This window comes from Pelecanus crispus, chromosome 3 (genome assembly GCF_030463565.1).
Source record: "Pelecanus crispus isolate bPelCri1 chromosome 3, bPelCri1.pri, whole genome shotgun sequence".
Lineage (NCBI taxonomy): Eukaryota > Metazoa > Chordata > Aves > Pelecaniformes > Pelecanidae > Pelecanus > Pelecanus crispus.
This window is the reverse complement of record NC_134645.1, coordinates 30,601,826-30,673,711: the sequence shown is the minus strand read 5'-3', so window position 1 is coordinate 30,673,711 and position 71,886 is coordinate 30,601,826. Positions and strand designations below refer to the sequence as shown.

General features: G+C 41.0%; 1 protein-coding gene across 1 annotated transcript; it reads left to right on the top strand.

The window, feature by feature from the left end:
- Window positions 1-19,076: 19,076 nt before the first annotated feature.
- On the top strand, window positions 19,077-70,086 carry XDH (xanthine dehydrogenase). Its single transcript, XM_075707044.1, has 38 exons — window positions 19,077-19,130; window positions 25,924-25,981; window positions 28,399-28,495; window positions 29,710-29,818; window positions 30,911-31,037; window positions 31,880-31,941; window positions 34,194-34,262; window positions 35,083-35,123; window positions 35,313-35,370; window positions 35,761-35,847; window positions 37,158-37,299; window positions 38,106-38,198; window positions 38,986-39,137; window positions 40,088-40,181; window positions 40,985-41,094; window positions 44,855-45,039; window positions 45,593-45,767; window positions 46,223-46,312; window positions 46,973-47,142; window positions 49,687-49,810; window positions 50,227-50,346; window positions 51,917-52,013; window positions 53,988-54,112; window positions 54,856-54,989; window positions 56,474-56,561; window positions 57,193-57,279; window positions 58,721-58,912; window positions 59,408-59,553; window positions 60,149-60,230; window positions 60,825-60,920; window positions 61,638-61,766; window positions 62,785-62,859; window positions 63,703-63,755; window positions 64,910-65,024; window positions 65,677-65,742; window positions 67,501-67,689; window positions 68,900-69,067; window positions 70,036-70,086. Exons 1-38 carry the CDS (start codon window positions 19,077-19,079, stop codon window positions 70,084-70,086), a joined length of 4,110 nt encoding a protein of 1,369 aa, XP_075563159.1.
- The last annotated feature ends 1,800 nt before the right edge of the window (window positions 70,087-71,886 follow it).

Here is a 71,886-nt window from a genome sequence, read left to right as displayed (position 1 = left end):
CGCATCTGTAAAAATGACCTCCTAACAGTGACGTTAGGCTTTCTGAGGTGTGTCAGTCCACTGGAGGCTGTGGGAGTAATTTCCTTCTACTGTGGTTAAGCACAAGCGGAAGCTAGTCAGGTAGTAATGAGTGCTTTCATGTGACTTATTAATGTGTTAGCATCAATTATTTATTGCAAACTATGGATTTGTAATCTAAAAAGATCTCATAATAATGGACATCTCATGACATTTGTTAATAATGGAAGTGGGGGAAAAAGCAGAACTAGTTAGAATTGCTTCAGTTTACTGTGGTTTAACCAAGTGGTTGTAAACACATCTTCGTAGGTTATTTCATTACCTGAGCTGGAAATAGACTGGACACCGTTACCTGTAAAATCATCATTACTGGCTTGATGCTACTTGTAATTGTCTTCGTTATAACTAGGGAATCAAGTGTCATCTGTAGACTGCACTTCAGGCACAAAATCTCGTGGTACTAGTTCTAGAATAAGCAGGAGTGCCTTATTGATTATATCATTACCAGGACTAGCAAACTTCAGGGTGTCTAACTTGTTACAGCCATATAGATAACGAATTTTGAGCCTGCGAAGACCAAAGTTGTATTAATTGTCCAACCTGGCAGCATAAAGCTTTATGTAGAGCTTCTGAATGTTAATTTAATCAAAATCTTAGATAGTATCTGGCTAATTGCATAATCTTGCTGATTTTATCAGCATTAAACTGATACACAGGAAAAGTCTATCTGGTGACTGTGGATATTAATCTAGAAGAAGTGTTAAGAATAAGTATGCATCTCTTTTAGGCAGCAGCAAACCTTTTCAGATTCTTAATTGGCATAAATCAATGAAGATCCCTTTGGGCTGGATATGTTCTCTATTTAAAAGGAACAAATGTCAAGAGGCAGAATTGCTAAAGACTGGAGAAATAAAAGGTAAGACTTAACTGCAGTAGAGTCAGTGTAACTGTTGATAAGAGCTCTGGTTACCTTAGAGGAATTAGTAAAATACCAACTAGGAGATAGTTGCCTAAATTTAAGAGAAACATTAGCAATTTAATTAAGCACAAGATACCGACTTTTACAAATGCTTTAGTTTTCACTTTATTCTGTGTTTTGGCTTTGAACCAGAGGCAAGTTAGCACTGGCCCATCAAACTGCAGGAGAAACTTATCAGCACCACTTTCCAACTATTATGCAAACAAATTGGCAAGATAAAATGACAAATAAGGTTCTACAAAGCTTGTGCAATTGGTAGTCCCTGGAGCAATCTGCATAACTGCTCAATTTCATGTCCCTTGGTGAAGGACACCAAGCTGTTGCAATTTTTTGATTGAATGGACTTTTATTAGTCCAAAATTAAACCTTTGAAAGAGGTGTAAACACATCTGGAAGTGATCCTTATACATGACGGGAGTGTTTGAACTGACATGTGGACTGGATTTGTCTCCGCAGAACAATTCTTCCTGGATGGCCATGTTTATTTCAGGAACGTGTTCACTGTGTCTCGAAAGCATGTGGGGTGGGGTGAGACTAGGGACTCAGTTTTCCCTGAGTTTGTGCCAGATGCTCCTCTTGATGAGGGCTCTGAAGTTGGCAGCTGATATTCTGCTCTGAAAATGCTAGAGCAAATGGACTTGCTGATAGGTGGGAAGGTAGACCTGTGATCCAAAGTACTAGATGATCTCGGGTAACATCTGGACAACGTATTTATTGGGAAAGAGGAGGAATTTGCAGGCAAAAGGAGAGTGAAGAGCTCTAGCTATAATCAGTGATTTCTCCTGTGGTCTGTTGCTGGATCAGCTGGAAGAGTCTAGTGGAAACTTCTGTATATGTAGACCTGGAAAACTCTTCTTCCCTGCCCATTCTGCCACAGAAGCAGGTGGGAGCTGGAAGGGAAATCATGGGAACTTTCTTAATTTAGTTCTGCAGTATTGCAGTTGCTGCTTTCTAATAATTTAAGAAGGAACCTTTATTTTTCTTATAAAAGTCTAGAGTAAATGAAAATCCAACCCATAAGTATTGGGTGGAAAACTGTAATATCAATTTCAACAAATTAATTTGAAGTAACATTTTTAAGCAATAGAATTAGTTGGATGGTTTAGTCACTTAAAGGGCCTAGCCCAGACATTGTAGAAATGGGAGTGTAGATTTATTGTCTCTGTTCCTGTGCTACTGCTGATTCAGTATATGATCTAAGAGTTTCTGTTAGTGTCTCAGCTTTTCCTGTTTGTAAAACTGCAAGTAACTACATTACAGGGTGTTGTGCAAATGTTAATTAATGTTCATTAGATTATTCTAGCTCTTGATAACATAGCAACATGAAGTTATTACATGGAAAAATAATAGTATGTGGCCCAGTATTAGCAATGTGCAAAAATTAATATACCTGTTGAAGTTTTTTAAACCATAGATCCAATCAAATCAACCTTAAACACTGGGTAAAGTAGACTTAAAGGAATTCCAGAATTTTCTACAGGCTCTTCTCAAATCATTAATATGCACAGTGAAGATGTAAAATTTCAGATTTGAATTCTAACTTTAATTTTAAGCCTTTAATAATTGACTTTGGGAGCTTAATTGGAAAGATATGGGGTACATAGGGTTGAGTTTATAATTCTCCTGGGAATGTGTACCCTACAAAAACCCAAATGAAAATAACAATTGATGGTTTGTAGAAAAGAGTTTCTGTATGTGGGTTTTTTAGTAAGCAGTTCAGTTGACCAAAAGTACCCTTTTTAGCACTCCAAGATGCTTCATCTGTGATGATACCATTCTACAACTTTGTACAGATACAGCTTTGAAGTCACTGTTGTAGTTGGCTTATGTGCATCAGCAACATCTTGAGTGTAACGCTGTGAATAAATACACAAAACATTTTCATTCTCTGTTATTTTTCAGTTCTTTCTGGCAACTTTTGTGCCCTATATTTTTTTTTCTTGCAATGTTTTCTTTGGCAAAATGTCAATATGTTTGTACGTGCTCTTTCATCTGTAAGGTATAATTTTTGGTCTGTACCTGATAGGTAAATTGGGTTTCAGTCAGATGGTTTTAAGTTTACTGTTCATATTCTATTAATTTCAGAGTCACACTAGGATGATACAACAGGATTATGTTGTGAATGCGATGTCTCCTTTGGCTTGCCAATTTATAAACAGTTCCTGGGTAATTATAAACAGTTGTATAAACTTTCCAGAATGACATCATTAACAGTGTACCACTGAGTCATTTGAGGCATCTTATAATATGAATGAGTCGGAGCAGAAATTTTACTTGCTTTGTTTCTGGTATGCTCTTTGAAGGATCAGTCTGTGGTATGCATAGTATCCCATGTCTGACTTCACAGTTCCTCTGCCATGTCTGTTTCCCAGCTAGGTTTTGTCATTGTGGGATTGTGTAACCTAATTTGGAAGGGGAATGTGATATTTCCAAATGTTAATTTCTCCTTGCATGTCCAGTTAGGCTCTGGAGCATTTCTCATTCCATTCCAGTGGATGATGGGGCGATGCTTCAGTCCCCTGCTTTCCAGCAGCAAGGTAGCTAGTTTGGTTCATGGAGACTCTAGCTCTCAGTCAATATTGGACTTGAGCCATCCTGGCAATCCACATACCTCACACACTCATTACAACAAAGTGTAGTTGGTTGTGGAGGGTTTGCTGTGGGCCAAGCATAGCCTTCATTTCAGGATTCAGTCAATAGTAATATTTGCTTGACCAGCAAATAGTTAGCTGGGCATTCTTTAATGTGCCTGAAGATTTTGTAATATTGATAACTGATCCTTATGGAAGTACGATTAATCAAGCAATGGGGCAGGTCCTGCTACGCTGCACTATCCTATTGTTCTGGTATCACTTAGATGGTTTAAACAAGGTCAGTACCTTCCTGTAGGTGCTGCCTTACTCCTCAACAGGATGGGGCCCTTGTTTGAAGGAGCTGGAAATAGGTGTGGCAGACTAAATGATACTGAAGTAGAGACACACAGAAGGGAGGTGTCCAAGAATTCTGGTCAGAAGAGATTGCTGTGCTCTTTGGACTCCCACTGCACTGGTTTAACTGATGCATCCTGTGATATGGGGTGGGACAGAAGGGGCAGATGTAACTGGTGAAGGAGCTCTTTACTAGAAGAAATTGTCTGAGACTAGAGAAATCACAGCTAGGTCTAAATTGCTCCTCTCCAAGAATTGCATGCATACTGGAAAAGATGCAGAGGCTGGGCAAAGCAGATATGGATGCTTCATTTCAAGGTTTCCTGCCTAGCAGAGCGGGGACCTCGGACATGGAGTTCATGAAGCAAAACCTGTGTGAAAAGGAAGAAGCTCATTTAGGGTCTGCTGCTGTTTTATGCCTGAAGACTTGCTGTCATGAAGCTGTTTACTTCTAATAGAGAAATAGTAAATTACGGTGGACTGCAGGCTTTTTGTTTTCTTTAGGCTACTAAGAGGGTCTAGGGTGGCAAGGAAACCAAAGTTAACCATTGTTTGTTTGGTAGAGGCCATCTGACTTCCTCAGGTGAGAGAGGACAGCAGGTGCCTATTTTCTACCTCTCAAGGAGGAAAACAGGGCACTCTATCTATTGCTGTTTCTGCTTCTGTCTTTGTCTCTGGAGCTCTCCACCTTGGTTCTGGGCCTGACTTGTTGGGAAGGTGGTTCTGATACTTTTGTTAAAGGGTGCCAGATAAGAGGTACCACCCAAGGTGAAACATGCCAGTTGCCAAATGAGCTACAACTGCTGTAGGTGGTGACTGAATTGCAAAAGTGGGAGAACATGGTTTTCATCTGGAGGACACTCAGGCTGGAGGAAGCCAGCTGGCTTGATCCTGGAATGCACCAACACTGCTGCAAGGAGGAGAACCCATTGCTCCATGCCAAGGAGCCAGCCACTGACTATCCCACTTGGTAGATGGTGGTCTTTTCTGCAACCAAGTCTCCTCTCTATTGAGGTCAGAAATAAGAAGGGAGATGCAGAGGAGCACTACATAGCCAAGGATGGAGGTCTACTGCCTTCACCCTCAAGGAACCCAAGGTGGGTAATGATTGAAGACTTTGCCCTAATGGGGCCTTGGGTGTTATCTGCCAGATGGACATACCTGTGGATTCTTCATCCTGATGATTGTGTTCTCAGCCAGTTTTCTGGGTTCCTAAGCTGCTTAGGAAATACTTACAGGGCTCAGAAAATTAGGGTGGAAGTATTCAGGTAAATCTTTCAAGCTGAGCATAGAAGTCTAGATGGGGAATGCTTAGCTGTGTTGGAGAAGCTGACTGGGGGCTCTAACTTGTTGGATTATGGGAAAAAGTACTGTGAGAAAGAATTAACTGGTTGGAGAGAAAAGCACAGACACAAAGGAGGGATTAAGCCAGTTTTTTTTGGATGCTCAAGACTGAGAACCACAGGAGGAAAATAGTAAACTAACCAGAGGATGGGAAATGGGGAAGTGGTGAATAAATAACATGCCATGTTGCCCCAAATGGAAGAAGCTGGGTATGCTTTCTTGGAACTAGGAAGTTATTGGGACTGAAGTTACCAGCTGGGGAAAAAGTGCAGAGAGTGTGTCAAAATTCTGAATGTTAGGGGAATGTTTTGTTTCAAAAGAGGGTGAAACTTATGGAATATGGACTTGGTTTTATTTCCTCCATGGAGGAGGAACCAGCTGACAATAAAAGAATGGAAGGTAATTCTGGTGAGTGTAGTCATGAAATGTTCACTGAAAGGAGCTCTGTCATAACGACAGGAGGGAGGGAAAACAGCAGAATTGGATGTCTGGATAAGATATTAAATATATAACTGATTACTCAGTTATTGATACTCAAGTACTTGTTATTTAAATTTGCTGATCAAAGAGCTGCTTCTGCAGTCAGTCTTGATTTTAGAACAATGTATACTTTCTGTCTGTCCACAACAGACCTGAATGCCTGAGATTACACTTGCTCACAATGTGGTTTTTAGCTTATCTGGGCAGGTTTTAGATTATTTTAAACTGCTTTAGGCATCCTCAGCAGTAATGGAAAGGGAAAAGAATTTTTTGTTGATGAAGTGTGAACAATGAGATGCACCAGCAAAAAAAAAACCCCTACCACACCTTACTGAGCACAAGTTTTGAAAAAGTCAGATAGAAGATATTGCTTTTTTTAGCATGGTCCTTATGAAACACAGCCCAGGAGAAGGAAATGAAATGAAAGGCATTCAAGCACTATGTCAGGAAGGCTGTATGAAGGGAGCAGTAAGCCAGTCTTGAGTCAGTAAGCTGCAGAGCAGAAGTAGACAACTAAGTAGGGGACAAATGTAAGGAAGGGAAATATGTCATTGCCCTGCCAGACAAACAACCTGGATCAGGAAGGTAATCAACCTTCTTCTGACAGCATGCTTGGAACTTGAGGGAGCAGTGATCTGCTGAGGAGTGTGATTCTGCAGGCTAGCAAGTAGCAGACATGTTCGGGAGAGACTGAAACACATGGCATGTGTCCTGAATCAACCTGGATTTTCAGGAATTTGTGATAATCAGTGGAGAGCCACAAGATTTAGGGATAGATACTGTAGTGGGATCCATTCAAGAAAGTTCTCTAGAGGAAGTGCTGTCAAAGCATATTTATGGTTATTCTGTTTGGAAACTTTGAAGGAACTTTTGAATTCACAGTTGTGGATGAATCAAAGCTAAAGTAGATCCTGAGTAAAAACTCTCAGCTGAAAGGGCTGAGAGTCATGGTCTTAAGGCAGTGATTATGGAAGAGTAAGACTAAAAGGTGAAGAAAATGAGAAATGACAAGAATGAAACATTAAGATCCATCTGTTCTAGCCTTTCCTTTCTTGCACCTGGAAGTTCTGTGGAGCTGAATGGGAAGCTCCAAATACGTAGTCATAGATGAGATGTCTGACTGTGTGAACACTGTGACCCCTGCTGGACTTAGTCTGTGGATGTTTTTGTAAGGCAGTCCTCTGTTGAACTTGGGTACATTGAACTTGGGTACGTTCAACTCGGCGGAGTGCAAGACTGCCTGGCTCCAAGAGCCCTCTGTAAGATCAGTTTCCCTCTTGTGGAACTGCTTGGCCCAGGCTGAATGCCATGCTACCTGAGAGCTGGTAGAAGACTCTTAAAAAACAAAATATGACATCAAATAAGTGTCCTCTGACATCTCGGTGGGAAAAAAGCTCTAGACCTCTTTTTACATCATAACTCACTTGGTACCTCTTCATCAGAGCATTGACATATTTTCTGAGAATGTTGCCTACTTGTGGTTTTCGAAGTATAGGTTTTGCCTCATTAAAGATGGTGTCATCTGGGGTGATTTCTCTTTTCCCTTGAGGAAAGGGAGTTCCAACACATGGCCATAACTTGGTAACCAGCTCTTTGTTTTGATGACTCTCACTCTTGTAACTCAAAGATGCTTATTTAAAATAGTGTGAGAGATGTGGGATAAACAGATCAACAGTTTAATAATTCTGGAGTGTGAGGTGATATTGGGACATCCTTTGTATTGAAAGGCTACAACAAAAATGCTGAATTTGGTCTTGATATTTTTCATTGGGAGTTAGTAAAGAGGGTTATAAAGTCTCACTAAGGAATAGTGACAAGAGTTTGCCTTCTTCAGGCAAGAAAATGAATACTATCAATTTTATAATGATATTTGAATGATCAAATAGTGTACATAACTAATTAGTCACAATTGTTTGGAAACTTTTTGCATTGTGGAGAACACTTGGAGAGGCTTGCGTTATCAATACATCAGGAATGATTTGCTGGCATGATTTGTGAAGACTTCTTAAAAATAAAAAGCCTTCAGCAAAACTGTCATCTTCTTGCCAGAACATAAGTTGAAAGGGAGAAGCGGAAAAAAAAAAGTTGCATGGATTATTTATCCTGGTTTATCTCAATTGCCAGATTTCAGATACCTTTCAGCTTTTACAATTGAATAAATAGAACAAACAACTATTTTTATGTTGTTTTTTTGTTGAAGTTCAATATTAATAATGCCTTATGACAGAATCTCAGTGAATATTTTTAAAAATGTTTTTATTTTCTTCCAGCCTAGGAGTTCTATATTTTAAATCAAATTTAGCTTATGTTATATCTTTTTCCCCCAGTGTTTTACATCTTATATATGAAAACTAGAAAAGGACAATCAGCTTGCTGGAGGTGTAGTCTGGGTGTCCCAATGTAACATGTCTCAATTGCATAAATAGATTTTGTAATCTTTTGCCCTGTTGCTTTGCGCAATGTGGATTAAGTTAATCATTTATAGTTTGTCAAGGCAGCTGTTGAAGTGTCCTATGCAATGCAGGAGAAGTTGGACCTGATAGGAAGCCATCCTACTGTGCCTTGTGAGTCTGGGTAGAGCCAGAAGACTTTTTAACTGATAGATGAAATTTAGAGATCTTTTTTCCAGAAAAACAAATGTATTTGTCCCCTCAGTTTTCCTGTGCTTGTAACTTTTTAAAAATTGCTTTAAAAGTGTCTCTGTTCTTCCCTTTCTCTAGCTTTTGGCTTTTCAGCTTTTGGTAGTTGTGTTACCTACATGTCTAACTCATGGCCCTTCTAGAAATAGCAGGTGCTCCTGGACTCTTCAGTTCAGAGACCATCTCAAGTTGTAAATAATAGTCCCTAGATGGCATGCTGCAGACTGAGATAAGGGCAGGGAGATCTGCTAAGGCTCAAGATAGTGTATATACTTGCTCACTGTTATCATTTATATAAGCAGTGGGATGTCTGATTTTTTTTTACACGTCCTTTTTCTTCTTTTAATGTCGTCTTAGGAGAGAGTTTGCTGCATTTAAGCTAGTCTCCACAAAATCTGAACCTGGAGGAGCTGCCATCAGTGGATGGTAAGCAATATCCCACTGCTGGGGTCCTGCTGAGGGCTGTGGAGTGACCAGAGCAGATCAGGCAAGAGAATTACCCTGTTGGTTCCCCGCTGGCCATCCCTGCCTGCCCTTGCTGGGCACAGGGCCCAGGCACTGTCTGCCAGGCCCTTGACCTTCCCTGCGGTCCTGCCACTGGCCTCTCCAGCTGACCAGCTCTGGGATCCGCTCCCTCTCCTCATCCAATAAGGGCCTGCCTTTTGCTAAGTCGCTGCTGAGTCAGGCTTTCACAGATCAGCAGTCCCTGACCATGAAAGTTCTTAAATTTTTTTCCTCTAGTTTATCCTGAACATCGTGTCATCTTTCTGCATCCTCTGACGTCAGTGTAGGTAAGGGATCAGGGACAATTATGTTTTTCTTACAAGAAATGCTGACATGAACACTGGTCAGGTTAGGAGAGCTGAGAAACTTGAAGCGTGGGAAAAATCTCATAAAACCAAAGATGTTGTCAATGGTGCCCAAAACTGGTGGGTACTCAATTTTATCTATACATATTTTTTGTTAGTAGTTTCCATGTAAAAAGCATTTCTTGTGCGAAAGAGATTTTCCTGAGATATAAGGAAGAGATGTGAATAACTGTGAATTGAACCATTCAGTTTATATCTTAGGAGACTGCAACATTACTTGAGTTGAGTGGCTGTACTTGCTACAAATCTTTATCCAAATAAGATACAATGGACATCTAGGAGTTGTGATAACAGAATATGCTTTGAACTCTCTAAACTTTCCTGTTCTTGGAAATTCACTGGATTATGCATTGTGGAATAAGTTACTCTATAGTTGTTTCTTATTCCAGAAAACAAAACCAAACCCTTCCAGGAAAATTGGTAGTATTTGCGTTGTTGTTCAAGCATATGTTGCTTTCATGCCTTTCAGGTCAGTGTGGGAAAACAGTCTAGTGTGTTTACTTTTGTTTTAATTGATCTTACTTTGACATTGCATCCTTTTTCTGGAGCATCAGTGCTGGGAACTGTAAACAAAGTAATGACATGTACATGTTATGTTTCAGTCAACAGGGTATAGGTTCTGGGTTCAGATTCTGGTCTCAGTGAAAACAGTGGGTGGTTTCTCACTAGGTGGAATTATTCAGAAAGCATTTGTAGTTTATTTAACTTCTCTCCCACTGAGAAAGGAGCTCAGCACTGAGTACTTCTGAAAATTTCTCCCTTGGTGTCATCACTGTTTGTTCTGCTGTTTGGTCAGGTCATCTAACTTTTCTGTACTGCAATCATTTCTTCTGTGTGATGAAGAACTCAAACTAGCTTCTTTATCCATGTAGAAATGAGAAGTGTGATGTGTAAAAAGTCTGGTTTTCTAAGAATGTTCCTTTTAAACAGATGGTTTTGTGCACTTTAAATAATCTAAAAGGTAGGTATAAAATAACCGAATGTCTTGTCCAAATATTGGTTCTACTCATAGAAAAATGGAGACTACTCAATGCATGACTCCAACTTTGATCCATCTATTGGGGTTTGAAGGCCAGCTTGGTTAAGGTCTGCATCTCATAAAGGAAGAGGCAAGTGTAAGAAATGGACCCTGCCTTCAAAGAATAAAATGTAGCTTGCAGAACAGTCTAGTGAAAGCCTGTCTACCATCACTTTTTGCTGTTTCTAAAATAACAACAATCATCATGTATCTAATTGGCTGCCACTTCTTGATCTTATGGGTGTTCTGCTATATTGTGGTTCTTCCCCTAATCTATAGCTGCTTTGTCTAAAGTGGAAGAGGTGGAGCAGAGACTGACTGCATGCTCTGAACTGGCAAAGACTGACTGGAGCCTTGTTCTTGATCTTTGTTCACTGTCACAGTAAAAGTGGCTGACAATAATAAACTTCCAGACTAGGGGGATTAAATATAAAGAGTAAAATCTATGAACACATGCAAATAGTAGCTGACCAGTGCAACAGATAAATTCACTAAAAGATCTGATAAAAAATTGCTTCTGCCATGCACAGCTGTGATATGGCATGATGTGATGATGGAAAAAGAGGTTAATTTGGATGACCATTGAAGTTCCTTAGGATCTGGGTATTTGATATCAATGGCTTGGTGTCAATGATGCTAGAATCCTGTCAGTTCTTCGTGTGTTATTTCAGCTCTCAGTGCAGGTTACTATTTGTATTTTTGTGCTTAATATCCTCTAAGACATGGGATATGCAGCAGGTTGCATGTTACAGGCTCCACACTGATCCCTCCAAAAAGCTATTATCTGCTGCAGTAATCACCATCATAAAAATAATAAGAACTAGGTCTTTCCTATTTTTTTTTCTTCAGAGGCTTTTGTTTTAAATTGCAAGCTGAAATCTCTCCCTCTTACTGAAAGTATTCTATTGTGGTAATAAGCACAATAATATTGTAGGACTGCTGCTGCAACTGTCCTGGGACAGAAATGTCAAAGCTTTTATGCATGGAATCCAATTTAGGATTGGAACCATCATAGTCTTCAAGGGAGATGGATTTGAAATTCTGGATTCAACTCACTGTGTTTTTATTTATATACAGATAACTTATACTTTGTCCAAGGAAATAAAAGCTTTTTGTGTCCTTTTTAATAAAGTGAGTAATGTTGGCTACTTTGACCACTTAAACTTGAGATGCTTTGTCTAGATCTGACTTATCTCCTGGAAGGATCACTGAAAAATCATTGCAAAGAAACTGCGGCTTTACTCAGCAGAAACCAGAGGTGTGATTGGACATTCCTGTATTGCTAGTAATAGAGATAAGAGCTGAAAACAACTAGCAGTCTGTTATCAATTTCTACAGTCCCAACCTTGTTAACCATTAGGGCATACTTACCTTGTCCTGGGAAAAGCAGCTTTGAGAATGCCTGTATACACACATCTTTATACCTGATCTTACTCTTTCATCATTTTTCTCAAGTATTTTTCCAAGCTGTTTGGTTAAAGCCTGTCCTATTGTCTTAATTTAACAAGGTTGTTAATCATGTTTACATCAAGATACATCAGCAGCGTGCTCCTGAAAGTACAGGTATATCTGTACTCTAGTTAGGTGTCTGCATTAGTCATGCTGGATATTTTATTGCAACAGCCCTCTAATTCATTTGTTGGTACATATCTCAACCTCATTTTGCCTGCTTGAATTCTGCAAAGTAACCTCCTGCCAACCCATGAAAACTATCAACCCTATCTTTTGTACTCAGATATAAAATAATACAGGATACAAAATAACAGTGGGGGAGAAACCAGTTTTATTAAAGGAAGCCACTCCAATTAAAAAGGGAGATGAAAACTTTGTATTTGTCATCAGGTGGTACAAAGGACAATCATGGTAAATGATCAGAAATATTTGGGATCTGTAAGTTCATCATGCAAATACAGGAAGAAGTGTAATGGAGGGAATACATTAATCCCTTTCATCTGCCTTCCAAGTGAATTCTTGAAAAGTGGAGGTAACTTCATAAACTGGAAAGCTTCAGGAGTGATGAAGGTGTAAGATTTCTATCCAGTGCCTTTAAATCTCCATACTTGAGCATAAAGTCTATCACTGAAAGCAGCGAGTCTGACTATGAGGTACTTATGTTTGAAAATAATCCAGGTAATTAAGAATCTCTTCTGAGTAGTCAGGGATTCATAGACATGTTTAAGATATACATCATTCCAGGCTTTCTACGTACAGTCAGCTTTTGTCCCTATCCAATCTTAATAAAATAACTTTGGGAGTATGAAGAATTTCTCATTTCAGGTTGAGACTGTAGGATGGTTGGACTTGATGATCTTAAAGGTCTTTGCCAACTTAAATGATTCTATGATTCTATATCAGGAGCATGACTTAAGAAAATCTGTCTTTTGGACAGCAGGTAGGATTGGAGGGGAAACACAGGACTTGAAGTAGATTTTCAACTTCTGTAATACATGCATAACATTATCCAGTTTTTAGGTTGTTTAAGATTCATTTTGAAAGCAGTTAATCCTTTTCATGCACTGCTTCTCTGGGAAGGGTGTTCTTCAATGTTACTGCTATAATGTTTATGGCTTTTCTAATTTTCACCTTAAATGCTTCATGCTGAGTTTATAGCAATTGCCCTTGAGCCAGCACTGTCCATGATTTTCCAGTGGGACTTTTTCTTTCCTGTCTGACATTTACTGTCTGTTACTGAGTGGCAAATTGTTTAGAATGAGTTTGTTTTTAAGAGAAATCAAGACAGTCTGACAAGCTAACCATGATGGCTGTAATCTGAGACAACTAGCCTGTTCCAGTGATGATAATGGCATCTGCTCTCCTGCATTATACTGATAACAAAGCTCTTCTGAAATTCTCTGGGGGACTGACTTGCCATACTTGTCCAGTCTAGATAAGTCTACTTTTGAAAACTGTTAGCCATCTTAATGGTAGAGGTTAGTTGGGAGCTAGAAGGAAATCATAGTACAAGGTACCAAGATGTACAGGACTCTGTTTAGGCAGGGTCTGTGAAGAAAGGCAGTCTTTTTCTTACATAAACTTAAGTAGTTGAAGAATGTTCGCAAGCTTTAGGCATACAGATCCTTCCTAGACAGTCAAATATTAGGTTGATTCAGGAAGCCTTTTTTGGCTGTGAAGGATTTCTTGTCTTTTGAACAAACTGTCCACTAAAATGCTGTATTCTAAAATGAGAAAGTGATTAGCAGTGAGATACACAGGTCAGCCAGAGGACTTGTGCAGATGCCCAGACAGGCTTAGGACAGTATATTAAACACAAATTTACATCATATAGCTGGTATCAGATTTTTGACAAGGAGCCATATGCTAGACTGCATCTGGTATATAGACAAGAGAAAACTAGATTTAATGATCTCATGAGCAAAATTCATCCATACCTTCACAGGGGCAGAAGAAAACAAGTGAGGCAGACCTCTGTGTAGAGACTGTCTCCTGTGAAGGAAAGCAGTGGAAAATTAGCCATGTGCTATGCAAGCTGGGTATGGGAACTAGCTTTTACTTGGACTGGTCCAGAAGGTCCTACTTGCCTGCTCAGGTATCTTGGAATGTCAGGGTATTATTTGATGCCAGAAGAATGAAAAGCTCTATGTGGTGGTTGCAGCTGCTTTGCCCTCCCCCCTGCCCCTTTTCCTCCTTGAAACACGCACTGGAGACAATGCAGAGACTGGCTGGTGCCTTTGTCACAGGTGGAAGCAAGGGGACCTTGCTTCCTTCTGGTGCATCCTGGGACAGTTATAATGACTAAGTATGAAAGATACTCTTAGAATATCAGCAGGTGAAGAGAAAGAAAGGCCAAGAAGAAAGATTAAAATACCTTACTGATTTTATTGAGTTAGGTTATCAGGACGGGTGTCTAAAGTTTCTCATGATAACCTGGAAGTAAAAGACAACTGATAGGTGTCAAGTTAGCTGCTGCTGAAGACAATGCTGATAAAGACAAGGAACACGTATTAAAAAGCCTGCTTGAAAAGAAGTTGCTTTTCAGGTCAGATGTCTGAAACATCCATTGTCTGGTCTACTGGAACTAGGTTATGAAAGAAAAACTGCAAATGAATTGAAACAAAAGTCTTGCTTTGGTAATTGTTCTGAAGACTAGTGACAACCAGTACTTCTCAACAGAAGGCAGAATTAACTAACTTCGTTCACCTCTTGCTGTCAGAGGAAGCCAGGTGGTAGGACTAGGAAAAGAACTATAATTAAACTCCACCCATCTTCAAATGTGGGTGAAGAGATCATAATTTATGAAATGAATCTGTATGATTAGACAGTATTCATACAATTATAAGCTGAACACTGAATGATTAGTGATTCATGAATAATGAGCTAGTATCCATTCACAAACCTCAATGAGGATATCCAATTTATATTTGCTTTGTGACCATGATCTTTTTCAAACCTATATCTGTAACTAGACAGGAATTTAGACACCTCATAAGACAGTGCATGAAACTTATAATTTTTTTTTCACCCTGATAAATGTCTTTGGGGAAAAAAAAAAAGCAATACCTTACTTTCATACTCATGTGGCAATTTTATGAATTTTTTTTTTGTTATTGCAAAGTAATAAGTTTACTGCCTGTATTAGGATCCTGAAAAGATTGCATTTCTTTAAGATCTTTTGGGAGACTTTGCCAATAAAGTGTCAATGTCCCTATCCAGTCAGATAAAAAGTCTACTTATTTCAGGAGCCTGTCTTCAAGAGTGGTCAGTAGGTGATGCCAAAGGAGAACGGACATCCTCAGGCAATACTCTGCCTCTGCATTCACAGTCTGTAATCAATATAGTGTGGGTGGTTTTTTTTTTTTTTAAACTTACATGGAGAACACTCACAACAAAGCAACACAACCACTAATAGTTTATGCTCTGAAAAGGAATCTTTAAGGAGTAAGATGTGGGTTTGTCATGGTTTAGCCCCAGCCAGCAACTAAGCACCATGCAGCCGCTTGCTCACTCCCCCTGCCCCGGTGGGATGGGGGAGAGAATCGGAGGAGTGAGAAAACTTCTGGGTTGAGATAAGAACAGTTTAATAGTTGAAATAAAGTAAAATAGTAATGATAATAATAACAATATAATAATAATATACAAAGCAAGTGATGCACAATGCAATTGCTCACTACCTGCTGACTGATACCCAGCCAGTTCCTGAGCAGTGATCGCTGCTCCCTGGCCAACTCCCCCCAGTTTATATACTGGGCATGATGTCATATGGTATGGAATAGCCCTTTGGTCAGTTTGGGTCAACTATTCTGGCTGTGCCCCCTCCCAGCTTCTTGTGTACCTGGCAGAGCTTGGGAAGCTGAAAAGTCCTTGACTAGCACAAGCAGTACTTAGCAACAACTAAAACATCAGTGTGTTATCAACATTCTTCTCCTACTAAATCCAAACCACAGCACTATGCCAGCTACTAGGAAGAAAACTAACTCTACTCCAGCTGAAACAGGGACAGTAAAGCCCTAACTAACCTGGTATACCCTCACAGCTGACCCTAATTTTGGCAGGTGGATACCTCTTGAGATCCCTGAAAAGAGTGCCAGTACGTGCTCCCAGAAAGGATCTCTGCGCCAGCTGAAGAGCAATCTCCAGATCTAAAGCAAACAAGTCATTTCCACTTCAGTTGCAAGATGCTGTCTGCATGTTTTAGCACCAGTGGATACCTTATAAATTTGTAGTAGTCTAGCTATCAGAGAGGGATAGCAGGCGCACAGAGTTAATGTGAAAACACTGGAAGCTTGATATATGGGGTACTGCATTAAAGTACTGACTTGGGACTTTTTTTTCCTTTACTACCTGCTTTACCAAACTGCTCCTCATCAACCCCTCCACAGAATCCTCTTTGGAGCTGCCTGTACTTTCTTCCCTCCCATTTCCTGCAGTATGAACATGAAAACAAAGCAACAAACCTTGTCACCTTTGTTTTAAACCTTTTCTTTTATTATCTCTGGCATTAGTTTGTTGTACTTTCATGCATTTACCTAATTCTGGCAGTAAACTCCTTAGGCAGGGATGGTGTTTCTGTAAATTTCACTGTATTGAGCTACGCATATGATGATCTGCGGAACAGATTATCATTATGATTGCAACAGCCAGATCTGCAGGATTAACCAGTCAGAATGAAAAAAGCCAGCTGCTTTTTTTATTTTTTATATTCTTGGCTGATATCGACTGCTTTTTGAGCTCTTTAATGAGTGAGACTGCAGGGAATTTTGAACTTCTAAGACACACGTATCTCTCAGTTATGAATGGGCTGATTTCTAAAATAGGAAACCTGCTAGACTTTAACTGACTGGTAAGTCAGAATACCTTGTCTCATAACCAATTTGTATTTGATTGACAAAAGTTTTTATTTTTAGCTCACTTAAGGGAGCCTATGTTAATGGCGATGTTCTTATGTTATAGTTTACTGAGGGTTTGATGTTTTTTTTTTTCCCCCCCACTTTCTTCTCTGTCATTTCTGGTAATCCTCTGTTGTGTTTAGTGTGGGATTTCCAAAAATGGTTAAGGGACTGCAATAGCACAAGCTGTCATGCTCCAGAGTTATTTAGAGGATTTGGAAAATTCTTGTTCTAGGTGTTTTGCTTCTCTTCCTGTGAAATGGGTATAGTAATAGACTATCCCATCAGGGTGGCAAGAGAATGAATGAATTTGGTATTGTGTGATCAATGACACTGTTGAGATGAGGTCTGAAGTTTTATATTACTGTGTAATCACATATAGAGGTCACTATCATGGACGTATTTATTTTTATATTACACATATAATAGGTTGATGGATCAAAAAATAAACATTATGATAGACTATTGTAAGTTGCTGTTTACAGGTTTAGCAGGAAGGGACAGTTTAGCTGTAGGGCTGTCACCAAGGCTAGACAAAAATTTGTGCATGGGATTCCTTAAACACGAGATGACATGATTACAAGTGTTCTATAAACCTAAGAACAACATCGTATGTTATGGAAAACACAGATTAGGAAACTAAGCATGTTTGATTTTGGTGTTGATGCTGTAATGGCTAGTTGCTTTAAGATTGCTGTAACTTGTTACCTGTGGTTATGAGTAATAATTGTTATTTAAAATATTACAAAACTATTTATGAGTACTAAACTTGTGTACACTAATTTTGAGATTGATGCTTGCTACGTGAGGATAGTGCTCAAGTAAATTTGCACATAGTTATAAAGTAATAGAGCTGAAGATTTCTTGGAGAAAAGTGTAATTTTTCTAATACTTTTGTACTGCAAAGTGGGAGGTGCCAGACAATAGGTGTCAGCACTGGTTCAGCTATGCACAACTTCACCGCAAATGTAGATTAAGGCAGCTGGTGTTAAGCACAAGTTTGTGAACTATACTTTCAGCAAACTGAACACCTGAAAGAAGTGCTGAGACAATGTTTGACACTTGTTATAAAATGGATTTTCTAGGGGGTAGGCTGGGCAATAGAATACATGAGTCAGAAGATAAAAGCTGGTAAAAATCATATATGCATTGTATTCACTCTGATATATTTCCAAGATACTGAAGGAAAGATTGTTTCTGAAAATGGTAATTTAATTAGGTTTTGTTGTTTTGTGAATTGTTCAGAGAGATTCCCAGGGTGTAGTGCTTTCCCAAGGATTTTAAGAAAATTAAAAAAACCTAATTGAAACTAATAAGCCTGGTATGCTGAAGAAGGAAAGCAAAGTCACAAAAATCAGAATGGAGCAGACAGGATTAACTACAGTGCTAGGAAACTTCCATGAGACTTTGGAATCATGCTGTTTTGTGGAGGAATTTTAAACTGGAACTAGGGGTTTAGATATTTTGTTCGTGAAACCAACACGTGTCATATCTAGGGGTCTGTGGACAATTCTGTGACAACTTTGGAAGAAAAAACAGGAAGACTTAAACAATGGAAAATGTACGGTTGTGTAATGGAGGAACCAGAAGAAACCAACACCAAGGAAATGGAAGACAAAAAATTATTCAAAGAATTGGCTTTCCTCTGTCTTTCACTAGCAACATGCACCTAAGATCCAGGATGTGAGGATTAAGCCAGAAAAGGTAAGTCCAAAAGCTTTAAGAGCCCAGTGAAAACATTATGGTCTTAGCTCAGCACCTCTTTTGAGGTGCTGGGTCAGAGTTTCAGTTCTCTAGAGTTGCTTTTATCTGTTTAAATTATGACATTGCAGGTGGAGGACACTGTAGCTTTAAAACTCTAAGGAAAAATACTGAAAGTCTTGCAGTCGGTCTACTAGCTGATGTGCATGGATGGAGGAGTTTTTAAATAAGCAGGTGCTCTCATTAGAGACCTCTGTGGTGAATGCCAGGTGGATGGCTAAGCACAAACCAAGGGAAACAGAGCTTTTTCTTGCCAATATTCAGCTAGGGATAGTTGGGAGAACCGCCCCCCTCCCCCGGAGTTTGCGTTGTATTGCAAAATACAGTGAATTCCTGGCAGCCGTTGCAGTGGCACACTCCGAGTGCCCCAAGCCTGGCAGTATAATCTAAAGGGAATGCAGCTGAATTGTGATCTATTGCTATATAAAAGGGGGCGGGTCACTCTGCTCGTTCCAGCTCCTTTTCTGTCATTACTGCTGCAGAAGCACCAACCAAACGCAGCTGGCACGCCTCTTCATTGGCTCTTATATAATATGGGGTTTCACAGGGCACTGATGTAGAAATAAAGTCAACCATTCTTAAGGCAGGCTCATATTACTTGTCATATCACTGGTGCTCACTTCGCTGTGGGGTGTAAGGCTGCTCTCATAAGGGTGGTCTGTGGCTGTATTTGAGTGAATTTTGGAAGGTGTGCAGGATGGCTCCAAATGAGACAAGGGATGAACTTGTTTTCTTTGTGAACGGTAAAAAGGTAAGGAAGATTCCAGCTTTCTGTTCGGCTTGCTCCTGGATTGTGGCTTGATTATTTATTTTTCTAGTCATCTTTTTCCTCCTCTGAAGTTTTCTAATACCAGCACAATTGCAATGACTTTTAAATACTAAACTGTGAAGACTATTTATTGCTTTGCTAAGTGGCTTTTTCTCATATTTGACTTTACTTTGTGATTTGTTCAGAGAGTAACAACTATATAATGTTCCTTTTACATTTTAGATTTGTTGACAATAATTTGCTGCAATTCTGAGGTAACTACTTTTAAATAAAGGTGCACTGAATTAATACAGGCATTTCTACTAGAAATAATTTCAGTAATTACAACAGATCTGCAAAATGTGACTGAAATGTAAGCATCAATATATAATTCATATGTTCAGTAAGTAATTCTGACTGCTGATTTTTAAAAGGGATTTAAGTAAAATGTTCATTCCATTTCCATTTAAGAAGCTAGAAAACTCTTTAAAATTAAAGACCATTAACTGATACTGTTTCCTAGATCAACTACTGACAATTACCTAAGAAGTGACTGTGTCTCACAGGAGGGTGAGGTGGTCCTTGCACATGCTGGACACTTTTGAACAGTTTGTCCCGGAGTCCCCTTTCTCAGTTTGGACTTCCCCTGGCTAGCATTGCAGCCTTGACTCTTCAAAAGCTTGTAACGAGTCAAGGCTGCATCTTTTTTTGAACTATGAGTACCAAGTTAGTTCTATTTCTGAGCTCAACTCGATGCTAATCTTGCCCTGCCACCTTCCCCTTGCCTAGCTACTTGGTCAAGGAGACTTGTGCCAAAGCAGCTTGCAGCTGGGAAACTTGGGGAGGGAAGAGGGTTGCATATCCTCTGTGTACTGTGGAGCTGAGAGGTTATGGACCTTCCCTGGGCACTGCTTAGGGGTCAATCACATGCAGCACTAAGTTTGGGCTAAAGAATTAATTTTTTAATCCTTTGAGGGATCACACAATATTCTTAGTTGTTTACAAAGCTCTGTGCCCTGCCCTTCAGACTGGCACAGGATTACTATCAGTTTTGCCTTTGATCTTTTGTGCTCATTTAATCAAGTGTAAATGTGGATAAGATTGTTGCTGCAAGTAGGGTGTTTTAGTTACGAATTTGGATCTCAAACTGGATTGGAATTTGAACTTTCCAAGGTACTAGAGCATTAGATATCAAAGTTTTGTTTTATCTAAGTATCAACAGTTAGGTGAAGAATGAAGTTTATCTAGTATGGATTATAAGTTAGTCAAAGAGCTCTTGAATGTAATACTGATGTAGAACCCAGCCCTGGTTCTGAGGTTTTATAAGGAAGGATGACAACTGAAGCTTTGCTTGCACAGATCAGTAATGGTTCATAAGTCAACATTAATTGACCTAGCAGCCATTCATTGTTTCTAGAGGGAGGTGAAAACTTGAAGCTCCAAGTTAATCATGACTAGTTAATTTAGTCTGGTAATCGAGATCGTGAAGCAGTGACACAGGATGATCTGTGCATTTCATCTGATGAACTTTCTGCTATGATGGGCACAGGTGGTCATCTTGTCGTCATCTCACCCTTTTGAAGGTTTTAGTGACTTCAGATCCCTCCTCTGTGAACCCCAATTTTTGGAGGGTGAAGTGGGAGCTTTTTGAGTCTTGCAGTTGGAGGTTGCCACAAACATGTTGGGCAATCTACACCCTGGTACAGGCCAAGTGTACTGCCTTGTTTTCTTTTTTTGGCATGCTCTAGTGAAAAAGGATTGTAGTTCTGGTGCCAGAGCAGCTAAGGTTCAAAACCAATATGCCACTCATGGTAGGTGTGAAGAGTTTATAAACAAATTCCTATATACATTTGCAGCTGGTGCTTCAGCATAGGTTGGTGCTCAGATATTACAGGAGCATTGCTCTGTGTAAATCGGTAGAAAAGCCCTTCTTCCTGGAGGAGACTCTTGGCTAACATACAAAAATGTATACTAGTCAAAGCAAAAGAGAAGAGACAAAGCTGCACAGAACTGGTTCTGTGAGACTCTTTTATGCATGTGGGGTGAGGCGGAGAAGGAGCAGCCTAGATCCAGAAGGCTAGCAGCAGAAGACAACCAATTCCTTTTGTATCTGCTGTCTGTTCTTGCTATATCCTGGAGCTAACGAACATGCTGTGAGTGGCATTGCCCTTGGTGCATTTTGGCAATTTTTATGGAACTGCAGTTCCTGTTTACAAAAGCCACATCCTGAGGCTGACCTTGTACACATGTAAAGGGCTTTATTACAGTGTGATCTTGGCAGTTGTTGGCTAAAAAAACCCAGCAGGGAACAATTAACACTACCAATGGTACCAACTCGTTCCACATGTCAAGGCTGTCTCAGCACCCTTCCCTGCTGGCTCATGGAACCAGCAGTGCTAGCAAAGGAGCAGGTTCCACTTGATCAGAGAGGAGATGGCTTCCTGGATTGTGCTCTACCAAGAGCCTCCAGTGACATTTTTTTTTCCTATTCCCTTTTTGGGTGTGCTGCCAAAGTGGCTTGTGTTACACCCCTACCAAATGCAGGTTTAAGAGAGAGAATTGGACTCATGGGGCAAGCCAATCTGAGGCAACAAATATGGAGTTTGTTGGGACATTTCTGCACACAAGAGGTTGTGTGATGGAAGGGGTGGTGGGAAGTGCCTGGGCAATGCTGCTGAAACAGCAGGTAGCAAGTTAGGCTATGGCTCCAACCATCTGGAGTCCTGACTAAATATTCCAGTTGATTAGCTGCAAAGAATGTGATAGCATGGCCAGTGGGAAAGGTTACTGCTGTGTGAATTCATGACAGCTTGACATTGCTAATGGGCTGCTGATATTTTGTCATAGTACAAAATTGCGTGATAAGAGGTGGTTGATAAGATAGGGACTTTCATGGCAGCAAATCTTTCTCATTAGCCCAGTGTGTAATGTTGTCAAGAAAAAGTCTCCTCAGAACAGCTGAGCATACTTCACATTCAGGATTGTTTATTTTAAGCACCTGTTTACTTCACTGGGCATAAAGCTTGGCACACAACTAACATGAAGTTATCTTGGTAGCCTGCCTAGCCTAGAATGGAAAAGAACACGTGCAATTTAAAGCTAATAATGGCAATTTTGTTTTCCTCAGCTGACAAGTCCATCTCATGCATATGTAGCATGTAATTTTAGTTCAGACACGTGGAGTCAATATTTCTATTTCTATCCTGAATGTTAAGAGGGGGTCTGTGCTGGAAGCCACATTAGACCTCTTCCAAAGCCTGTGGATGTTCGATTGCAGATGGGACCAGCCAAAATACAGGATTTTTTTGTGCTTTGGGACCCTCTGGGTCCTACATAAACAGTGAATTACAAGTTTTCAGTGTGCTGGTTTAAAGCAGAACAAAATGTTCTCACGACCAATAGCAGATTTACATTGTGTGGTTATATTCAGTTTGTTCATCTGTATTCTAATAATTTCCCCTAGTAAATTTATTTGGAATCTCTCACTGATTTCAGGAATACACACTCACAGATTTTAAGGTCCTAGGGGACCCTTACCGTTGACTAGTCTGACTTGCTGTGTGGCAGTCTGGTTAAAACCTTTCACCTTCTCTTCTTGCAACTAATTGAGTGACTAGGGACTAGTGATTGAATGGGACCTTGTTGTTCAGAAAAGCAGCTGTTTCTCATTTAAAGACCCTAGCTGATGGAAAGATTAGCATGTTGTTTGGTAAACTAGGAAAGTTTCTGCTTTCTTTTCCTTTTTGTTCCTCTATTTACCATTGTTCAACTACTGTTCCTTTAAATTGAAAAATCCTTTCTTTAACTTTCTGGGAATACTAATTTAAATATGATGCTTTATGTTGTAAAGGCAAAGTTATCTGAGTTAGTGAGAGGCAGGTAGAGAAGACAGCAAACAAAATATTTATTGAGATCCAAGTTTTGTACACGAAGTCATGGGGAAGTGAGCTCAACACATCTCTGGACCAGCCCACAGGCTCTAAGAGTGTAGAGTACTGCTTAGGAACTTGTTCCATGTAGTACTTAAAGCTTGAAGAACTGTAGGGCTGGGCTGGGCTCCCTGCTGAGGTGATCTGAGTATTTAAGATTCTTAGAATCAGTAGACAAATAGATGTGTAGTATAAACACAACAGTGCAGAGCAAATTTGTTGGGAGTCATTTGACTGTCAGTGCCATCCTAACATTTCCAACAAAGTTTATTTCTGCATTTGATTAATATTTAAGCTACCACGTGCAGTAAAATCCACAGTTTTGAATCTGCCAAAATGTAAGTATCAATCTGATGTATCTGGAAATATGACATTTGGTTTTAAAAAAAAGAAAAACTAAAAACCAGTAACTGAGCAAAAAGGAAATATTTCTTGAATTGCAATATCTAAGTAGGCTGCTCCTACTCCCACTGAAGGCAATGGATATAATTCAGTTTCCTTCTGTACAAGGACAGTGGGGGAGGTGAGGAAGAATTGTTTTGATGGGTAAGATATTGAGCTGTGAATCATACTGTTCTGGGCATCAGACAAGAGAAGATGTTATCCCCACCCACAGGGTTTTAAAATATTTTAAGAACAAATCACAGCAGGTAATTGTAACAAACCACTGGAGGAATGACATGTTGGAGGATGAAACCAGCATCAATGACAATGTACAAAAGGCAGGAACAGTAAAAAGTTCTTACTCTGTGGCCAGCAAGAGAGACTTATAAACAAGCATCCCCCCACCAGGAATCTGAGTGCAAAGAAATGACTCCTTGCTCTCTGACATGTGAGATTTGGTTTAATCCAGAATGTCCTCCAAACTCTTATCCCTTATCTCCCTCTGATCCCAAGTCTCTTCCAGCATTGCAGATATACAGGTACAGTGGAGTAGTTTGAAGTGACTGAAGTAGAAATCCTGGGCTATTGGTTTGAACAGGATAAGAGTGTGGATTGTTCAGGATGTGATCTACTGCATAGCGGGAGCCACTTTCTGATAAAGATGAGCAAAGGTTTGACTTTGGGACTTAACACATGCTTAAGTACTTCACTAAAAGTGTGTGGAGCTAAGTGGCTAAATGCTTCGCTGAATGAAGGCTTAGGCCCATGTTTCATTTCTTACTTAACTTCCAAACTTTTAATTGCTTGGTTTGAGTACATAATGGAGCGCTTCTTGGATTCTTTCAGGAAAACTTCTTGAGACATTTTCTTTGATCTAAGCATAGAATAATCTCAATAGTCATTAACCATCTGGAAAACTATTCTGAAGCTCTTTCTCTGTGCCTGGCTATCTTGGAAGCTGCTTTGGAAGGGTTTGCAATGGCCATTGGCACAGCCCTGAGGAAGAAACTCGGCTTGATAGTGAGGGTATGAGTTGCTGGGGAAGGCTCTATGCCTGTGAAATGGCTGTGAAAGGCCTTTTGTCCATGGGACACTCGTAGTCACAGGCATTTTTGGAATTGTCTACTCATATCTGTTTACCAAACTACTGCAGAGGGATATACGTGCTTACTCTGAACCAACTGGTCATGAGAGAGCCACTGTATGCTCTTACTTGTTTCTGTGCATCCAGAACATGAGGGAACAGGAGCACTCTGCTCTGAATAGCAGCAATACGTGTGCTGCAAGATTTACGGTAAGACATCCCCAAGCTAGAAGAATGAGCTCTGTTTCCTTGTAGTTTATCCCCAATACAGGAATGAGATGTGCAAAAAATGACCAGTTGTGTTTTGTAGCAGCAACTTTATCGGGTAGTTCTAAAAACATGGACTCAAATAGGAAGTATGAACCTTGTCTCTTTAGAATAACCCTGTCAGGTGTCAAAGGCATAAAATTGAAGCCGTACAGAGATTGTGAAGGTTTCTTATCAGTAAGAAAAAAGGTTTACACAAATGACCTCTGTTTCAATTTGCCCTTCAAACCATGAGTGATTAATTTAAATAAACTGTAACTATTGTACTTAGGACTTGCACAATGTAAGAGCCAAGAACACATGATTACATTCTGGCACATAGTGAATTTGGAAAAGTTTCTTGACACTCTATTAATAACAGGAAAAGTGAAGACGAGCTCTGTGACCATTTGGAGGCAAGGGCAGAACTTTGGTTTCTGACCATTGGGCAAAGGTTGAAGTAAAATCTAATTTTATGTCTAATAGATAACTGCTAAATAGTGTTGTTTAATAGGATGGAGCTGACTCAAAATGTGCAGAGAAAATTTCTCCTTGGTTGGATTTTCACATTCCCACAGTTAGGATGGCTACTAATGTAACACTGATTGATTTAACATTAACAGGGAAGAAAGAGAAACTTCAAGATGATTGGTACTTGCTGTCTGTCCTGCAGTGCCTTATTGGTCATGTTAGGGGTTTCCACTGTTGATTTTTTTTCTCTGCAAAGTCTGTTACTGATGCTGTTTCTGTCATTCCGTTTATCTTCTTATTTTCTCTTTATCTTCTAATAGTAAGAAGGAGAAGGGAAAGAGGTCAGTTATGCATGGTCAATACAGATAAGATGCAATTTGGGGAGATGTCAGGAATTCAAAACTTGAGTACAAAACACAGTTCTTTCTCTCTCTGCTCACTACTAATTCTGTTTGCCACTTTTGATGAAGCATTTTTTAACATTTGCCTCGGTGTGCCATGGCTGAAAAACTCTGACATATGCAATGCATATACTTTTCTCTGTCACAGCAAATTCAAGGAAATGTTGTTCTTCTCCCTGCTTTGGAAAAGAAGTTGCAGAAAGACCAAACTTTCTCCTTCCAGCTAGCATATCTGTGTTGTAAAGCATTCTGTGTGTAACAGTACTTTTCGCTTCTTGCAGGTGGTAGAAAAAGATGTGGACCCAGAAACAACTCTGCTAACCTATCTGCGAAGAAAATGTATCCAGTGTCAGAAGAAACCACAGAAGGCCTCAAATGCCTACAGCATTTCATAATTGTTTACTGTTCTGCCTGTCACTTGAGCGCTGGGCAGAGCTTGTGCACGGGTGTCTAGGAGGAAGTGCTCTGCATGGTCTGTGTTGCTTGCTGGCAAAGATTACAGCTGGCATTCCAAGCTTAAACAGTAGCAAATTATAAATAATATACTTTGAATAAACTTTAAATAATTTATTAATACTTTCAAGGGAAAACTCTCAGAATTGTGAGGAATTAGAATGTGATGGAAAGAAAACAATATTGAGATGACAATAAAATTGAAGGAAATGTAGGCTTGTTCCACACAAATTGTAAAGAATTTTCTGGCCAAAATGTTACAGCCACTTGAGCTCCTTGCTGTGTCATCCAATAATTTGGGTATTACTGGATAGTTAATATCCAATAACTTTATTATCCTGTGGCCTGTTTATCAGATGACCCAGGGATGTAAACTCAGAGGCAGGGGTTCCCACCACATACTGTGGGCATGCTCACATGAGCAGACGCAGTCACATTTCACTCCTGTTTGAAACTGGTCAACACATGAGTCAGATTAGCTTCAGGAGCCGGGTAGCTATTACTGTGATGACCAGCCTGGCTATACTAGGTCTGGTTCAGTAGGTAGTGTCATTCCATGTTTTCTGAGTTTTTGTCAGACCAGCTGAGTGTGTACATATGCCAGACTGTTCACATCTGTGTTGGTGTATTCCTTAAAAAGAATTATGCATATTTATTTCAGCATGCTGTCATGTTCTATTTGTCTGGGATCTGAAAGAAATACAGAGATATAAATCACACTCGTCTTTGGGGTTTCCAGCAGAACTGTCAACAGCCCTATTTTGTCTGAGTGTACCTTGGGTGGAAAAAGTTCAAGAGGAAAAATAAGGGGCACAACCCTTGTGCCTGTGTGCATTTCTTACTGCTAGACCTTTTATGTCTAAGCTTGTTAATATCTAATGCAAATAGCTTTGTAAAGGGATAATCGGAGCTCTTCAAAACCTTCTGATCTTCTACATGAACATTCTGGTGAACTTATTTTGTAGATGTCTGGTTAGGGTCAGACAGATACTTAGAGAAGCATGTTTTATTGAGGCAGATTAGCACTGTTTTCAAGAGAAACATTGGATGGCATAGGAAAGCTATATTTCTGCTGAAGCAGGCACATGATAGTATGAAAAGTAGATGTGGTGCTTAGGGGCGTGTTTTAGTGGTGGACTTGGCAGTGTTAGGTTTATGGTTTGACTCGATGATTTTAAAGGTCTTTTCCAACCTAAATGATTCTATGAAAATAGTCAGTTCCAGAGTCTTTGCAGTGAAGGCAAAGATGATTTGAGTTCCCTATATCATGATGTCTATTGCTTTTCCATAGGCCCAAGTTGATTACCTCAGCATAGGCATGTGTCCATTGCCAATGAAACCAGCTGTTCCTTTCCCACCAAAAGTCTCTCAGCATTGGCCAATCCTCTTCACAATAAATAACAGCATCTAATTACCTTCTCATGAGTGAAGGAACCCAAAGCAGAACTGACTCGAGGAATTCTCTCCTGAAATCCCTTTGCAGAACATCTGATGTAATGCCTGATTGTAAAGTACAGACATGTGCTCTGCAGCCGGTGGAGGAATCTGCTTAGGCCAGCCCATACACTTTGTGAGTTTCCCAGTGTCTGTGCAGTGGTTCTGTGCATCTCCACTAGTTCTGGCTCTCAGTGTCTCCCTCCTGTGGTTTTATGGGAACCAGGCTACTGGGGAGTGTGCTTGGCTGCTTTTGTCCCTAGCAATGGGGAAGCCATCATAAATGGGGCCAAGAGAGAAGCTAGGGTGGCCAGATCACTACTCCTGAGATGCAGGTAGTTTATGAGCCGTTCAAGTTCACCTCCCATGTCAGTGCTAAACTATGTGACTTGTAGCACTGCGTGACTGCCCTGCCTGGCTGCCTTCTAGGCGGTAGGAATCACGAGGTTTAGGAAGAAGTCAACCACTACTGGTGAGAGGTGCTGAAAGAGATGTCACCATGCATCTCAGGGATGCGGCTGCATGCCTGAACAGCTCCTGTTCAGCAATTACTGAGTGCTTTGTCTCCTTTATGTAATTTTCTTTTCTGAGTCTAATGGAAAGTGGGAACTGTTGAAGTTTGGAAATTTTTTGTTGATTCTAAGAGTCTGTTGGAACATGGACTGCCTCCTTATTAGGGCCTTAGGTGTTGATCTCAAAGGTCCCATGCCAGCATTTGAAACTCTGCTTATATTAGATTAAGTTATTAAGCAGAAAAAAAAAGAGTGCTTGGTTTCCAGCAAGAACTTGTTGCTAAGCCTTGATTGACAACTGTTTGAGCAGGCTTCTGCCAACACTCTTCATGTTTTCCTTGATTCCTGTTCTCTCAGTGGGCCTATGTGGAACCAAACTAGGCTGTGGAGAAGGTGGATGTGGTGCTTGCACTGTTATGATATCCAAATATGATCCCTTTCGGAAGAAAATCCTGTATCCTTTGCAATCTGAACTCTTCAACAGAGAAGTGAAATGGGGACGGATCCAGGTTCTTGACATTCCAGATGTGGTACTAATTAAAAAAAAAGTTATAATATGTGTTTCTGCTACAACATAATTTTTCACTTTCAGAACACAAACTCAGAAGGCTAAGACATTAAGGTATTTTTTCCTACAGCATTGCACAGTGCTGCTAGGGAACTATTTCATTGTGCCCTGATATATCTGCACTGACTCTAGCACACAGGCTATCTGCCTTTTCCCAATTCAGAAAACCTTCATTTTCCTTTCTTGCAATGTAATATAACTTTTTGCTGTGATAACCCAAATGATGATTATGGTGATAAAATCTTTATTGCTATTGTATTACTACAGTAATCTGGTTTCTGTATGCCAGCAGATATTTACTGTTTCCTCTACTTCTGTTGTAACGTTCAGAATTATTCCTATTTCCTGAGACACAAACTTTTCTCCTATTCTCTCTCTAATTAATTGAAGAGTGAAGCAATAGAATCAGACAGAAAGGGGAATGGAGAGAGAGAGAGAGGACGAGGCAGAGGGATGGGCCCCAGTTTATTTTTACTGTGGAGAATGGAAAGCACTGAAATCTTGGATGTATTTGGAATAATGCTTGGAGATAAACTTGGGATAATCTAACTTCATGGTTCTGCTTAGTAATGTGGCCTTGAATAGAGTATCTTTAGGGTCATTATTCTGTCTTGATAGAAATGAAATAAAATAGCTAGTTTCTATACAAATTTTGGCAACATTATTCTATTTTACCTTCGGCCTGGCCTTTTTCCCCATCTGTACCATCTAGAAATTGTTTTCTAGGTAAAAGGCCAAGAGCTTTGTGCTCTTATGTAACTTTGCGAGTGGGCCAGGCCAGCTGTATAACATCTTGGTATTTGTAGTCTGCCCCTATAAATTACTTGCATGGGTTCTGTAGCTTAATGTGCAACCAGGGTGTTTAAAGTTGTTATTTCTAGGTCAAATCCTGTGGTGCATACTCAGTTTAAACTTCAAGTGAAGTTGATGAGAACTTTGGCTGAGTAGGTGCTGTAGGATTTGGCTTGTAACTAATATCACATTTAAGTTCTCCTATGTATCCACTGCTACAGTTTCTGAGTACTCTTCAGTCCTCCTGTTCCCTTTTTCCTTTGTTGAGCAGCACTGTCAAATGAAATGACCTTAATTTATTATTTTAGCCACCACACTGCCAACGCTTGCCTCTTCCCTGTCTGTGCCTTGCATCATGTAGCTGTAACTACTGTTGAAGGCATTGGAAACACAAAATCCAGGCTGCACCCAGCCCAGGTAAGATGGTAATACTGGTAACTTTAAAACCCTCTATCCATGTTTTCTTCTTATGTTAATCCTGTTCCAGGGTGTTGGGACCTCTATAATAACAACGTTAAAGCTGGGAGTTTGACTTTCCACAAGTAGTCTTTACTTGCAGGAGTGACTATGTGATGGAATTGAACTCCTGGCTCGATGCTGCAGCTCTGTTATGCCCTAATAAATTAACTGGTGCTATCCTGGCTGAATTGCTAATGCTTTTGTTCTAGGGCTACATGGCTGTATTTGGTCCACATCCTGGACCAAATCCCAGGAACTGGGAAGACTGATGTTGTGGTAAAAGCCTATATAATGACTTGGAGCCAGGAAATCTGAATTAGGTTTTGGCCTTCCATGAATGACCTTGGTTTCTCATCCTGCATAGTTAGGAACCTTCCCTGCAGTGGTGCAGGAAGGTTTGGTTCAGCAATGTTTTTGGAGTCCCAAAATATTCTTGGTGGGGAGGAGTGACAGGAATGTGAAGTCTTGCTCTTCTAGCAAGGTGTTATAATGCACTTTTGATGGAAGCAGACATGCCTCAGCTTGGTCAGAGATACTGCTCCTTTAAGGGAAACTATGATTCATCTCAGTTTGTACAGTGGGTAGGACTTGTGCCAATATCTATCTGAGACAGTAAACAACAAAGTGAAAAATAAGTTAGACATGCATGAATGGGTGGCAGCTAGTCTGACCTTTGTTTGCTTGTCATCTTTTCCTTACATCCCCTGAAGATTCTAACAGCTACATCTTGAAATTCAAACTCAGGTCTGTACAGGTAGCCCTGACCTTTCTAGCATGGTAAATCTGAAGAACTCCTGATCTCATTCTAGTCACCTTCAGTTACATTGGGAGTTCAAAGTCTAGATGCAAACTTTTCAGAGTGTTCTCTTCTTTGAAGTCTGCTTCACAGATTTACTGACCATCAGAGAACATCTGATGATAGTCTTCTCTGGTGAGATTGTTGTTTTGGTTTGGTTTGGGTTTTTTTTAAACAGAGGTGTTACAGAAGCAAGCACAACAATGAACTCACCTTCATATTATGAGCTGATGGTTGTTGTTACTTTTTCTCAGGAGAGAATAGCAAAAAGTCATGGGTCCCAATGTGGCTTTTGCACTCCAGGCATTGTCATGTCCATGTATACGTTGCTTCGGAACAAACCTGAGCCCAAAATGGAGGACATAGAAGATGCTTTCCAAGGTAATACTCATAGCCCTGCAGAGATGCAACCTGTTCTGCTCTCATTACATCTGCTTCACCGAATGGGAAGGAGATGCACCTTTGTTTAATGTATTTCATTAAAAAAAGCCGATTGTTATGAGGTTAAGAACTAGCTTTTCCACTAGGAGACTGGCCAGGTGCTATGAAGTGAACAAAAATGGCCTGTGGAAAATCTCACAGAAGCTTGTTGTTTGTCCTGAAGCAGGGGCAAGTGGCCTCAGTCTTGGATTAGGACCCCACTAAACTTAACACAGAACAAAAGGTGGCCTCTCCCTTCGGGGCTTATAAGAGCCTCAACATCTTGTTTATTCATTGCTGTCACAAGAGCCTGCAGAGGTGACAGAGAGCATCTGGGCCAGCCAACCTCAAGTAAAGGACCAAGACAACAATATGCATAATGGAGTGGAGCAGAATCCAACTGTATAAATCATCTGAGAGGCTGCTGTTATTGCTGAGGTTAGAGCTGTTACCATGCTTCTGGCAGTGACCCAAGAGGAAATCAGATGCAGGAGAAAGCAACTTCTTTGTAATTCAGGAGACTAGATAGTTGGTATACTGATTAGACTCACACAGTTGAAGTAAATGAATACTGAATAAGGCAGATTGATTTTTTTCTAAATAAATTTCAATTTAAAATCTCAACAAAAAGGGATGGTAGGATTGTCACAAGATTACTAATGAAATTTTCCTCCTCCCAGTTTTTTTCATTAGCTTTATCTAGATTTGACAAGCTTTTGTGAGAAACAGTAAAATGTTCTAAAAGAAGAGAAGTTCTCAGCCAAATGACACTAAATCTTTATCCTTTTGCTCTGGCAATGCAGGGAATTTGTGTCGGTGTACAGGGTACAGACCCATTCTGGAAGGATACAGGACATTTGCTAAAGTAAGTGGCTTCAGATAATGTTTAAAAAAAATCTGGAAGGCTGTCTGTCTTTTTGTCTGTTACTAAAATACACCATGAGCTGAAATGGGGAGGAAGGAAATATACACGCTACAACAACCCAACTCCAACTCTTGTCCCTTTTGTATGTGCTTCATGCATTAATAATGCAGGAAAACCAACTCCTTTACTCCAGTTGCTGAAAGTGGAGCACTTTAATAAGATCCAACTGATGGTCCCTTTTTAGATCACAGGTAATCAGATTCTGTAATTCTTTTCTGTAAGTCTCTGGAAAAACGCAGCATCTCTGCATAATACAGCTTGCAGATGATCCCTGATGTGGAAAAAATGTAAAGGTATGGTGCATGAGCAGGGACATACTATGGGGGAATCTGATGAGAAAGTTGCTTTTGTGAAAGATCAGCTGCAGACCTGAAATAGCTCTGGAAAGAAGTTGAAGTCACCGCTGTATAGTTCTTGCCCAGAACTTACCTGCTGGTTTGGGTGAGGTATGAAGCTTTGCCATAAGTTTTCTCTAGTCCCTTTGTTCCTGAAAGACTGCCGGAGGCTGTGAAGAAAAGCAGATTGTTAGGTACTTCAGTGATTACTAGCCACTTATGGGGCTACACTGGTGTTAAATATCAAAAGTAAAGAATTTAGAATGCTGCCCATTAATTTCATTTTATTATCCAGAATTACAATCAACAAAAGAGGATACAAGCAGGAATGAGATCCATTACAAACCCAGTCGATATAGTCTGCTTGGATTTCCAGCAGGCTTTCAACAGTGTCTCACCAAAGGCTTTCAAAGACAATAAACAGCCATGGGGTAAGAAGGAGGATCTCTGTATGGATGAAAGATTGGTTAAAAGGCAGGAAACAGCACATAGGAGAGAATGGTGTATTTTTGCAATGGAAGGAGGTCACTGTTGGAGTTCTGCTGGGACCTGTGGTGGGAGCAAGGCTGTTCAAGATACCACTAAATGAGGTGGAAAAGAGAGTGAGCAGTGATGTGAGAAAATAAGTTAACTGATATCAAGTTAGTCTGGGTAGTAAAGTCAGGAACAGACTTTGAGGAATTTCAGAAGGACTTTATGAACCTGAGAGACTAGAGAATAGAATGGGATACAAAATTCAGGGCAAATAAATGCAAAGCAATTTACAGACTGAAAGGCTGTCCTCATTTTACATATGAAATGGTAGGCTGTGAGCAGACACAAGATCATCCTCCTGTTAGCATGCAAGAAGATGATCTTGGAGGTGTGGTAGACAGTTCCACAGAAGCATCAGCTCCACGCTCACTGGCAGTCAAAACAACACTTCAAAGGGTAGAGAACAAAACAGAAAACACTGCCATGCCACTGTCTGCATCATGGCTCTTCCTACTCTTGAGTACTCTGTACAGTTCTGGTCCTCTCATCTCTAACAGGGTATAGCAGAATGGGAAAAGATTCAGAGAAGTGGAATAAGGATCACAGCTGTGGTAATGTGACTTCCCTACAAGGAAGCAATGAGTAGACCAGGACGCTTCAGACTGGAAATGTCAGAGAGGGCAAGGGGCCTTACATAGCCCATATAGTGGTTTGTGTTTACCTTGGATAGAGATCTACAAAATTGTGACTGGCAGGTGGAATGTGGACAGGCATCTGCTGTTTGCTGCCTCTTCCAATGCAAGAGCAAGGTGTCGAGAAATGAAATTAGTAGGAGTCAGGTTGAAAACAAAGGCAGATGGTCCGCCATGTACCAGGTGGCTGACCTGCAGAACTCACGAAAGGGTGTTGTGGGCACCAAAAACTTACACAGGCTCCAGGGAAGACTAAGCAGGTACTTGGATGGGGAGCTACTGAGGGTTACTAAAGAGACAGAAACTACACTGGGCTAAGGTAGTCCCCTGAGCTGAATGCAATTGGATACTGGTAGAGTACTAGGTATTGTATTGTATGTGCTTGTCCCTTTTACTCGTCTTTGGGTATCTCCTCACAGCTCCAGCTGGACAGAGGTACTGGCTGAATGGTCAGAGTAGTTCTAAACCAGAACAAGATGTCTATCAGTAGACTGGACATGACCTAGCCATCACACTGCAGGATACTGCCTTCCTTTGGCAAGGGAAACACCTACTTGCTTGGCACCTTCCATCTCCTGTTTCTGCTTTGGATATAATAAATGTGGGATCAATTTATCTCAAAAGGGAATCAAATCTACTTCATTTCCTTGGAATCTGCACATTTTTCTCAGAACAGTTTTTGTCCCCACAGGACTTGAATTGCTATGGCAGAATAGCTAATGGCACTGGATGCTGTCGTAGCGAGAGGGAAAATATCATGGTAAGCTAAATTTTAAAAGCCATAACCTCAACTTGCAATATAGTGTTAGAGCTGTGATGTATTAGTCACCTCTCTGGCTCTACTGTGGTGCAGCTATTCGAGCCATCTGAGCTGGTTGGAATGTCTGTCTCTTGGAAAACACTGTGACTGCATATGTCCTGGTTAGCTTGACTAGCCATCATGACACAGATTTTACAATAGTGAACTAGATACTTTCCTTCTGAATCTGTGAGGTGCACTGCTTTTGTGAAATAGCGTGGTGACAACTGTAAGCAGTCTGTTACCAGCTTCTGGTATATTGACGCAACCCATCTTTCTGTGAAAACAGATCTAAAAACCAGTTAATTCCCCAGTATGATCTTTCCAAACTTTGCAGTCCAATGATGAATGAAGTAATTTAATCACCATTCCAATAAATTGTCCAGTTGGAACCTTCTGGAATATCTGGAGGAAAAAAGTTAATCACATTTTATGAACCAGTTGAGATACAAACAATGGAGGAATGAAAACAAGGAATTAGGGAATAGGTTAGTGTGAGTATAAAATGAACTCAGGAAAGAGAGAATACAATGAATTTCTTTACCAGGAAGTTCCAGTGAATTTCTGTGGATTCTTTGTTAGGAAGCATCCAGTGTTGCATAGAATACTCCAGCAATTAAGACTGCTGGGAATTCTTTCATCAAAGTAGCTTATTAATGAAAAATATTACTGCAAATTTCTGTGATCCAGGGATTAATAAAAGGGGAGGAATATATCCTGTAAAAGTTGGAATGTTCTGACTTTGTATAGAATAGCTGAAGCGTGCTCATTTCTTCTTCAGAATGGGGGCTGCTGTGGAGGAAAAGCCAATGGTCCAGGCTGCTGCATGAATGGAAAAGAAGACAATGTGGTAAGGTGCCTCTCAACTATTAGGTTTTTTTCCCTCTATTTCTGATGTTTTGAAGTCTTAGCTCTGGCTTGTTCTGCGCCAAAGCCCTGTAAAAGTTGGAATGTTCTGACTTTGTATAGAATAGCTGAAGCATGCTCATTTCTTCTTCAGAATGGGGGCTACTGTGGAGGAAAAGCCAATGGTCCAGGCTGCTGCATGAATGGAAAAGAAGACAATGTGGTAAGGTGCCTCTCAACTATTAGGGTTTTTTTCCTCTATTTCTGATGTTTTGAAGTCTTAGCTCTGGCTTGTTCTGTGCCAAAGCCCAATGCTTTTAATTTACCTGTATTTATGCAAAGCAGTTTTGACTAGTTTATATGTCACTTCTGATTGGCAAAAACCTGTTAGTGTGTTCAGGGTTCAGGTTTCTGACCAGACATGCATTGTGACCAGAAAAATATGACTAAAGAACCTGAAACACTGGATCAGGTGGCATCTTTTTGCTGTGTTTGCCATTCTTTGCTCCATGAAATAGTAATAGGGATTTGACTGGAAAGAGGAATGAGTTAGGGTTGTATGTGGATAGCTTTCTCCTCTGCCGCCCAGCCATTTACATTTTCTTTGTCACAGACAATGATGTCCTCCAGCCTGTTCGATCCTTCTGAGTTCCAGCCATTGGACCCTACACAGGAGCCAATCTTCCCACCAGAGTTAATGGTAAGTTCATTCAAAAAGAAATAGTATGTGGTTTGTTGGTTTCGTTGTTCTGCACAGGGTTTGAGTGTCCTCAGTGTGTCTGCCCTGAGGAAATGGCAGTGCAAAAGATGGCTGCTGATAAAAGAAGATATGTGGGCATGAATGCTTCCCTGTTTTATAAAAGGGAAGGCTTTTAAGCCAGGGTGGCTTAAAAGATATGCAGGCCAAGTGCCTGCCCCAACTGGCTGGCTTTCCTCTCTGTTTCTCACCATACATGCCTGCTCTTCTGGGTTGCCTTCCTTTCTGATCACTGCCTATCCAGGGGTGGAACAGTTGCTGACACCCAGATTTCAATTTACTAGGTCAGATGTGAACTTCTACATTAAGTACCTGAGCTAATCACCCTGTGCTTCCTTTATAGTGTAGGAAGAGAAGTAGGAGCTATGGGATGTAGCTGAATATATGTCTCAACTAGGTGACTTCGCAAAAGCACCAACTTCTCTCCACTCAGTGTAGCAGGAGTAGAAGTTGGCTGGCTCACACTGATATCAAAAGTTAGGTGGGATAAGTTTCTCTTCATGTTTCATTCCTGTCTTTTGTGGGGTAGTTTTCCCCTAAGCAAATGTGTCCCAGCCAGGAATCTAGTCCAGCACATGGCATGTTTACAGCTTCCTTCACATTTAACAAGCAACTGAAATTCAATCGTTCTGCTGCTGCACCCAGCCTAAATATGTCATGAGCTACAGCATGAGTAGGTTCTCGTAGACCATAGCATAATATATATTTAACTTGAGATAGGTCCCCTCTGTTTCTTCTCTGAGACATTCTCCTGCCTAAATGTTGATCTGATGTTGTTAGGAGGCAGCCATGTTAGTCTGTTTTCTTCAGTCACTGGATGAAGGAATTAAAAAGGGGACCAGAATCTGGCCTTACAGCTGGTAACTCAAATTCAGCAGTGCTAAAGACTGAAATTTTTGCAGTGAGATGAGAATGGAAAACCCATTACTTCTTAGATGGCTGAAGCCACAGGCATCTGCCAGAACTTTGGTCAGATGGAGCTTGCTGACAGAGGTCTTTCTAGGGAGATGTGGCAGCAGGATATACCTGGCACTATCAGGAAGGGAAAACTTTTGTCAGCATGAAAAAGACTCTCATCACTGCTAGCAGAAGGATGGGGAATAGCTAACTGTCAAGAACAGTGTGGATATAGGAGCCACCTGTCAGTAACTTGATTGGGATGGACCCTGTCCTGGCATAGGCATGGGCAGCATATGAGCAGGGATTCTTGGCTTTATGTAGGGTATGAGCTCTATCTGAATTCACTTTTGCAGACTCAGAATAACAAACAGCAGAAACAGCTGTGTTTCAAAGGTGAGCGTGTGATGTGGATCCAGCCTACAACTCTCAAGGAATTGGTGGCTCTCAAATCTCAGCACCCCAATGCCAAGCTCGTTGTGGGGAACACAGAAGTGGGTAAGAGGAAGAGCTAATGCTCATTATGAACAGTTGGAAAACTTTCCATGGACTGTTTTGTGAGAACAATGCAAATATAAACCTTCTTCATGCCATTGCCATTAAATAGCTGTTTAATCTTCAGGTTTTATGTAGGAGCAAATTTTCTTCTCAGGTAGATTAATCTCACAGTGAATGTTTTTCCCTGTTCTTTTCTGTGTCACATGAAAAAAAAAATGCTCATCTAGGCCTCTGAGCTTTTGTGCTAGTTTTGTGGTATTTTGAGAAGAGGGGAGTGATACAGGGTAAAATGTCCTCATAGTCAAATGAATTCAGTTGCGAAACCTGTGTTTTGAAAGATTTTTCAGTGAGTAAATTCTCAAGACTTGAAATCTTACTGTTTATTTTCTCCCCAAATGTATAATTCTGCAAACATAAGTGCTGAGGAGGGAAGTTCTGATGTATTTAGTAATTCTGTTATCCTGAGAAATTGGTTCAGGAGACAATCCCCAAACTTTGTATGGTTCATTGTATTCATTGTTCTTTCCCGAAAGATTATGAACAACAATAGCCAGGTTACACAAGTACTAAACAGTGTATTTAAGGTTATTGTAAGCCTAGAAAAGAGTCTCTAAAACCTCCCTATAAGAATTCTGGTATTAGGGGAAAGCAGCTTTTAGTTTGGTATCTCTGTGACCTTACATAATCTGTGTAACAGATGGTCAATGAACGGACTCTTTAATAGGCCTGCTGCCATTTCACTGGGAAACAGTTAACTGAGGCTCTCTCACCTGTGTGTAACTGAAGGAGTCTTACTTTTCCTTAAGGTATTGAGATGAGGTTAAAGAACATGTTGTATCCAGTGATAATAGCACCATCATGGATCTCTGAAATGAACGCTGTTCAGCACACTGAGACAGGTGAGCAAAAAAGAGGCAGAATGCCTGTGGAGTGGGGACTCCACAGAATAATAAAGAGGATATGAAGGAAAATTCCCAGGTTAAAAACTGCTTTCTGTATGCATTAATGCATCTCCCATGCAGGGAATCAAGCGAGTAATCTGTAAAAATAATTTGAGAATCAGAGGGTTTTAACTAGAAGGTATATTAGGCATTTTATCTGTTTGATGCATGCTGATTTACATATATTAACTGGGTTAATAATGGGTTTCAATGGGCAATCTTTTTATTTAGAAAGATTTTAAAATTAGTAATGGGGGGAAAGATGCTGGATTTGTCAGTCTAAGTGACTAGGTGAAGTATTACATTTATCTTCATGATGGAAACAGGTCAAACTTACAAATACTTAGAAGTAATTTGTACAATTTAGTGCATATGGCCCAGTGCCTGGTAGCACATTTAAGGTGTGGAAACTGGAGAAGAGTTGGAGTTTGCTTCTCAAAGGACAGACTGATATCTATAGGAGGGCAGTATTGTTCATGATACTCTGAGGCAAAAGGGTGGTGGGTTGCTGTCATGTGAGAGGCAGTACCACCACGAGCTGTGATTTAAAGGTGAATTTTGTTCTGAGGGTGGGATATTTACGTGCAGTGCATACAAAATAGTCTAGCGTGACTGAATGTCTTCTCTAAACCCTACTGTCTAATTAAACTCAATGGCATCTAAACTTTGTAGACACAGTTTTAACCATCCTCCTGTACCTTGACATTTGGGAGAACAACAGTTCTTTTCATTTGTTTGTTTACAGGGGTCACCTTTGGCGCTGCCTGTACCTTGAGCTCAGTAGAGGAGGTGCTGAGAAAAGTGGTGGCAGAGCTTCCTCCGTACAAAACAGAGGTCTTCCAGGCTGTCCTTGAACAGCTGCGGTGGTTTGCAGGGCCACAGATCAGGAATGTTGCTGTAAGTGACTCAGGAGCATCAGGGACTGGAACTGAAAGCTCAGCCTGAGGAGCTGGCCTTCCTTATCCAATGTTGGTGTGCCTTGTGCTTCTCACACGAGAACATTTGCAAACCTAGGCAAAGAAGCTAGTACACATAAACCAACTCCAGGAACTGATGGCAACATGGGTCTCAGTGCTGTCTGTGCTATACTGATATCACAGATTTATCCAGCAAGGGAAGCATGGCAGTTGTCTGGGTCTTCCATTGCTGTTATCAAAAGTGGGGGAAACTGTAGTGAGATTTGACTAATTTAACAAAAATGTGTTTAGAGTGCTGAACAAACTTCAAAGAAGCAGGTGTGTAGATTTTTGCCAGCACAACTATGGTAGTCATAGTGTTAATGCACCAGATCTGGCACATTTTCTTCTAGTTTTAAAGGGAAAGAGGAGGTGGGTTCAGTGTGTTCAAACTCCATATGCTAAAAGAAAAAAATATCAAGCAAGCAGATAAACCAACCTACCAAACACAGAAGTTTGTCCCACAAGATACTGTGCCATACATTTGTATTGCAGCCAAAAAACTTGGGTGCCTGAATGTTACTGAAAAAATGCTCTATACTTTCATGGATCTCCCCTTAATTGCAGCTACAGTGGTTGGATATTGGCATTGTTGGGCATACGTAGTTTTGAGCACAAGGTAGTTTTGATCCATTACCCAAAGATGTTCCTAAAACTGTTTCAGGCAAATGTTAGTATCGACCAGGACAGCAACTGATTTCATGGGTTTTACATTTTCCTGCTTCATTAGAGGCCTAAAATTGTTGAGTGAGCAAAAAGAATTTATCAAAGCCAGCTCAAGCAGAACTAACCTCTAGTGAACTGCATATGGAGTAATGCAGGATTACAAGCTGCTATAGCTGTATCTTCAGGTTTTTTAATATTTATCTGGTGAATATATTATCACTCTAGGCTCTTGGTGGGAATATAATGACAGCAAGCCCAATTTCTGACTTAAATCCTGTGTTAATGGCAAGTGGAAGCAAACTGACTCTGGTATCAAAAGGTAAGTTCCTTGTGGCACTGGGGGGAGTGGGATAGTCAACAGTCCTCTGCCATGGATTGTTAGGTCAGGTCAGAACTTGGAAGTGGAACTTAACATTACATAAAATAGGCTTAGTCTAAGTCTTCAGGGTTTTTGCCCTTTTTGAGGCTGAAGTACTAACACTAGGCTTAAGGTTGGCTTCCTAAAGAATTTTGAACTTCTGTGCCAGAATGAATCTCTGGTACTGTGTATGTACTTACAGACATGTCCTTGTGAAGAGCTAGTTGAAGATGTCTATTCTGTCACTATCATACTTTGATCCTGGTGGATTTTTCAGATAAAGATTGAAACTTGTTTTGTTTTGTTTTTCTCTATGAAGAAAGCCAAATGTCTCAATATGTATTTGTTCTTAGGAAGAACTTTTTGAAATAGAATCCTTTAAATAAGTGGACTGTCTGATCAGTGACTTTCTCTCTTATTGGTTTGTGTGCAGGCTAAGGAAAGGGGAAAGAGGGAATTACATTTGGATGTTGGAAACTGGTTCACCTGGAGGCTCAGATTTAATTAGATAAAGAAAGAGGGAGGTCTCTCTGATCAGTTCCTGTGCAAATAAAACTTCCTATGTAGGCAGAAGCTGTCATAGATTCCATAAGGACCAAAGTAAATCTGAGAAAATCCTTCCTGATTTGGTGGAAGAGGGTGGAAAAATGAAAACTGGTATCATATCAAGAGTGATTTGTGTAGGTTGAAGGCTCTTTCACACATACTATTACCATTCTTCATCTGAGTTATTCATCCGCCATTGATCTCTCCTTGCTCTACAGAGGGCAAAAGGACTATAATGATGGATGAGAAGTTTTTCACTGGATACAGAAAGACAATAGTTAAGCCTGAAGAAATACTTCTCTCTGTTGAAATACCCTACAGCAAGAAGGTAAGCTTGTAGGAAAAGACTTCAATGTCCATGGAGCTAGAATGCTGTTATTTGAGTGTTATTTTCAATGTTAGGCAAATTTTTCCTTGGCAACTAACCTCCAAATGCTTCTGTAGTCCCAAGTGGACCAGGAAGCAAGTAAATTATTTGGTGAAAATCTAGCAACATGCCTTCTTTGACAAGCAAGGAGAACTGGGCTCTATGATAAAGTACAGTAAGCCCAAGAAGCTTTCTAGTGCAAGAAATATAAATTTCACTTTATTGTCTGGAGCTTTTTGAGTAAGTTCAGTAGTGGTGAAAAGTGACAAAGAGATATTCCCAGAGGTCTAAATTCTGTTTGCAGAATAGTACAGCAAAGATGCTAGCAGTTCCTGAGGTAAAGTGAAGTTAAGGTTCCTGCTTTATTTCTGTGAACTGGAGTGGGAAAAGAAATATGAAAAAGTGTGTACAGGTAAGAGGGATGTTCAGTTTCTGCATGCTTGCCTTGCAAGAATGAAACCACAAGGACATTATTAGGACATTTTGGCAATGTGGACTTGCGACTTCAAATGAGCCTGCAAAACTTCCTTCGAATAGAACAATGAACAATTCTCTTCTGTAGCAGCATGAACCATAACTGATTCAGAGTGTCTAAGAGGTAAAACTCTCTTTTTTTCCCTTTAGGGCTGAGAACATTAGACTGTAATTTTATGGCTGTGAAGATATTTATCTTTTTAGGGCTTGAGGCTACAATTTATAAGATGCAAGGATTCACAGTGTAGTGACATGTTTTCTTTATAAATGGAAAACACTGATTTACTTGAAATGCCATCATGTTATGGGATAGTACCAATAAATCTATTGTCTATCCTCTCTAATTTTTGTATCTAATTATTAAGAGAACACAGCTATATTATTTATGGTGTTTTTCCATCTATTTCTGAGTGATTCTTTTTTGATCTTGTGATAATTGTGGGAAGCATCGCTTTTTGCCAAAATGAGAAACACACCTGAGGTAGTCAATGGAAAACACTATATACGTCCATCCATATGACAGCCATATGGCAATTTCATGAAACAAACATATGTTTACCAGCAGGGCAATGGCTTCAACCCTAGGTTATATGCAGGTCATTCATCTGAAAAACTAAAACAACTTTTGAACTCTCTACTTCATGGTTTCTTGGCTGATCTTTGCTCACAAACATGAAGTCAGCGAGGCTAAAGTTCTTCAGGGGATGTCTGAAGGTGCTGGCATGTGGCAGGCAAAGTCTTCTGGAACTGTGATTTCCTCACAACTGGAAGCAGGGCTGTGTCAGCACACAGCTAGATCAAATTTTTTGGTTTATGTTTGTTTAAAACAGGTGTTACCTCTTGCATTGATGTGACTTGTCACACCAAGGGTAAGACAGAAAGAATTAGACTAAAGCAGTTTACATGACGCAGTGTTACTGTAGCAGGACTGAGCTCAGGGTAGGCTTTAACACAGAGAGGCTGTTAAGGGAGAGGAGGTAACACGTTTTTCTCCTGCTAGTTTGTGTGTCAGATATTTAAGATACTCGGGGAATAAAGATTTTTTCAGTCTGTACTTGTAAGTGCATTGCAGCTGAGCAAAGACAGTATTTAGAAAAGGAAACAGCTCACTGGATTAAAGATAAAATATAAACAGATTCCAGAAAAGAAAACTGATTAGCTTTTAGGCATTCCTAGAACAGGGCATATCCTTTATTTAACAACCTTTTTTCTCTTGTGGACTATAAAAACATTCCTTGCATTCCAGATAATGCTCACAAATGTTAGGTACCACTTGCATTATTACTCACTTAGCGACCATTGATTTTTCATGTCCTTTCCTTTGCGTGCATCTTTCTCTATCACACTTGTCACTGTTACATAATTTTTATGATAATAGTATTCTGTATCACACAGACATTTACTGGTTTTCAAATAGAAAAGCCTGACAACATAATACCTAAACATTTCTATCTTTGGAAAACAATCTTAACCTACTGTTTGCTTAGTATTGCTGTCATAGGCTCATAGAATCACAATTTTTGCCCTGCTGAAGAGACAGAAAGTGGTCATGACATCTTACTTCATCCTTTAAATTAGTATCCTCTGTCCTTCACCCATTACTGATATCTCTATTCCACGGCGGTGGACTGAAAAAATTGACATGGAAACAATGTTTTTGCAATTCTGAATATTGCCTATGAATCTTTTAGAGCCTGTGGATTTCTTAACGTGCTCCTACCACGTGTTGCATCTTGTCTAGATTGGGAGAAGGGAGAGTAGTCTAGGTCCCTAGTATGCAGCCCTTGAGAGTAAGGGTTGCTTGGTTTTCCTGTGAGAATAACTAACACCTAGAAACTTTCACTGTGATAGTTTAGAGGGGACACGCTCTGTTGGGTTACCAAGAGGTAGGGCAGACATGGGCAGCTGATGTGATGGTTACCTTACCTACACTCTTAGTGAGGGAAAAATAGTGAGTGCCTTTTCTCCCACAGGACTCTGTATCAAGAAAACTAAGATGTCTTGCGAGGAGTGAAGGCAAATATTGCCCTCTTGTTGCAATCATGTTATTGGAAATCTTCTCTGAAGTGTGCAGTAAGAGGCTGCTTTTTCTCCTTTTCTCCTCTTTGAAAGCTAATTGGTTTAACAAGCTGAGTGGCAGAATGTCCTCATTGGGAGGATGCTATTGATGCTCCTCTGCTATTATCTGCTGGCTGCTTACTAATCACTAGAATTCAGGAAATGAAACACACCCTTCAGTTATATCTCCAGTAACAAGTTCTTGATGCACAAAAGGGGCCTTTTGTGAAACTGTTCTCATTGCCAACGATAGAGGAATTGTTCTTTACAATAATGAAAGAATTGCTGTCCACTTCTGATTAGAAATAATTAATGGAACAGACTGCTGTGCTGTGCAGAGTCACTTGGCTAAGCTATTAGAGAAGAAACTTGGCAGAAAACTCTCCAGAAGGGCTGTGCAAAGACATCGGATCTGATTCCTCTCTTAGTCTGCAGGATGCCTGAACAGCAATTTGTCATTGTGCAGGACAGGCAAGGGGAAAAACTGATTTTATTGTGACTCCAGGGTGACACCATCACTTGCTGTATACTGGTAGAGTGTTAATCTCATATTTACTGCCACTTTTCATAGGAGAGCTGCTGAGTTTTGTGAGTTGTAGTTGCTGGTGCATTTAAAAGAATTTCCTCGCTCTGGAGACCAGCAGAGGATTCAGGATAGTTACTGAGAATTGTATTTGCAGTAACAGATTGAAATTGTCTTATATTAATTAGTCTGGTCTATTGTAGAACATTTGTGATTATTGGTTTCAGTTCTTGCAGAGTTCAAAGACTTCTGAAAGGGAGGGGTTTAGGATATGAGTTTTACTGATTAGGCTTCCAGCTTAGCAACCTGGGAGAAAGAAAAAGTTGCTGAGGAACTGTAAACTTGTTTAGGTACAAAAAATCTGTCCCGGTTCTTCCCATCAAGATACAGAAAAAATGTGACAGGTATGAGCAAAGCTCATTTCCCACACAGTCCTAGGTTGTCTGATAACCACTGATCTAATACATTAGAATTAATTGTTGAATCATGTGAAAATATACAGTGCTGCCTGAACAAACACATACTGCTTAGCCCTGCAAGATGAATCGACCAGATATAGTTCCCTGGAATAGCTCATCCATGTAGAGATAGGTTAACAGCTTGTCCATATTTATACTCCAAAGCATGCCAAGGTAGACAATAAAGAAATATTTTCCTGTCTTCTAGGGTGAATACTTCTCAGCTTTCAAGCAGGCTTCCCGTCGGGAGGATGACATTGCTATTGTGACCTGTGGGATGAGAGTCCTGTTCCAAGATGGCACTAGCCGAGTGGAGGAGATAAAACTAAGCTATGGAGGAATGGCTCCTACAACTGTCCTGGCACTAAAAACTTGCCAGGAGCTCACTGGCAGGTAGGAATTTTTCTGTGATAGAAAGGCTGTCTAATGGAACAGTGCTGACTTTTACAGGAGCAGTTCAAATACCCTAAATCCTCTCTGATAGTACACAGGAGGAGAAAGAAGAAGTGGTGTAGCTACACTTCTGCAGCAGTCTGCATTTTGTACGATGCCTTGCTTCCTCCAGTACTCCTTACCCTCAATGATCCATGTCAGTCTCTCATTCAGAGAGCCATTTCCTCGCTAAACTCACTCATCTGTTGAAGCGGGCAGAAGCTAGATGTGGGCATGACCTATAAAACTGATTTTCTTTCAAACAGGACTGAGAAATCTGTGCTCATATTAAATCTGCATTATAATATTAAATTATATAATAGCTTTGCCACATTTTTTCTAAAGATGACATGAGCCCGAGATGAGAGCAAAGCTGACACATATACTATAAACAGAGACAGAACAGGTGGCTGTTGCTTGAAAGCTTGTGGGGCTGCCATGTCAGAAGAGTTAGTCTGCCACAGTGATATTTAGGGCTGAGCAAGGGCTCTGTGTCACCTTTGTTCCCTTGCAGAGACTGGAATGAGAAGCTGCTGCAGGATGCCTGCCACTTACTGGCGGGTGAGATGAATCTGTCTCCTTCTGCGCCTGGTGGGATGGTGGATTTCCGACGCACACTCACCCTCAGCTTTTTCTTCAAGTTCTACCTGACAGTCCTTCAGAAACTGAGCAAGAACCACAATGGCACTGTGAGTGCTACTAGGGAAGGCAGATTTGGGGAAGGAGGACCTTATGTGCTGTCTTGGTGGGGAAGGCATGGGGGGGGGCTCAGATTCAAGCAGAGTTGTACCCGATAACAAACTCCATGTTGCAATAGCTGCCAGAGCTACTATACTCCTTACGTGCATGACAGTGACTAGTGTATCTTCCCACTTGCTTCCTCATGGCATCCCCACCTTGCTGTGGAAGGATGCTCGTCTGTGGGTTCGCAGGAGGATTCCTGGACTTCTCTCCTTTGTTGCATTACAAGTGCTCTCATCGGTCTGTGGCTATTCTTTGCGCAGAGCCTGAGCCCTCTTTGCCTTTTATCCAGTAAAAGATTAATTATCTTCACTAGACAATGGAGAATATCCTGGGCTACTGGGGAATATGAAAAAAAGGGACTGGCAGGGAAGATGATTGTTCTTTAACATGTCTCTGGCAGAACATTCTGTGTGAGCCCGTCCCCTCAAACTACATCAGTGCTACAGAGCTGTTTCACAAAGATCCCATTGCAAATGCCCAGCTCTTCCAAGTAAGTAGCTGTACCTGCATGATATAGACCCGGGCTTTTCTGTAGCTCCGATTGTGCTTCTTATCTTGCTGTCTCCCTGAGTATGGGCAATACATGAACTTATATAATGCCATTCCTGAGGCTTGTATTTGGGTCTCAGTCCCTTCCTTGCTTTAGGATACAATGTTCGTTCATCTCATTGCCCAAGACTCTTCCTGACATGTACAGCTTCATAAAAATCGCTGTGGGTAGCACTTTCCTCCTGCACCAGCTCCATATCCAAACTGAAATTGCCCTTCTGCTTTCCCTAGTTACAGCCTGCCTTTCTATGCATCTCTCGGGCTTCAGATTCAGGATATATCTTCTTCCATATTTCTCTGTTAATGACCTGTTCTCTTCAGCTTTGAGAGCAGAAGCTAGCTTCAGAACTTGAACGTTTTATGCAGGCTGTCACATCAAACTCTTCTCTTCCATAGCAGTTTCAAAAAATGAATCCCTTCATTTTCCACAGCCCCCTCTGTGTAGCCACTCCATCTTGTTTACCTTCCTTTTCCACAGGACTGAGCCCCCATCCCATTCCCCATCTCACTAGAATGTCTCATGGTGCCTTTTGCTCTCCCATCAATGCTTCTGTCCCTTGCAATATGAGCAGTAGTAGTCAGTCATGGTGTTTTACTCCAGGAAGTGCCCAGGGGGCAGGCAGTTGAAGATATGGTGGGCCGGCCTTTGATGCACGTTTCAGCAGCCAAACAAGCATGTGGAGAAGCTGTTTATTGCGATGACATCCCTCGCTACGAGAATGAGCTGTATCTAACGCTGGTGACCAGCACCAAAGCCCACGCTAAGATCCTGTAAGTGTTGCTTCTGAGATTCAGATACTGGAAGCATCCAGTGCCTGGTGGCTTAGAAAACATTGACCTGTCAAGTTGTGGGTGAGGGAAAGGTTTTTGCATTAGTGGGAACCTCCGGTTAATTGCACATTGTTACATGGAGGCAAGCTGTATGTATTACAAATTGCCTTGCAATTCTGCGTCAGTGGGAATATGAGGGATTTAACACCAAACTCGGATCTTTGCTGAAGCACAAAGCCTTCAGCCCTAGGCAACCTTCTTGCATGTCCCATCTCTTATACTTGAGCATGCAGGATTAAAAAGGAGCCGGGTAGGAGAGCACCACAATGTCTAAGGAGATGTCATTTTAATCAATGTCATTTTAATCACTAACCAGAGCGTGCAGCTTGAACATGCTCTTTCCTATCTGCTAAAAATTTAGGTTGTAACATGCAGTTCCACCACAGTGCTCCTGCTGGTGAGTCAGCTGTGCGTGTACTGTCTTCTGGTTTTTGCCTTGCACAGTGCTTGCTTGCATTCGTTATGATCAAGCCCTCTGCATAACAGTCCTATGTGAGTTAGCTTCAGCTACTAGATGTAGACCTGCTTGTGCTTGGCTGTGTTTGGTCAGTATAGGAAGTGCAGTTGTCTCTGAAAACATCCTGTCCGTGCAGGGCATGACTGATGCATAATTTATACCAATAGTGACTAACCAGCTCTAAAATACCTATCCTGGCAGGTAATGCCATCTACATTCTCATATGAGTTTTAATGCTGTTATATTGCAGGACTGCCTGCCCCCACAGTCCCTAATTGTGCTTATATTGAGGGCTCTCATCTGCCCTCAACTGCTTTGATGTGGGACACTCTGTGTTACATTGCCTTGTGTCACCCTCAATAGCCTTGTGAAGTGCTGCTTATTCCTTAGGTAATACTTCCTGCCTATTTAGGCTTCCTGTCCAGAGGTTTCCCACAGTGGTCTAACACGGGACGGGCAGCATGGTGGTCATGGATGCACAGATGTAGTAGTTGACTCCCAGGTTATGAAAGAAATTGCTCTGTCATCATAGTTAAATCTTAGGTGTTGCAACATGGTCATTGATGAGGGCTGCAAATGCATAAGCATTGTTACTACTACCAGTGCAGATAAGGCAATAGAAAAAGCATCAGATCTATGCCTGTGACCACAATGTGCAGTATTTTCTAGAGGCTGCTGTACATATTCTCCAGCATTTGTGTTGCACACTCATGTTTCAAGCTGTGAGCCTGTATTGCTCTGTAGACGAAGAAATAGAATATTTCATCAGGTGACAGAAGCATCTCAGCCTATGATTTTGTCGGTCAAAATATTGACTCTGAAAACTTCGACTTCACCTGAGCCAGATTTTGACCACCAAGTGTAACTTAGAAATCATCTGCCTCTGTGTTTCTAACTACAGGGAAACTGTGAGGGGATTGTTTCTGAGACATTACAGCAGAAGCACAAGAAAGTGGACTTTCCAAAGAAAAATAGTATTGTCTTCAGTTCCTGCTGTCTAAGAGTTCATGTGGGAAAGTTCATTTAATTTCTTTTTAAAAAAGTCTGTAGCTCACTGGGATGCATAAACAGCTACTTTCAGACACAGTTTGTATTGGAGTTTCAGGAATCTGAACAAGCATGCTGAAAAAAATGCAGCAATTTACAAAGACAATAAATCATTCAGTTAGAAACAAAGCCACAGCTTTCCTATTCGCAAGAGTTCCCTTGTAAAGCAAGCCAATACATAGCCAATGTACAAAATATTGCAAAAGGAGCTTGAAAGTCTTTTGTAATACATTTTTTATGAAGTGCTGCATATAAAAATTAAATTATACTGCACCTTTCTAGTTACTTTCTGTCCTGCTTGTCACTTAGTTTTAAATCTGTATATGATTCAAGCAGACAAGCATTTTGCTTAGATACCTCTTTTGCTGATTACCAAAGAAAGCCTTTCATAAAGCTTTTTGTCTTTTGGAGTGTCATTTATTTTGCATTTTTTCCTTTTAAATACCCTGCAGTTTCTTTGTACTTGATATTCAACAACTACCTGACTCACAGCCGCATTTTTCTCTAGAGGTAACCCACAGTAGATAACTGTCTCCAGTAAAATTTCGTGTTTATCAATAGGCAGGGAGGAATCTTGCCTTTACAGAATCATGGCAGCTAAGACGACAGTGGAGGCATACCATCACTAACACCAGTCTGTCTTTGGTGAAGGGTGTCAAGGGATCTTTAGTACACGTGGCAATTGGATCAAGTTCAGATATGTCTTAGGGAGAAGATATATGATACAGCGTAGTCCAAAGCAGCAGACTGGTGATCAGACTCACAGTCAGGATTCAGCTTATCATACAGATCCCAAATGATTTTAGTCTAATGTGTTGCCCTTTCTGCCTTGGCCTCACATGATATTCATGTGACAAACTCCTTTTTTGCATAGTCAGACTTCAGGGAGTCAGGCCTGAAAATGTATCTGTATCTCATAAGTGCTGACAAAAAGAAAAATGAGAAATAATAACAGTGTCTCTCCTCATTTCTTTCTTTAGTTCTGTAGATGCATCTGAAGCCCACAGTGTTCCTGGGTTTGTGTGTTTTCTCTCCGCCAAGGATATTCCTGGCAGTAACGTCACTGGCATCGCTAATGATGAGACTGTCTTTGCTGAGGATGTGGTATGTTGTTAAAAATAGCCTTTTTCAATTGCACTGCTCAGGAGATAAGACTTCTCATATCATCCAGTCAGTGAATTCTCCTACCTTATACAGAGGTAAATCCTAACTGCACTGGAGTCAATAGAAATTTTGGTGCCAAATTCAATAAGGCCTGAGTCCCTTTGCCCCGTGCCCCTCTCCTCTGTGTCATCTGCACTATTGTCCTCTAAGCTGCAGGCTACTGGGACAGGCTTACTCACTTGATTACTGCCCAAAGCTCTTTGTGATCGTTTTCCCTTGACCGGTTTTAAATAGACCGGTCTGAACAGACAGATTAAAAACTGCACAAAAAGAATAGATGAAGAGAATTATCACGAGCCTCTCAGTTACTGCATATATACACACCAAATGATGGCGGGTCCTAATCTTGCCTGTAGGTCACTTGTGTTGGTCATATCATCGGTGCAGTTCTTGCAGACACACAAGAACATTCCAGAAGAGCGGCTAAAGCTGTGAAGATTAAGTATGAAGAGCTCAAACCTATTGTCACAATTCAGGTAAGATGGCTCAAGTCTGCTTCTGCAGTTAGTTTGGGACCCCCTAATGCCTACTTCTATTCTCACACGTGGTTATTTAGCCACACCTTTTTGTTTATCTTTGTGGGTGCAGCAGTATAAGGATAGAAGGAATAATTTGTGTATTTAAATATAAAGAGGACACATCTTTTATGTGGTACCAATTGGGAGTACAGTAACTTGTTCTGTGTTATTTAAAGTTAAACCAAATAAACCAAACTCTTGTAGATATGTTGTGCTCAGCACAAATTTATTTAAATTAACAAGGTTACTGTCAGTTACATTCTTACCCATAGGTGCTTGCTTTCAATATTCTCTGGTATGACCCTGCTGGCTTCACCGGTATTCATTCATTCTTCATTCTCTGATTTATAACACTCAATAATAGGGTGTGAAAACATTTCTTCTAGCTCTGTCACTGCACTGCTTCTCTGAGATTTCTGCAGACCACTTGTCTAGTTTCTAAGCTGATGAAATTGATTGTCAGAAGTTCATTCTCCACTGTGAACGTTTCCACTGACTGTATGGACACAGCCCTTAAGTGGCTTTTCTCAAAGCTGAAGAAATTAATGTCAACAATTTGTGATCATGTCATACTTTTTTTTTTTTTAACTAGAGGGCTTGTAGACAAGACTTCTTTATGTGACAGTAAAAGCAAATGATAATATCTAATACAGCACTCGCATCTAGAAATGAGAAAAAAAATGTATGAAGCCATTCTATTTGGGGAGAAATTAGAAGCATGGGATTCTAGTTTTTTTCAACGGTCAGTATTACATACCATGTGTTTTGTAATGTGAATTGTATTCATGCAAATACAAAGAGTCTGTGCATTGTCTAGTACAGACATTGGTACTGTCATCTGTGAACAGAGGTTTTGGTTTTTTTGTATGACTTGTCAGTTCACAAACAACGTGTGAGAACTTTTCCTTTTCTGAGGCTTCTAGTTGTTTATTCAACGAGGGAAGATGAGAATGGAGCCAAAAATGTGCTGATTTTTTTGTTGTTGTTGTTTGATCATTCTGTGGGTGTTTTTTCATTATGGAAAGCTTCAGTTTTGGCAAAAGTGAAATGCATTTGTAAAACTTCCCCACGAAAGATTATTGTATATTAGCTGAGAAGTGAACTGTTTCTGCAGAAGTTCTCATCCTGAGAGATTTAGTTTTTGCCTTCTGTCTCTTCTTTTACTCTTTTTTTTTTTTCCCCCATTTTCTTTCTTTTCATTTTGCCCCCCTTCTGGGCCACAGACTATAGTTATCATAAGTTGCAAGTCGTAGCTCTGGTGGCTACAGACCTTGAGGTTCTGGGTCCATAATGTAAAATGGGTCACAAGGAGCAATCTAAGATTTTCCAATTATGGTGTTTATTGTGAAATTGCTATGTTGCCAAAAATTATTTTGTACTGCTTTAAGTGAAGTTGCTTGGCTATTACCATAGTTAGTGTCTGATAAGTTCTTGTCCTTTTTATCTTGGATATTTCTTGTTCATTCAGAGGAAGCTTTGTTTTCACTCTGCGTCCACAAAAATTTAATTATGTCATTATGTTTCCTAGGAAGCTATTGAGGAACAATCCTTTTTTAAGCCTATAAAGAGGATTAATAAGGGAGACGTGAAGAAAGGATTTGAAGAATCCGACCACATTTTGGAAGGTGAGAATAAGCATAAATACTTCTTTTAAAATAGGATAGTTTGTGACAAAAGAAGTGAAGCTATCAGCCTCCTTTTTATGCATATGATACTGAACTCAAGAAAGTAAGGCTTGTGGAGATAATTATTTCATATTAAGTTTCAACTAACTGTTTATATACAAATAGCTCCTGAAAGATTTAATTTCAGTTTCAAACGGACTTGGATGCTCCAGGCTGTGCCACTGTGAACACTCTTCCAGTGTAAGGACACGGGTTTTTTTTAAGCAAATATTCTACGAAGTGATTTTTTTTTCCCTGAAACGTATCCATATAGGAGCTTTTCCCTGTCCAAACATAGTCTGGTCTCAATCTTATAGACGGTCAATTTTGTTTAACCTAGTATACGACTGTATCTTATGAAAATGGGACGTACATGCATCTGAAAACCTGATCCACCAACATTGGTGACTGTAGGTATCATGAAGAACATGGCAGTACCCTGTAACACTTTCTCAACATCAGTTGTTGGTCTGTCTTTGAGGATGGGGTTTTCTTGCTGTGCTTCTTGGTTTCATTCAGTTGGAGTGTACCAAGCAGGTTGTAGAGATGTGGGTAAACACAGCAATTATCAACATCCATTTAAAACATCTATGAGTTAGGAGGGGAGAATGCCAGAGCTGTGAACTGGAATACTCTGTCAGACCCATATCATTGCTTGGTGTATGTATCACTGATCAATAGCTCCTGAGAGGAAGAGTCTCAAACATCAGACCTTTGGAAAACTATGTATTTATTGATAGGAGGGTGTTGTATCCCTCTTACAGATCTGAGGGGGAAGTTAAATCAGTTAGACACAAAGCTTGGTGTGAACGGATTATTCTCAAAGATCACAGAAGAGCATGCCACCCTTACCTTCCCTGTAGGCGAAGCGGGGAGTTATTCAACTGAAACACCCATTTCCAGATCTGTCATTTGTTGTATTGTGGTATGCATTGCTGAGACTTTCCTCTGCAGTCAGCGATTGGCGCTGGCACTTCAAAGGTGTCATAAACTGTTGTTAACTGTTTCTTATAGTGTATTATACTATACAAAATGAAAACACTGTGCCAGACAAGGCAGAAATTGTTCTGAGCTAGAAGAATAGGTTATTTAAAAGGCTGCAATACTGCGTGAATGCCAGGCCAACCCCCTTGAGAAGACAAGAGCAAGGCCCCTGCTACGTACCAGAGTAGGCGTTGTCTCACGCAAATGTGCATTTCTCACTGAGGTACCTAATGAAGGCAGCTATTTTGTTGTTGCTGAATTGAATAAAAAGAAGAGAGGAACAGGATTTTGAGAGCTGCTCTGAATATTAATTTTCATGGCAGCTGAATAGATCAGGGCCATGACTGAGAAAGGAGGTTGATTCTGACATTTAATAGTGTGTAGCATGACCGGAAATTGTACCCTCAGCACTCCCAGCTAAGATGTCCTGGGAAAGAACCACATGCAGCGACAGAGAGTTGATTCCCAGTTAGATCTTCTTAAGTCATTTGGGGTTTCTATTTTTGGTATCCTGTTTCAAAGTCTGTAACCTTGTATTTGACCAGCTCAGCTAGACTATACTTAGTTTATTTTTATCCTTCATCTTGGTGGTGTTATCAGGGCAGTCTGAAAGGCACCAAACATTGCAGCTTAAGGGATGCTGGGTTAATTGTGTGGTGTGTAGGCTTATTTTTGAAATGCCAGCCAATTGTGTTTTGGACTGAAGATTTCTAGAAGGTGGAGGGGAGTGGGGGGCGGGCATGTCTGGGTTTTTTTGGGGGTTTTTTTGTTTTTTAAACGTTGAACCAGAAGTGTCAATTTTAGAGCTAGGGATATCCAATGCTGGGCAGTGCAAAGGATTGTCATTTAACACATGTCAACAGGGCAGTAGCTCACAGGCAGCACATGATGGGAGACACCTTGTAACACCAGGGACACCCTATCTTTGGGGTGTTTCTTTCAATTTTCCAGGAGAGATGTACCTTGGTGGGCAGGAGCATTTCTATCTGGAAACTCACTGTACTGTGGCTGTACCAAAGGGGGAAGACGGTGAGATGGAACTCTTTGTGTCAACCCAAAACCTAATGAAGACACAGGTACTGCCTCATTGACCTGCTAGCTAAAAGGCATTTGTTTCTCAGTTTCAGACTAGATAAATGGTTGTCTTATGGTTGGTCCTATCTTGTCTTGAATAAAAAAAACCACATAGGCTTAGAGTTGGGTATGGGATCTAAAGTCCATATCTATCCTACTGGTGTCCTGAATCCAATTCCAAGTGACAGAGATGTTTCTGTTGGCAGCACATCTTTGTCACCAGGGACTACATACTTAACCCTTTCTGGAGAGGATGCCAGCTGGTCAGTAGGCATGGCTGTTGAACGACATGTCAGAAAGACAGGTGGTGTAAACACTGACTATATATACCAACTCTGCCATCTTGTGAAATAGGCAAGTGGCACTATGGGTGTCTTTGGCCTGTTTACTGACTCACTAAGACTGTCCAAAGGTCTCATTAATTAGAGTGAGGAGAATGGACAGAGTAGTACAGGCGTCAAACCCTGTGCTAAATGAGACCTATGTCTTGGTAACCTCATCTCGTGTCAGCCTCTTCCTGAATCTGGTGCTGTCTGCTGAAGTACTGTGTGCCTTCCCACCTCAGAGATGAAATACTGGGCTTATTGGTTCCAATTGCATCAAATCGAATTGCAGGACCAATAGGACCTGCAATGTAACAGAGTATTTGCACTGTTGCAATGCTTGCAGAAAGGCAATGTATTGGTATCTAGTTCTTAGCACCAGCTCAGCTCTGCACATGTTCTGCTGTTCTGTTTTTCTTTAGGAGTTTGCTGCTAATGCATTGGGAGTCCCTTCAAATCGGGTTGTTGTTCGAGTGAAAAGAATGGGAGGAGGATTTGGAGGAAAAGAGACTAGAAATACTATTTTGACAACTGTAGTGGCTGTCGCAGCCTTCAAGTAAGTTTGGGTATGGGGAACAGGGATTTTTCCTTTCAGACTGTCCCAGCCTGCCTCTTTCTGGACCACCATTTGCACTGGAGCATTCTTCAAGACTCTTCATGTCTTGTTACTGTACAGCTTATAGCAAGCCTGGGATTTCCCAAAGGAGGTGTCTAATGGGCTCTTAGCTGGTAGCAGGAATTGAACCTGCTCAGAGGGGCTAAGCTTTATGCCAGAATGTCAGCTTTTAATAGAAAGGGGGAAACCCCCCTTACTCTGCTGTTCTTTTGGTGCTCTCTGAAAAGTCTTGCATCTCAAATTATCTGCCTCTCCCCTTCACCCCAAACCCTTTCAAAATCCAGCACTAGCCATGCTGGCTGTTTCGTATAATAGAGGTATGAAAGTCTCTTCCTGGCTCAAAACTCTACTACACCAGCCTTGTACCGCTGGTTGTCTGTTCTTCTGCAAACTCTCTTTGGATTTTTCCCTAGGAAGGGTGGCAGGCCACTGAACAGAAACCCACACTTTGCAAATCCCTAAAAGCTCAGGGAATGAACCTAGAATGTAACCATTTGTGCAGCATACATTGGAAATGTGCTTCTGGTTTCTGGAGTTTTGATATGGGCTCATCTTTAACTGTGCAAGTTTCTGTGGTTGTGAATGAACACAGCCTCTGAGATGACATCTGTGCACTGCGTGTAACACTGCCCTTCCCAGTACTGCCCTTGTAGGTGAGGATGCACCCTGCTGGCGATGCTAGATGGATCTTGCAATACAACAGCAATTTGATCAAATACCTTTGGAAGAGAACAACCAAAATGAAGCTCCTGTGCTTAAATCAGTTTTAATTTTCCTGTTCTGAGCAAACCACCTGCTTTCTATAATTAGTCAGTAATACATGTGCATTTTTTTCTTTCCTTTATCTCTGCCAGCCAAACCACTGTTTTGTATCCCAGAGGTTATGAAATAACATCTGTGGCATTCCCCACATATTTTTTACACCCTGAAGAGAGGGAATAGGAAGGCAGAATTGTTAGAAAATTAAGAGCAACTCCTCCTCTCCTCCTTGTGTTCCTCCTTGGATAATAAATAAGCAAATGAAAAACAAGGTCAAATTGAAGGCTAGTTAGTACTTTACTTAGCATTATTATATAATTCGTATGGCAATCTCTCTTGCAAAGCCAAGAGAGTGCCTTGAGTACTCTGGAAAACAGTGATTGCTCAGTTATTAGCATCTGTCTCTGTAAGAAACCATCCTTTTTAGTATAAGGACTCTGCTAGAGTTTTCAAAACCAGGTCCCAACTTCTAAGATCTTTTTTTGTTTGTTTGTTTTTTACTCAATGTTGCCATTTTCTTAAGAGAAAGATCTATAAACCAAGCACTTTACCCCTAACTCCCCATTGCCACTCTGGAAAGACAATGCTCACCAAAAAGAGGAGAGTCTTGCTCGGAACTGTATTGTGTGTTTCAGGCTTTGCCTGATAAATGTATCCTTTGACAGAACTGGCCGCCCAGTAAGGTGCATGCTGGATCGAGATGAAGACATGCTGATAAGTGGTGGGAGACATCCCTTCCTGGGGAGCTACAAGGTATGCATGCATATGAAATGAATGCATGTTGTCTCCGTGTTGTCACCTGAAACATCAGAGAGTAGTAAGATACTATGAAAAAATTGCTGCTCTGATTGTTTCACTGCTGATCTCCGCTGCCGCAAATGGATCAGGTCAGCTGGGTTATAGCATTATTCCTGTCAAAGTCCTGCAGAAATTCTTTTGGCTTGGGTGGTTCCCTTCCTGTGACCTCAGCATAAATAATTCCCTCTTCCTTGCAACCAAGACTTTTTGCTCCTGTTGGCAATCACATTGCTCTTAGGTCTTCTCCATTTGTTTACAATTTCGTACTACTGTTTGTTTTGTTAAGTTCCTTTCCTCTTCAATCCCCATCCAACTGCTTCTGCTTCTGAAAGCAAAAAACTGTTAAGGAAGGTGTGGCTGTGACAGGTGGCCAGCACTTACTTTAGAACAGCGCTCTGGAGCAAGATTAAGATGCATAAATGGACCCTTTACTAGGAAGCTTCCTCAGTTGCTGCCTGTGCTTGTCCTGTGCTGCAGCAGGAGACAGTCAGCCTTTTGCCTCTGTAAGGTCCATTCAGTTTTTGGAGGAAAGCACAAACCAGAACATTTTGTAGAAAACTGATTACTGAGGAAACTCTCTTGACAGGTTGGTTTCATGAAGAATGGGAAAGTCAAGAGCCTGGAGGTGTCATACTACAGCAATGGGGGCAACTCTGTAGACCTCTCTTACGGTGTAAGTAAAATTTTCTGATGGCTAACTAGGCGGAAGACATTTCCCTGTGCAATCTTTCGCTCTGACTTCAGAGAGTTGTTGTATACAGCACTGCTTGCACATCCTGCTCTCTGACATGACTGAAAACAGACCTTGATGGGTTTTTGGAGCTTCTACAACTGCTCTCTGAGCCAACTGACCTGCCTTGGCATGTGCCACATAATTCTTATTGATGCTGTAATAACTTGGGTTAGGCAAAAGGGTCAAGACAATTTGTGTTGCGTTACAGAAGACTGTGATGGGAAATTTGTTGCACAATGCAAGATGACTGACGGTTCCCCAGCTTTGGGAAAAGCTGGTTCCTTGGAACAAGAAACATGCAAGTCAATAGGCTGATGAGGGCAGAGTGCCACAATCAACAAGCTTGTTAAGGACTGGCTAAAGCTAACATTAGGTTCACAAGTGCTAAGGACAAGAATGGGCCAGAGTTCTGAGTTTGTCTCCAAGAAAAAAAAAAAAATTCTCATTGCTGATGAGTAAAAAACCTCTCCTTTTTTGTTGTGTGAGTGACCAACCCAATTGCCTTGTGTCAGTCATGTTTATTCTAGCTCTCTTTCTCTAGTCCACTGAGTCTTTGATAATTTTCTGCAAATGTGAATCCATTTCAGTAGGAGAGAACTGCAAGAGCTCTCTACCAGAGCCACATTCAGTGCTAGCAATGTGGTTGGTACTGTGCAGAGCAGAATGGCAGGCAAGTGTCTTTGCATAAACTAAGGGCCTGGTTGAGAGTACATCTCTATGAATTGTCCTTTTCACTGTGTGTGAATCAGGGGATTGGAAAGCGCTCCTTGTTGAAATAAGGTTGGGATGTGCATAATCTCCTTCTGCTGGAAGGGAAATCTGGGAACAAAAGCCAGAAAGAAGCTCTGGCCCTTCCCCAATTTGGACAATTAGTGGACAAAGATCTCAAATCTCACAGTTTAGATGTAGCTATTAAAAAATCTTTATTTCATACAGTTGGCCTTACTGCTATATCTCAGTTGCTGAGTCACTTGAAATCAGCAAGACTTCTTTTCCAGTAACAGATTACTCAGTATAATTAAAAGAAGATCTGGTTCTTCCAGGTGGGTAATGGCATTTAGTAGCAGTTTGGCTCAGCATGGGCCAACAGAGGACTTTGAAGCTCAATCTGTCCCAGGGTCATAAGTGTCAACACAAGTGTGCTTATTGTCCTGTCCTTCAGGAGGATGCTGCTTGATGGTCCATTGCAAATGGGAGGGAGTACTGGCTGCACCTCAGTGCTCATCCAGCTGTGTTGACTACAGAACTGCAGAGCACAAAAGAAAGTGCTGGTTGTTGTAAATTAGCTTCAGAGCTTTCCAGCCTGGCTTTGGCAGCTAGTGAGAAGTCTGACGTGTGATTCATATAAAATGTGTCCACCCCTATTCCTTCTCTTCACCAGGTTATTGACAGAGCCCTGTTACATTTGGATAACTCCTACAACATCCCCAATGTCAGCAGCGTGGGCATTATTTGCAAGACCAACTTGCCTTCCAACACAGCATTCCGTGGCTTTGGAGGGCCCCAAGGAATGATGATTGCAGAGTGCTGGATGAGTGACCTTGCTCGGAAGTGTGGACTGCCACCTGAGGAGGTACAGATCCACTGACACATTTCAGGGTGGTTCTGCCTTTGAACAAGCTCTGAGAACTGGACACAATCACAGAAAACTATTAAGCATAAGAACTTTTGCTTCATTTTTGCTAAGCCCTTAGCAGGATCTCAAACTTTCGGTGTGACAGCCACCTTATAGCATGGACTATCTTCTGCTTCATTGAATTCCCTCAGTAGCCTCAGTTGTGTAACACTGGCTTTAAGGATAGATATTAAAAAAAAAAAAAGTCCAAAGGCACTAGGTACCTTGATCTTGCTAACAATGTGCTTAAGTCCCAATTTCTCTTGAAAATTCCCAACCTTAAAGTCTTAGTCCCCATTTTCCTATAAAAGATATATGTCTGTTAATTCTACTGTTCTGTAGAGTAAGCAGAGGAGTATAACTAGGAACCAACATGCTTTTGATGTCATCCATTAAAAAGACATAGTCTGCAGCATTAAACTTGGTGTGTCCTTTATATGTCTCTTTGGGAAGGTGCGGAAGCTCAATCTTTATCATGAAGGAGACCTGACTCATTTTAACCAAAAGTTGGAGGGATTTACTCTACGAAGATGCTGGGATGAATGTTTGTCAAGCTCTAGCTATCATGCCAGGAAGAAACTGATTGAAGAATTCAACAAGTAGGTGTTCTGGAGCTGTCTTGTCACTGGGTGCACCTATTGCCCACTAACTTCTGAAGTGCTCTTAGTAACTTGAATGATGTGAAGTCAGACCTTATATTTGCAGAGTGACTTCTGAAAATTTCTCTTTTTGAAATTCCTTCATGCTCATTGTGGGACAAAACCTCTATCAGTGAGCTGGTGGCTTAACTAAGGCAGGAATCAGACCTACCATGACATGATTTTGTAAGGGAAATATAGTAAAGGAGAGGGAGTCTGTTAAGTCCAGCAAGGCTTTTCAAATGGCTGTTAAGGCAATTTGTTTAGGCTTTCCACTGCCTTATAGTCTTTTATAGTTGGCTTGTATATAGAAGTGAATAGTTAATCGTCCAGACAATTGCTTCTATAATGCCTGGGGGAGCATCTTCAGTTTGGATTTCTTCTTGTTGCAACCCATAAACAAAGCCAGACTTTCATAAAAATTACTGATTAACTCAGCCTATATTGCATTCAGGTATTTCATTTCTGCTTTGATACCCAAGCTGACAGAGGGAAGCATAGTACTGTGTTGCAATGAAAGCCTCATGAGTATATGAATAATGTTCTTTCCTTGCAGGCAGAATCGCTGGAAGAAGAGAGGGATGTGCATCATTCCTACCAAATTTGGCATCAGTTTCACTGTCCCATTTCTGAACCAGGTCTGTAAGTGTCATTCATCTTTTAAGAAGAGAAGCTAGATGTCTCCCCCAGGCCCTCCTCCATTTGTATGAAACTGGAGCTTTTCAAAGTAGTAGTAAATCAGTTAAGAAAGAGCACACATTTTTCAAACCAGAATGAGCAACACAACAGTTACCAGTTTATACTGTCCAAAAGACACCATAACGCAGCTATGTTTCCATGGTATTGTGTTATGTTAATTTCCCTGCCTTATTCCCTCTTCCTCAATAGCCAAAACACTGTTCCTGTGTTTGACCTGACTTGATGGACTGTCAGTGGTGTTAACAAGTTCAGGTGAAGGCTGCATCTCTGTTTCACAGGGGCAGGTTTGGGTTACTTTACCTGCTTTCTGAGCTAAAAATACTGACTAAGGTTTGTTATGTCATTGGAACTTCTAGTGAGTTGGTGAGAGTAAACTAAACTCACCTCAAGTGTAAACTAGTGGCTTTAATTATGCCGACCAACAACACTGGTCTAGTTCCAAATTAATTTTCTCTGTAGTTTGTAACTGAAATCTGCTATGTACTTCGCTAGTTCATTTATGAAGACTCTTGGATTAATGTTCCCTTTTATAGGCTGGAGCTTTGGTCCATGTGTATACGGATGGCTCTGTGTTACTAACCCATGGGGGGACTGAGATGGGTCAAGGACTTCACACCAAAATGATTCAGGTAATAATGAGTTTGGACTTAACCGAATGAGGCACCTTTTCAGGAAAATAACACTCACTCTATCGTATTGCCTCAGACAGCTTGATGCTTCCTCTGTGTGCGTGTGTAGGGTAACAAATCATGACTAGTTCCTCTTAATTGTTTCAGCAGCAGTGCTAGATTTCCAGAGTATTATCATAATTGAGTGTGAAAATTAGATTCTTCATCATCTTAATTCTTATTATGTAGATAATGCAGGTTATGCTTACAATCTAGCTTCTCTGGCAATTTCATTTAATCCCATAAAGCACAGTTTACATATATTTTATACAAAAATTAGTCATATTGCAAACGTATTTATCTGCATGTGCTAACGCCCTTGTAGTTAAAAAGGCCTAAGGGAGCAACATTGCTTTGGCAGGGAAATGAAATGGAAATCTAATAGGGCTCTCTATCCTCTTATAATTGTTGAGAGAAGAATTTAGTCTCACAATAGTGAAATGAATGTCTGTCATTGTGGCAAAAGTGTATGTGTATGTCCTTACACACATTCAGTCTGTGAAGGGCAAACTTAACAATGTTCTGGCTAGCTCTCAGTCACTGAATCAACTGAGTCTTCAAGAAAAATAAAATTTAGGACTGGAGAGGGTAGAGGTTGCAGTGTGGATCATAGCAGTGTAAGCAATGAACGATAATATAAGAGCAGCTTCTTACTAATTGTTTACCTTTGCTCTGCAGGTTGCTAGCAGATCACTGGGAATCCCCACCTCCAAAATTTACATCAGTGAGACCAGCACAAACACCGTCCCAAATACCTCCCCGACAGCTGCATCTGTCAGTGCGGACATCAATGGAATGGCTGTCCTTGTATGGAAACTAAGTTATTTCAACTAGTGTGTTATAAGCTAGGACTCCAGAACATGAAAGGTTTATGTGTATTTATCTATTGCTTAAGGAAAACACAACCATCAAAAGGCAATTCCAGGCTAAGGATACCTCATAACTTCTTTACCTGCTATAACTACCAAATGGTGTTAGATGATAAAGGACTGTATTTTTTTCAAGTTGTTCACAACTCTTCTTCAGTCCTTTTGTAGTTCTAAAATGGTCTGTGATTACTCAAAATGAACAGAAGAAAGCTTTGATTTAAATAGCTACCTTCTTAGTAATTAATGTGGCCTTACCTATAACAAATATATTGTGCTGCAGATATTAATAGCAGATGTTTTGTGGGCTGTGCTCCAGAACCAAAGACCTCTAAGTATTGATATACTCAGAGGAAACATCCTTATGTAGCAATCGCATGGTCATGACTGTCTCTGTGACATGGTGAAACTACAAAGGCATATATTTGCAGGGTATGTGACTCTTCCATTGAAAAGAGGAATTTAGTACTGGTCATTCTCAGGCTTAAAGAAAAGGTCAAGTGTAACCTGTAAAATAAAATCATCAGGCTGTTTGTATTCTCTGCACAGCTTGTCTGAATAGGTTGAGTTTTGGCAAGAACATATTTTTTTTTCAGTGTTATAGGATCATCTTGCTAGATATGCTGAGATGTCCTGCTATGACTTGGTACAGATAAAGTTACTGTATAAATGGATGGACTTCTGATATTTTGTGTTATGGCCCGGAAAGTTCTGTGCTGTGTTTGGGATTCCTTTCTGCTATCAGCACAGCCAATCTGCTTTAAAGTCCTTTTCAGCAAACACTTCTTCCTATATAGCAAGACATCTGTTAGTGAACTTTGTTCCTTTTTATGATGTGCCTAAGTTCTAAAGGCAATATTGATTTAAACAGAAGGTTCTTTGAAACTCTTATAGGGCTCTTAATACTATAAGATGACTTTTCACATCTCAAAATATTGCTTCTCTCTCTTTGTTTCTAGAATGCGTGTCAGACTATCTTAAAAAGACTTGAGCCAATCAAACAGTCTAATCCCAAAGGATCATGGGAAGAGTGGGTAAGCTGTTTATATCTGTCATGAGACAAGTGGGCAAGGTCAGAGATTGTTTTAATTAGCAAACCCTGTATGCAGATATATCCTCCAGACCTTATGCATCTCACTAGCAAAGATGTGAGCAAAGACAGTGAAACAGAAACCTGGCAAGGGAAGTAACCAAATCTTGCAAGGGGTCATCCCCAAAACATCAGTTATGACTTTAATACCGAGATTTCTCCAGATCCTGGGGCCTGCCTATGACAAACTTGACCAAATAAAAGTCTTGAGTGGTTACATATATCTTTCTAGTCAGGATACAGTCTTGGACAGGAAGAAACCTGATTTGTAGTGAAAGGATTCTGTGACAAAGATGACTCTTTGAGCTGCCATCCACCTCCTGTAGTGCTCCTTGCCTGCAATATCTCTGTACCCTCAATAATAAGAGACTGGTGTGCCGCAAGGCTCTCAGGCCATTTTCTGATCCAAGCTCTTCTCTTCATGGGAGGAGCTTTGACTTTGTGATTTGGAAGTCAGGATAGGATTTCCCCTGGCCTCACTGAAGTCAAGACGACTGTCAGTTTAACCTTTGTCTCTGAGGTTGAAAGTCTAACCTGTAGCTGAGAGCTGAACAAACAATCCTGCTACCAACGGGCAAGTTCTGCCCTTGGTAGCTGCTGATGGGGCCATTTGGGGAAGCAGCTGCACCATGATGTCTCCCTTGGCACTGCTTCTGCTGGGTAGTGTGACAGCTGTCTGTCACTGGACACCTTCTATTCATGCTCTCCTAGAAATGTGTTTGGGGTAGCTATTTTGCAGGGACTGGTTGGACAATGACTGTTTTCAAACTCTTTGTCACTTTGCCAGATTAAAGCTGCCTATGTGAACTGTGTTAGCCTGTCGGCCACGGGGTTTTATAGGTGAGTGAACATCCACACTGCAGAGGTACAGCTCTTACTCGATTGCAGGGGTTGCATCCAGGGAAATTCTGGGAGGATTTACAGTCCCTATCCTCCTGTCACTGCTCTGATTTAGGACTGCATTCCCTTTCCTACCTAGAAGTGTTAAGCTGAGGTTAACACTCTCCTGGCTGGGGAGAATCAGTTCCTGATGGAGCACAGCTCTTGGGGCCAAGTTCAGATCTCATGTAAATCTGAAGTAGATCATAGATCTAACTTCACTCTAGCTGACGTTAAGTCTGAGGAGGCATAAATGAAGTCAGAGCTTTGCCTGGGGCTCTGCTCTGTGTCAGCCTCGTGACTTAGTGTTGCACTAGAACCATCATACCGGGAAAAAGGGGGCAGGGTTGTCCTTGAGGACAAAGCTACTTACGGCAACTTGCTGGAGTGGTATCCTGTCTGTTGTGGCATGGGAAGATACCAGTGTTTTCAATTTCATTCTCCCACTTTAAACTCTTCCTGGTTCCTGTGCAGTTCTGAAATGAGGCACTTTTCTTAGCCTACTGTACTGCTGGAGGAAAACAGAGATCCATCATCTTTGAAGCAGAGGGGTTGACATAAAAAATAAACACAGTGTTGAGAAAAGCCTATTTAGGACTAAAATACAATATGAGCTCATTTCTGTTGCATCTCTGAAATGTGTTTTTCCCTTAACCAAGTGACTGTCCCTATTTTAATAAACAAGTTTTCAGATAAAGTATAAGTAGCCAGATACAAAGTTTGCCATGAACTGTGCTTAAAATCAGTTCTTAGCTTAATCCAGTTTCTGGTTCAACTTGATTATTAATGACCTCTAAGAAACGTTCAACTGCACTCTAAAAGCAAAAGATTTGCTACTGGATTGGTGGGAATGAGCTTGTAATAGTCATCACAAGCCCCAAGATTCATGGGAAAATAAAGATGGCTAAAATAGTTTGGTAGCTTCAGTCAGGTTTTGTAATACAGAGCAGCTTTAGCAGACTTCTATTTATAGTTGTTTACACTTTTCATTTCTGCATGGGCTTGACGGAAGGGATGAAACAAAAATGAATAAGGATTTCAATACATTGTAATGTGTTTGTATTCATTTTGACTGTTCATGGAATGAAATGTGGTTTTGTTTTGTTTGTATCAAGAATTCCTGACCTTGGCTACGACTTTGAAAAGAATGAAGGGAAACCATTCTGCTACTTCAGTTATGGCGTTGCTTGCTCCGAGGTTGAGATAGATTGCCTGACAGGTGACCACAAGGTGAGGGGGTCAGCAGTGAAATAGCCCTCTGTGTTTAGGTGAAGGAAACATTCACAGGGAGTTAGAACAAATACTGGGTGTCAGCCTGTTCCTAGCTCTGTAATTGGTCTGGTGTGACCTTCAGTAAATTTCTTAATTCCTCTGTTCCACAGTGCAACAATCCGTAAAGTATAATAAAATGATAACTATCTACCCTGCAGGGATATTAGGAGGCTTAATGAATGATTGCAAAAGTTATTGGATTTGCTTAAGTAAGAGATGGCAGCACTGTGTTAGCACAAAAGAACAGAAACACACCGGAATTGAGTTAATCATTAAAAATAGCACTGAAGACTTTCAGAGAGAGAAAAAAGAAAAAAAAAAAAATCATCAGAATCTGACCTAGTTGGTTATGCTCAGGTACAGAGTACTGACGCTAGCAGGTTGGAACTAGTATAAACTGGATCCATTGGATCTCTGGGGAAAACTGCAGTGAGTTCCTTTGATTTACTTTAGGGATGAACTCGGATTAAAAGTCAGTGTGAAGAGTTGAGCTGATTGTTGAACACTGTCCAAGTGTGGGTAGTGGCTGGATACATTACTCCTCATACAAGACCATGGTGTACCAGTTTCAATCTTCTGTGCTGATTTATTCTTTATTTCTGCCTCTTAGAACATTCGCACAGACATTGTTATGGATGTTGGTACCAGTCTGAACCCAGCCATAGATATAGGACAGGTAAGTGAAAGTGTTGGTATTTCCACCATGTTAAAGTGATCACACTACTCTCAGGCTTTTCTAGATGAGCCATTATCCCTCTCGAGGTTGTGTCTTTGCAAACAGAGCATTTTAAACTTCGGTGTCCAGTGAGGAATTTTAGGCTAGCTATGAAAACCCATTTGACCTACACTTAACTATGCAATAAGCACAAAATTTTCTAGGGGAATATCCTGTTGGGGGTGGTTTTGCCTTGGATATTAAGACTACAGCATATTCTCCAGTTACCACTACACTGATACTTCTCAGCATCTGTCTTGCCTAAGGAATGAATCCGGATAACACTAATATGATGAAATTACCTCATCTCAGGCTTAGTTTCTACAATGTGGCATGTAAGACTAAATCCCACACCTGATTTTTATGCTCCTATCTGTCAATATCAAGTCCCACTTAATTCAATGAAAATCCTTCTGTGAATAAAGAGCTAGGGTGGTAGATTCTGTCCTCCAGCTACTGCTCTGTAGGAATCTCAATAGGAAGTTGGACCAGTCACTTAGCTTGCAAATTCCTTGGGCAGGGACAAAAGCTTACTTCCATATTTTGTGCAGTAATAATCAAAATGATACCTCTCAGCAAATAAAGGCAATAAACACAGGGTTATTTGATATACCAAGAGATGAATCGTTAGATATTTGCATATGCTCATCTAGCCATCTTAGCTCCCTTGCTAACTCTAGATGTTGATATAGTGTAACTCCAGTGAAACTGCTGCAGGATTTGGGGTTTACATGAGAGCACGAGTTGCTGAGCAATGCTATAGTTAAAATGAACCTTCTTTGAAAGTGACATTTTTTCTGAAAGAGACTGTTTGAAAGTGGACAAGGGGAGAAGGAGCCTTTCTGTCTTCACAGCCTGTCAGTTTGGGTCTGGGAATAAAGAGATGGGCTATACAGAGCCTGTCAGATCTCAATTTCCTGTGTCCTTCCATGAATTGCTGCAGAGGATCTGAGGGCACAGAAGAGAAAAGATGTATGACTGCAGGAACACAAGTACACAGAGTTGGGTTAATGAACGTTTGTGCCAAATCTTTAGACTGGTGTGCCTGTCAGACCTCTCTGTGGGCACAGAGAGCAGAGCTTCTTCATGTAGGGTTGTTCAAGCACATCCTCCTCTCATAGCTGCTCCCCTTTTTTTTTCTTAATTTTTTTTCCCTAAAATTTACAGTAGAAAAACCATGCAAATAAGTCTTTAGTACTTGAATGGATATGAGTGTTTTTGCAGGTGTCTGTGCTGGTGACCTGAGAATATGCAGTACTTAAGAAAGCATTTATACTGAAATAGAAAGCACAAAATAGTTTGTCTTCAGATATGTCGTCTTCAGTCCTTTTTGTATTCTTGTCCTTTGAATTATCAGCAGGTACAACTCGTTCAGTGTTAATCTACCTGTGAAGATCAATATTTTGGCATTGATTTCTCCTCCTTCTTGCTTCATCAGAAAATTCCTGTCCTGCGTTTACAGCATATCTGTTTGCACGTATTTTTAAATTGCTTCACCTGCCAGGGAAACGCAACCACATCTGTGTGGGAGCACAGGAATTGCGCAAAGGTTTCAAGCTGTACTCGGCAGAAGGGACAAGGGTTTAGAGATGAAAAGTGGAAAATTAGTCAGGAGGGGAAGGCTGAAAACTCCAGTGGAAATCATCGCTGTTCGTTCTTGTGCAGGGAAGAAGAACAACAACAACAAAAAAATGTAATCTTGTTTGGATATGTTTGTAGATAGAAGGAGCGTTTGTCCAAGGCCTTGGGCTCTTCACCATGGAGGAGCTGCGCTATTCTCCTGAAGGGAACTTGTACACTCGAGGGCCTGGGATGTACAAAATCCCAGCGTTTGGAGACATCCCAACAGAATTCTATGTGTCTCTTCTCCGTGACTGTCCAAACAGCAAGGCCGTTTATTCATCCAAGGTATACCTGCGAGATCTGCTCTATAATTCTGTGAAGCTGAGTGTGCTAAAGTAATCATGTATGTGTCTAAATAGTTAATCTTGTTATTCTGGCTTTATTCTGGGGCCGGGATGTTTTCCCATTCCTTACTGGAAATATGTATACTATCCTTCATAGTTAGGAAGAACAGACCCTGCACATTGCTGCCCTGATTGTCCATTAGAGAGAACTGAAGTGGTTTTGCTGTGCCAGTTCTGCTGCAACAGAGGCTGCCAGCTTCCCCCTGCATATCAAGGTCCCTAGTTGCTCTTTCCTGGCACTAGAGCCACCACTGTGGATAACACTTCTAGCAGTGTCATTTCCCCAGATCTGATATACCAAGATCTTTTGTCTGAGTTTTCATGTTTTGCTTTCTTGACTGTTTCACAGTGCTCATGTCACCCTTAAAGGTCCATTATTAATCCACATGTCCTTCAGCTGTTTCCACTGCAGTCAGTGCTGCTCTCTGCAGCTAGTGAAGGCTGCACAGAGCAGGGCTGGATGTACATTGTCAATGGATTTGCTTTACTTATGGTTCAACAGAGCATTTACAGAGGCCACCCAGCATCCTTATCTGTATATGCCTGGCCTGCCTCCCTACAGTTTCCTATTTCCCCTCCGTCCACAGGAACATCAGTGAGGAGAACTTTTTGGGTGATTAGTGCTGATGACAGAATTAAGAAAAAAGGGCCTGGCAGGGACCTCAGTACTAGATAATACTTGTGTAATCCCTGAGGGAGGCATTCCTGCTGGTTTGCAAGGACTTCCAGTGATGGAGCATCATGTTGTCTGCCCAGACAACTCACCACTGCCTTATCTGAATTCCCTTTGCTCCAATTTTAGCACCATCCAAAAGGTTGTGGGAATGGGTTAGTCCCTTTTTCCTTCATAACAGCCTTGCTGTGTCAGAAAGCTTGTGTTTTCCTACTGCCTCTTCTTTAAATGGACTGGGGATTGTTTTAGCTCAGTCTTTCCTCACTGATCACACCTGACAGACTGGAGGCTGTTCTAGCTTCATGTTTCCTCACTGATTGCATTTGGGAGACTGAGAAGTTAGAAAGAAGGAATGAGGAATGTGAACAATTCCTGATTTTCACATTGGGCTTGCTTATCCTTCCATTAGCCTCATTAGTCTTTCCAGGACCAGGACCATTTTGGGCTGCAGCCTCACTCTTGCTTTTGCTCTGTCTAGGCTGTGGGAGAGCCACCTCTGTTCCTGTCTGCCTCAGTGTTTTATGCCATTAAAGATGCCATCTACTCGGCGAGGAAGGACTCTGGCCTGACTGAACCGTTCAGACTGGACAGCCCTGCCACCCCAGAGAGGATCCGCAATGCTTGTGTGGACATCTTCACCAAGATGGTAACAGCTTCTGGTTTCATAGTCTGCTCCCTAGCCAGCCCTACCCCACATGGAGTGTGTGTGCTGGTCGCAGTGGCCCAGGTCTGGGATTAGGGCAGGATGGGGAGGCTGTGGCCCAGCTTAAGCAGATGTTTTTTATTTCATGGGTGTTGTCCTTCATTTAACATGCCACCAAATGAGAGACAAATCCACAGACCAGCATTGCTAGGGCTCCCATTGCAGGAAGGGCTGCCATACAGTATCAATGAAGGTGCGGTTCATCCCTCCATCCTCCAAGTGCTGTCTGTAGAACAAAGGCACTGACTTCTTGTCCTGATGCTCCTGACTATCATCTCTTAGGGGATCACCACCATTAACATATGTTGCAGGTCCACTCTGTGATTTAGTGGTGTCTCTCAGGGAGGGAGGGAGAAGAAAGTGTTACTGAAAATGCTCACTTCTCCTGAATGTTATGACCACAGGAGCCTCCTTAGAGGCTGTGGGTTTGATCTGAAGGAGTGCAGGAGTTAACCCTGTCACTGTCTGTTCTTGGGCTCCTCCTCTATTGCAGTGTTGTGACAGGGCTACATAGGAGCGGGTCCTTGCACAGAGCCCTGCTCATTCCTGTGCGACTGGGAAAACACAGCTGTCCGTCCATGTGGGCATCCTCCAGGCTTTTGTCAGCTTGAACCGCACTGTGGTTAACAGCCAATCCTTCTCACCTAACACCTGCATCACTGTCTGGGAAGAAGGACTTGGAAATGGTTTTGAGAATTTGCACAAACGGTTCACCATCAGGCTCAGCTAGAGCTAGGCACAGCCTCTAACAGAAGTGCCATGAGACAGACATCTCTGTTTTGAAAGACTGGGATACGAGTTCAGATCTCCAATGGTACAGTCCTCCACCTCAAAGGGAGCATGGTGGGCCATGCCAAACCCAGGCCAGGACCCTCATTTGTTGTTAACTTGATTTTTTTTTCTCATTACAGTGCCCTTCTGCTGAGCCAGGGACCTTTAAGCCATGGTCTGTGCGCGTGTAAAAGGGAAGTTTGAGGAACAAACTCTCCTCTTGAAACTGAGCTTACACCAGAGGGACCACAAGGCAGTAGGACTATAATGGAAAAAAACAAAAAAATCTGTGTTCATGTGGCTCATCCACTGATTCATGGAGCTTTCACCTTTAATTGTCCAATCATTGTTTTCTCTAGGAGAGGGAATTGCTGCCAGATTATAGCTGTGATGACGAGTAGGTGGAGAGTGATGTTATCCAGGTGTAACTGAAAAATCTTACAGGTTTCATTTAAAATTGCTGCAAGGATGGGAGACATGCTTATTACCAGCTAATGTGAAATGGCAGGGTGGTTTGGTTGGGCTTTTTTTCCTACTATGGGAAAACATGGACCACCTTATAATGCTATGCCAAGAAGGACTTAAATGCATTGAACCCAGACAAACAGTCCTCTAGCTGAGATGGGGGAAGGCATGAGAGGCACTGGGGGCTGGACCCCGTTGTGTCCCCTCTGCATACAAAGCCAGATATACGCTAGAGGAAGATGAGGAGGAGTTCTGATGTTAGTTAACGAAGATGGCCTTACCTATGTAACAAAAGTGGTTCAGAGAAAAACCCTAAAACGTGACCAATAGCTGATTTATCCTAAGTTAACTGACGATTGCTTTGTCCGCACTGGGGCTTTAATGAATTCTTAGTTCACGTGCTACCTGTCTTCTCTGATTAAAGATGAAAACTAGAGATACCAAGAGGACTTCCAGCAGGGTGCTGCTTTGTTTGACACAGCCTTTTCCCGCCCCACACCTCCACATCTTTCCCCATCTTTTAAATAGGAAAGGACATAAGAGACCTTGGAGTAACACAGAAAGTTACTCATCATTGTTCCCAAGGCAATTTATATCAGCCCAGGCAAGGGACAGGAGGAGGATGAACACAGCAGTGGATTAGTTGGCTCTGGGTGCCCTCTAGGGTCAATCCCTTGCTGTCATGCTATGGCCTTGCCTTCTTTTCAAGACAACTCTTTTTGCTGAAAGTAAGAGAATGGGTACATTTTGCTACAGGGACTGCTTGTCTGAAAAATGTGCTATCTGATGACCTCATGCCTTCTGGGTTGAATGCATTTTTCATGTTGGATTTAACACTGAGCATCCCTCTTCACAGGTTTTGTCACTGTCAGATTTAACACTGTAGCATCATGTTATCTCTAGTTGATGTCAGTCATGTACTGTACCTGCTCATCATGTGCAAACTTTTATCCGTTTCTCTGGCCCACAGCTTTATGAAAATGTCCTTTTTCTATTTTTGCACTCCTAGGGCCATCAGAAAAATATGGTGCAAGAGGATGTAACTCCATTGCCTTATATAAAATTTTGCTCACCTACCAACTGCTTAAAATTGGCCTCCATCTTAAGACTTAACAATGTATGCACAGTTTGAACTATTTTTGAAGCACTCCAGGGTATATAGCTTGGAAATGTGTAGCTTTATTTCTCAGCTTAAAATATTATGGTTCTACCATCTAGAAGAAGGGCATTTGTATATGTGAGTTGCAGAAAGTATTTTGTGCCTGCGGGACTTGCTATGTAATTGTTTTATTAATTGAAATATGATATTGGTGTTTCTTAAGCTCTGAGGTACTGCGCAAGAACACATTTTTGTTTTCTCCTGAAAGTTGGCAATATGTAAAAAACCTCTTAGAGAAGAAAATGTGATCATTTGTGTGCAAGAACAGCTATTGGAACCTGTGTATTCACGTTCTTGGATGTCCAGGAAGGGAGGCAAAATACAAAGTCTGTAAGGGGTAGACTGGTATCAGCACTGTTTCTGTGGC

Bases quoted from the DNA above. Each gene is read 5' to 3' on its own strand.
- XDH (XM_075707044.1), top strand. From the start codon at position 19,077: ATGGCTCCAAATGAGACAAGGGATGAACTTGTTTTCTTTGTGAACGGT. The intron at 37,300-38,105 runs GTAAGAGGAAGA...CTTTTCCTTAAG, and splicing joins TGTGGGGAACACAGAAGTGG to GTATTGAGATGAGGTTAAAG. The intron at 54,113-54,855 runs GTACTGCCTCAT...GTTTTTCTTTAG, and splicing joins AAAACCTAATGAAGACACAG to GAGTTTGCTGCTAATGCATT.